At 53.7% G+C, this 72,089-nt stretch overlaps 2 protein-coding genes and 1 long non-coding RNA gene across 3 annotated transcripts; 2 read left to right on the forward strand and 1 right to left on the reverse strand.

Annotated features, from left to right (window-relative positions):
* The first annotated feature begins 9,717 nt into the window (after positions 1-9,717).
* Positions 9,718-30,655, forward strand: LOC116938413 (uncharacterized). Its single transcript, XM_076056420.1, has 7 exons — positions 9,718-9,832; positions 12,787-12,841; positions 14,375-14,477; positions 14,958-15,115; positions 25,976-26,114; positions 29,369-29,541; positions 30,550-30,655. Exons 2-7 carry the CDS (start codon positions 12,836-12,838, stop codon positions 30,649-30,651), a joined length of 681 nt encoding a protein of 226 aa, XP_075912535.1. The 5' UTR covers positions 9,718-9,832; positions 12,787-12,835; the 3' UTR covers positions 30,652-30,655.
* On the reverse strand, positions 27,187-58,829 carry LOC142907169 (uncharacterized). Its single transcript, XR_012930861.1, has 4 exons — positions 56,026-58,829; positions 44,759-45,009; positions 36,995-37,134; positions 27,187-28,272 (listed from the first exon to the last, which is right to left on the reverse strand). It is a non-coding gene; the product is annotated as an uncharacterized LOC142907169 (long non-coding RNA).
* Positions 32,016-35,502, forward strand: LOC142907181 (uncharacterized). Its single transcript, XM_076056434.1, has 3 exons — positions 32,016-32,030; positions 33,438-33,973; positions 34,403-35,502. The coding sequence occupies exons 1-3, from the start codon at positions 32,016-32,018 to the stop codon at positions 34,524-34,526; spliced, it is 675 nt and encodes a 224-aa protein (XP_075912549.1). The 3' UTR covers positions 34,527-35,502.
* Positions 58,830-72,089: the final 13,260 nt, after the last annotated feature.

Here is a 72,089-nt window from a genome sequence, read left to right on the forward strand (position 1 = left end):
AGGCTCACCTCACACAGAGACCCACAGACTCACCACACAGAGACCCACAAATTTGCCTCACAGATTTACCCAAACTCAACTCACACAGACATCCACAGACTCATCACACAGAGAACCACATACTCAACTCACAGACAAACACAGAGACCCACAGACTCACCACACACAGACACCCACACTCAAATCACACAGACACCCACAGACTCACCACACACAGAGACGCGCGGACTCAACACACACAGAAACACAGCGACCCACAGACTCACCTCACACAGACAAACACAGAGACCCACAGACTCACCACACACAGACACACACAAAGACTCACCTCACACAGAGACGCACAGACTCACCACACACAGACACACACAGAGACCAACAGACCCACCTCACAGAGATAAATACAGAGACCCACCTCACACAGAGACCCAGACTCATCACACTGAGACCCACAGACTCACCACACAGAGACCCACAAACACACTTCACACATTTACCAACACTCAACTCGCAGACACCCACAGACTCACCACACACAGACACACATAAAGACCCACAGACTCACCACACACAGATACCCACAGACTCACCTCACACAGACAAACACAGAGACCCACAAACTCACCTCACACAGAGACCCACAGACTAACCACACACAGACACATACAGACTCACCACACAGAGACCCACAAACTCACCACACAGAGACCCACAGACTCACCACATAGCGAAACCACAGACTCACCTCACACAGACACCCACACTCACCTCACACAGAGACCCACAGACTCACCTCACACACACAGACCCACAGACTCACCACATAGGGACCCACAGACTCACCACACAGAGACCCACAGACTCACCTCACACAGACACCCACAGACTCATCATACACAAGACACACACACAGAGACCCACACACTCATCACACAGAGAACCACATACTCACTTCACACAGACAAACACAGAGACCCACAGACTCACCTCACACAGAGACCCACAGACTCACCACACACAGACACCCACACTCAAATCACACAGAGACCCACAGACTCACCACACACAGAGACGCACAGACTCATCACACACAGACTCACCACATAGAGAACGACAGACTCACCTCACACAAAACACCCACACTCACCTCACACAGAGATGCACAGACTCACCTCACAGATACCCACAAACTCACCTCACAAAGAGACCCACAGACTCACCTCACAGAGACCCACAGACTCACCTCACAGACACCCACAGACTCACCTCACACAAGACACACACAGAGACCAACAGACTCACCACACACAGAGACCCACAAATTCACCTCACACAGACACACACACACTCACCTCACACAGACACCCACAGACTCACCTCACACAGACTCACCACACAGAGACCCACAGACTCACCTTACACAGAGACCCACAGACTCACCTCACACAGAGATACACAGATTCACCTTAAACAGAAACCCACAAACTCACCTCACACAGACACACACACTCACCTCACACAGACACCCACAGACTCACCTCACACAGACTCACCACACAGAGACCCACAGACTCACCTGACACAGAGACCCACAGACTCACCACATAGAGAACCACAGACTCACCTCACACAGACACACACAGACTCACCTCACACAGAGATACACAGATTCACCTTACACAGAAACCCACAAACTCACCTCACACAGACACCCACAGACTCACCTCACACAGAGACCCACAGAATCACCTTACACAGAAACCCACAAACTCACCTCACACAGAAACCGACAGACTCACCTCACAGAGACCCACAAACTCACCTCACAGATACCCACAAACTCACCTTACACTGACACCAACACTCACCTCACACAGACACCCACAGACTCACCTCACACAGACTTACCACACAGAAACCCACAGACTCACCTCACACAGACACCCACACTCACCTCACACAGAGACGCACAGACTCCCTTCACACAGACACGCACAGACTCACCTCACACAGACACACACAGAGACCCAGACTCACCACACACAGACACCCACAGACTCACCTCACACAGACTCACCACACAGAGACCCACAGACTCACCTTACACAGAGACCCACAGACTCACCACATAGAGAACCACAGACTCACCTCACACAGACACACACAGACTCACCTCACACAGAGATACACAGATTCACCTTACACAGAAACCCACAAACTCACCTCACACAGACACACACACTCACCTCACACAGACACCCACAGACTCACCTCACACAGACTCACCACACAGAGACCCACAGACTCACCACATAGAGAACCACAGACTCACCTCACACAGACACACACAGACTCACCTCACACAGAGATACACAGATTCACCTTACACAGAAACCCACAAACTCACCTCACACAGACACCCACAGACTCACCTCACACAGAGACCCACAGAATCACCTTACACAGAAACCCACAAACTCACCTCACACAGAAACCGACAGACTCACCTCACAGAGACCCACAAACTCACCTCACAGATACCCACAAACTCACCTTACACTGACACCAACACTCACCTCACACAGACACCCACAGACTCACCTCACACAGACTTACCACACAGAAACCCACAGACTCACCTCACACAGACACCCACACTCACCTCACACAGAGACGCATAGACTCCCTTCACACAGACACGCACAGACTCACCTCACACAGACACACACAGAGACCCAGACTCACCACACACAGACACCCACAGACTCACTTCACACAGACACACACAGAGACCCACAGACTCACGTCACACAGACACACACAGACTCTTCTCACACAGACACACACAGAGACCCACAGAATCACCTCACACAGACACCCACAAACTCACCTCACACAGAGCCCCGTATCGGCATCTTCAGGCTGAGTCGACCTCGAGGAGCCCCAGACAGGGTTCAGAATTTTCCCGCCATCGCCGCCATTCGCCTCGACCGGAAGCGGAAGTCGAAGCTGGGGGTGGAGGTGGGGGGGACGCCCAAAAAGGAGGGGCGGGAGGCGGCTTCCGGGGGTGTGGTCTCGCACTGTCACGTCACTCGGAGGGGCGTGGCTGAAGGGGGCGTGGTCACGTCCCTCGCACTGTGACATCACCGGTGACGTCGCAATCACCACGTGCTTCCTCAGAGTACGAGACGTGAAGGAGACGGCAGCTTCTCAAACTTCAGCTGCTTCAGCTTCATCATCGTCGCCTTTCAAACAACTTCTGCTGAAGCCAAAGAGACCCACAAACTCACCTCACACAGAGATCCACAATCACCTCACACACACACCCACAGACTCATCACACAGAGACCCACACACTCGCCACACACATACACACAAACTCACCACGCAGAGACCCACAGACTCACCACAAACAGAGACCCACAGACTCACCACACACACACAAACACAGAGACCCACAGACCCACCTCACACAGAGAACCACATACTCACCTCACACAGAGACCCACAGACTCACCTCACACAGACACCCACAGACTCATCATACACAGACACACACAGAGACCCACAGACTCACCTCACACAGACACACACAGAGATCCACAGACTCGCCTCACACAGAGACCCACAAGCTCACCACACAGAAACCCACAGACTCACCTCACACAGACACACACAGAGACCCACAAACTCACCACACAGAGACCCACAGACTCCCCTCACACAGACACCCACACTCACCTCACACAGAGACGCACAGACTCCCCTCACACAGACACCCACAGACTCCCCTCACACAGACACCCACACTCACCTCACACAGAGACGCACAGACTCCCCTCACACAGACACCCACAGACTCACCTCACACAGACTCACCTTACACAGACACCCACACTCACCTCACACAGACACCCACAGACTCACCCTCACACAGACTCACCACACAGAGTCCCACAGATTCACCTCACACAGAGACCCACAGACTCACCTTACACAGAAACCCACAAACTCACCTCACACAGACACCCACAAACTCATCTCACACAGACACCCACAGACTCACCTCACATGCACACAGACCCATATACTTACCACATAGAGAACAACAGACTCACCTCACACAGACACACACAGAGACCCACAAACTCACCTCACAGATACCCACAAACTCACCTTACACACACACCCACACTCACCTCACACAGACACCCACAGGCTCACCTCACACAGACTCACCACACAGAGACCCACAGACTCACCTCACACAGACACACACAGAGACTCACAAACTCACCTCACGCAGACACCCACACTCACCTCACACAGAGACGCACAGACTCCCCTCACACAGACACCCACAGACTCACCTCACACAGACTCACCTCACAGAGACCCACAGACTCACCTCACAGACACCCACAGACTCACCTCACACAAGACACACACAGAGACCAACAGACTCACCACACACAGAGACCCACAAATTCACCTCACACAGACACACACACTCACCTCACACAGACACACACACACTCACCTCACACAGACACCCACACACTCACCTCACACAGACACCCACAGACTCACCTCACACAGACTCACCACACAGAGACCCACAGACTCACCTTACACAGAGACCCACAGACTCACCACATAGAGAACCACAGACTCACCTCACACAGACACACACAGACTCACCTCACACAGAGATACACAGATTCACCTTACACAGAAACCCACAAACTCACCTCACACAGACACACACACTCACCTCACACAGACACCCACAGACTCACCTCACACAGACTCACCACACAGAGACCCACAGACTCACCTGACACAGAGACCCACAGACTCACCACATAGAGAACCACAGACTCACCTCACACAGACACACACAGATTCACCTCACACAGAGATACACAGATTCACCTTACACAGAAACCCACAAACTCACCTCACACAGACACCCACACTCACCTCACACAGAGACGCACAGACTCACCTCACAGATACCCACAAACTCACCTCACACAGACACACAAACTCACCACACAGAGACCCACAGACTCCCCTCACACAGACACCAACAAACTCACCTCACACAGACACCCACAGACTCACCTCACACAGAGACCCACAGAATCACCTTACACAGAAACCCACAAACTCACCTCACACAGAAACCGACAGACTCACCTCACAGAGACCCACAAACTCACCTCATAGATACCCACAAACTCACCTTACACTGACACCAACACTCACCTCACACAGACACCCACAGACTCACCTCACACAGACTTACCACACAGAAACCCACAGACTCACCTCACACAGACACCCACACTCACCTCACACAGAGACGCACAGACTCCCTTCACACAGACACCCACAAACTCACCTCACACAGACACCCACAGACTCAACTCACGCAGAAACCCACAGACTCACCTCACAGACACGCACAGACTCACCTCACACAGACACACACAGAGACCCAGACTCACCACACACAGACACCCACAGACTCACTTCACACAGACACACACAGAGACCCACAGACTCACCTCACACAGACACACACAGACTCATCTCACACAGACACACACAGAGACCCACAGAATCACCTCACACAGACACCCACAAACTCACCTCACACAGAGCCCCGTATCGGCATCTTCAGGCTGAGTCGACCTCGAGGAGCCCCAGACAGGGTTCAGAATTTTCCCGCCATCGCCGCCATTCGCCTCGACCGGAAGCGGAAGTCGAAGCTGGGGGTGGAGGTGGGGGGGACGCCCAATAAGGAGGGGCGGGAGGCGGCTTCCAGGGGTGTGGTCTCGCACTGTCACGTCACTCGGAGGGGCGTGGCTGAAGGGGGCGTGGTCACGTCCCTCGCACTGTGACATCACCGGTGACGTCGCAATCACCACGTGCTTCCTCAGAGTACGAGACGTGAAGGAGACGGCAGCTTCTCAAACTTCAGCTGCTTCAGCTTCATCATCGTCGCCTTTCAAACAACTTCTGCTGAAGCCAAAGAGACCCACAAACTCACCTCACACAGAGATCCACAATCACCTCACACACACACCCACAGACTCATCACCCAGAGACCCACACACTCGCCACACACATACACACAAACTCACCACGCAGAGACCCACAGACTCACCACAAACAGAGACCCACAGACTCACCACACACACACAAACACAGAGACCCACAGACCCACCTCACACAGAGAACCACATACTCACCTCACACAGAGACCCACAGACTCACCTCACACAGACACCCACAGACTCATCATACACAGACACACACAGAGACCCACAGACTCACCTCACACAGACACACACAGAGATCCACAGACTCGCCTCACACAGAGACCCACAAACTCACCACACAGAGACCCACAGACTCACCTCACACAGACACACACACAGAGACCCACAAACTCACCACACAGAGACCCACAGACTCCCCTCACACAGACACCCACACTCACCTCACACAGAGACGCACAGACTCCCCTCACACAGACACCCACAGACTCACCTCACACAGACTCACCTTACACAGACACCCACACTCACCTCACACAGACACCCACAGACTCACCCTCACACAGACTCACCACACAGAGACCCACAGATTCACCTCACACAGAGACCCACAGACTCACCTTACACAGAAACCCACAAACTCACCTCACACAGACACCCACAAACTCATCTCACACAGACACCCACAGACTCACCTCACATGCACACAGACCCACATACTTACCACATAGAGAACAACAGACTCACCTCACACAGACACACACAGAGACCCACAAACTCACCTCACAGATACCCACAAACTCACCTTACACACACACCCACACTCACCTCACACAGACACCCACAGACTCACCTCACACAGACTCACCACACAGAGACCCACAGACTCACCTCACACAGCCACCCACACTCACCTCACACAGAGACGCACAGACTCCCCTCACACAGACACCCACAGACTCACCTCACACAGACTCACCACACAGAGACCCACAAACTCACCTCACACAGACACCCACAGACTCACCTCACACAGAGACCCACAGACTCACCTTACACAGAAACCCACAAACTCACCTCACACAGACACCCACAGACTCATCAAACACAGACACACACAGAGACCCACACACTCATCACACAGAGACCCACAAACACACCACACAGAGACCCACAAACACACCTCACACATTTACCCAAACTCAACTCATACAGACACCCACAGACTCACCACACACAGACACCCACACTCACTTCACGCAGACACCCACAGACTCACCTCACACAGAGACACACAGACTCACCACACACAGACACACACAGAGACCCACAGACTCACCTCACACAGACACCCACACTCACTTCACGCAGACACCCACAGACTCACCTCACACAGAGACACACAGACTCACCACACACAGACACACACAGAGACCCACAGACTCACCTCACACAGACACACACAGAGACCCACAGACTCGCCTCACACAGAGACCCACAAACTCACCACACAGAGACCCACAGACTCCCCTCACACAGACACCCACAAACTCACCTCACACAGACACCCACAGACTCACCTTACACGGAAACCCACAAACTCACCTCACACAGAAACCGACAAACTCACCTCACACGCACACAGACCTACAGACTTACCACATAGATAACAACAGACTCACCTCACACAGACACACACAGAGACCCACAAACTCACCTCACAGATACCCACAAACTCACCTTACACAGACACCCACACTCACCTCACACAGACACCCACAGACTCACCTCACACAGACTCACCACACAGAGACCCACAGACTCACCTCACACAGAGACCCACAGACTCGCCTCACACAGAGACCCACAAACTCACCACACAGAGACCCACAGACTCCCCTCACACAGACACCAACAAACTCACCTCACACAGACACCCACAGACTCACCTTACACGGAAACCTACAAACTCATCTCACACAGAAACCGACAAACTCACCTCACACGCACACAGACCCACAGACTTACCACATAGAGAACAACAGACTTACCTCACATAGACACACACAGAGACCCACAAACTCACCTCACAGATACCCACAAACTCACCTTACACAGACACCCACACTCACCTCACACAGACACCCACAGACTCACCCTCACACAGACTCACCACACAGAGACCCACAGATTCACCTCACACAGAGACCCACAGACTCACCTTACACAGAAACCCACAAACTCACCTCACACAGAAACCGACAGACTCACCTCACAGATACCCACAAACTCACCTCACACGCACACAGACCCACAGACTTACCACATAGAGAACAACAGACTCACCTCACACAGACACACACAGAGACCCACAAACTCACCTCACAGATACCCACAAACTTACCTTACACAGACATCCACACTCACCTCACACAGACACCCACAGACTCACCTCACACAGACTCACCACACAGAGACCCACAGACTCACCTCACACAGAGACGCACAGACTCCCCTCACACAGACACCCACAGACTCACCTCACACAGAGACGCACAGACTCCCCTCACACAGACACCCACAGACTCACCTCACACAGAAACCCACAGACTCACCTCACAGACACCCACAAACTCACCTCACACAGACACACACAGAGACCCACAGACTCACCACACACAGAGACCCACAAACTCACCTCACACAGACACCAACAGACTCAGCTCACACAGACACCCACAGACTCACCTCACACAGAGACCCACAGACTCACCACACAGAGAGACCCACAAACTCACCACACAGAGAGACCCACAAACTCACCTCACACAGAGACCCAGACTCACCTCACACAGACACACACCCTCACCTCACACAGACACCCACAGACTCACCTCACACAGACTAACGACACAGAGACCCACAGACTCACCTCACAGAGACACACACCCTCACCTCACACAGACACACACACTCACCTCACACAGACACACACAGAGACCCACAGACTCACCACACACAGACACCTACACTCACCTCACACAAAGACGCACAGACTCACCTCACAGATACCCACAAACTCACCACACAGCCACCCACAAACTCACCTCACACAGACACCCACAGACTCACCTCACACAGAGACCCACAGACTCACCTTACACAGAGACCCACAGACTCACCACACAGAGACCCACAGACTCACCACAGAGACCCACAGACTCACCACACAGACACCCACAGACTCACCACACAGAGACCCACAGACTCACCACACAGAGACCCACAGACTCACCTCACACAGACTCACCACACAAACTCACCACACACAGGCACACACAGAGACCCACAGACTCACCTCACACAGAGCCCCGTGTCGGCATCTTCAGGCTGAGTCGACCACGAGGAGGCCCAGTCAGGGTTCAGATTTTTCCCGCCATCGCCGCAATTCGCCACGACCGGAAGCGGAAGTAGAAGTTGGGGGTGGAGGTGGGGGGGGGCGCCCATAGACTCGGGGCGGAAGGCGGCTTCCGGGGGCGTGGTCTCGCATTGCCACGTCACTCGGAGGGGTGTGGCTGAAGGGGGCGTGGTCACGTCACTCGGACTCTGACATCACCGGTGACGCTGCAATCATCACGCGCTCCCTCGGTACGAGACTGGCGTGAAGGAGTCGGCAGGTTCTTAAACGTCAGCTGACTCAGCTTCATCATCGTCGTTTTTCAAACAACTTCTGTTGAAGCCATCCTAGAGAAACTTTTGACGAGGTGAGTTTTGTGGGTTTAGTGGTGAGCGTGTGGGTCCGTGTTGTGGGTTCGTGGTGAGTGTTGTGGGTCCGTGTTGTGGGTTCGTAGTGAGTGTTGTGGGTTCGTGGTGAGTGTGTGGATCCGTGTTGTGGGTTCTTGGTGAGTGTGTAGGTCCGTGTTGTGGGTTCGTGGTGAGTGTTGTGGGTTCGTGGTGAGTGTGTGGGTCCGTGTTGTGGGTTCTTGGTGAGTGTGTAGGTCCGTGTTGTGGGTTCGTGGTGAGTATTGTGGGTTCGTGGTGAGTGTTGTGGGTTCGTGGTGAGTGTCTGGGTCCGTGCTGTGGGTTCGTGGTGAGTGTTGTGGGTTCGTGGTTAGTGTGTGGGTCCCTGTTGTGGGTTCGTGGTGAGTGTTGTGGGTTCGTGGTGAGCGTGTGGGTCCGTGTTGTGGGTTCGTGGTGAGTGTTGTGGGTGCGTGGTGAGTGTTGTGGGTTCGTGGTGAGTGTGTGGGTCCGTGTTGTGGGTCCGTGGTGAGTGTTGTGGGTTCGTGTTGTGGGTTCGTGGTGAGTGTTGTGGGTTCGTGGTGAGTGTTGTGGGTGCGTGGTGAGTGTTGTTGGTTCGTGGTGAGTGTTGTGGGTCCGTGTTGTGGGTCCGTGGTGAGTGTTGTAGGTTCGTGTTGTGGGTTCGTGTTGTGGGTTCGTGTTGTGGGTTCGTGGTGAGTGTTGTGGGTTCGTGGTGAGTGTTGTGGGTCCGTGGTGAGTGTGTGGGTCCGTGTTGTGGGTTCGTGGTGAGTGTTGTGGGTCCGTGTTGTGGGTTCTTGGTGAGTGTGTAGGTCCGTGTTGTGGGTTCGTGGTGAGTGTTGTGGGTCCGTGTTGTTGGTTCGTGTGAGTGTTGTGGGTCCGTTGTGAGTGTTGTGGGTCTGTGGTGAGTGTGTGGGTCCGTGTTGTGGGTTCGTGGTGAGTGTTGTGGGTTCGTGGTGAGTGTGTGGGTCCCTGTTGTGGGTTCGTGGTGAGTGTTGTGGGTTCGTGGTGAGTGTGTGGGTCCGTGTTGTGGGTTCGTGGTGAGTGTTGTGGGTGCGTGGTGAGTGTTGTGGGTTCGTGGTGAGTGTGTGGGTCCGTGTTGTGGGTTCGTGGTGAGTGTTGTGGGTTCGTGCTGAGTGTGTGGGTTCGTGGTGAGTGTTGTGGGTCCGTGTTGTGGGTTCGTGGTGAGTGTTGTGGGTTCGTGGTGAGTGTGTGGGTCCGTGTTGTGGGTTCGTGGTGTGTGTGTGGGTCCGTGTTGTGGGTTCGTGGTGAGTGTTGTGGGTTCGTGGTGAGTGTTGTGGGTCCGTGTTGTGGGTTCGTGGTGAGTGTTGTGGGTGCGTGGTGAGTGTTGTTGGTTCGTGGTGAGTGTTGTGGGTCCGTGTTGTGGGTCCGTGGTGAGTGTTGTGGGTTCGTGTTGTGGGTTCGTGGTGAGTGTTGTGGGTTCGTGGTGAGTGTTGTGGGTCCGTGGTGAGTGTGTGGGTCCGTGTTGTGGGTTCGTGGTGAGTGTTGTGGGTCCGTGTTGTGGGTTCGTGGTGAGTGTTGTGGGTCCGTGGTGAGTGTTGTGGGTCCGTGGTGAGTGTGTGGGTCCGTGTTGTGGGTTCGTGGTGAGTGTTGTGGGTCCGTGTTGTGGGTTCGTGGTGAGTGTTGTGGGTGCGTGGTGAGTGTTGTTGGTTCGTGGTGAGTGTTGTGGGTCCGTGTTGTGGGTCCGTGGTGAGTGTTGTGGGTTCGTGTTGTGGGTTCGTGGTGAGTGTTGTGGGTTCGTGGTGAGTGTTGTGGGTCCGTGGTGAGTGTGTGGGTCCGTGTTGTGGGTTCGTGGTGAGTGTTGTGGGTTCGTGGTGAGTGTTGTGGGTCCGTGGTGAGTGTTGTGGGTCCGTGGTGAGTGTGTGGGTCCGTGTTGTGGGTTCGTGGTGAGTGTTGTGGGTCCGTGTTGTGGGTTCTTGGTGAGTGTGTAGGTCCGTGTTGTGGGTTCGTGGTGAGTGTTGTGGGTCCGTGTTGTTCGTTCGTGTGAGTGTTGTGGGTCCGTGGTGAGTGTTGTGGGTCTGTGGTGAGTGTGTGGGTCCGTGTTGTGGGTTCGTGGTGAGTGTTGTGGGTTCGTGGTGAGTGTGTGGGTCCCTGTTGTGGGTTCGTGGTGAGTGTTTTGGGTTCGTGGTGAGTGTGTGGGTCCGTGTTGTGGGTTCGTGGTGAGTGTTGTGGGTTCGTGCTGAGTGTGTGGGTTCGTGGTGAGTGTTGTGGGTCCGTGTTGTGGGTTCGTGGTGAGTGTTGTGGGTTCGTGGTGAGTGTGTGGGTCCGTGTTGTGGGTTCGTGGTGTGTGTGTGGGTCCGTGTTGTGGGTTCGTGGTGAGTGTTGTGGGTTCGTGGTGAGTGTTGTGGGTCCGTGTTGTGGGTTCGTGGTGAGTGTTGTGGGTTCGTGGTGAGTGTGTGGGTCCGTGTTGTGGGTTCGTAGTGAGTGTTGTGGGTCCGTGTTGTGGGTTCGTGGTGAGTGTGTGGCTCCGTGTTGTGGGTTCGTGGTGAGTGTTGTGGGTTCGTGGTGAGTGTTGTGGGTCCGTGTTGTGGGTTCGTGGTGAGTGTTGTGGGATCGTGGTGAGTGTGTGGGTCCGTGTTGTGGGTTCGTGGTGAGTGTGTGGATCCGTGTTGTGGGTTCGTGGTGAGTGTTGTGGGATCGTGGTGAGTGTGTGGGTCCGTGTTGTGGGTTCGTGGTGAGTGTTGTGGGTTCGTGGTGAGTGTTGTGGGTTCGTGGTGTGTGGGTTCGTGTTGTGGGTTCGTGGTGAGGTTGGGTCCGTGGTGAGGATGTGAGTCCATGTGAGTTCGTGGTGAGGATGTGAGTCTGTATTGGGAGTTCCTGGTGAGGATGGGGGTTCGTTGTGAGAATGGTGGGTTCCTGGTGGGGGGAATGTGGGACAGTGGTGAGGATGTGAGTTCGTGTTGTGACTCTCTACATCATCTCCACCCCCCCACCCACACAGAGACCTTGGGGACTGCTGCGTGAGCGAAGCCACTCTGAGCATCAACACCATGCAGGTAACGCATGGGCCCCTACACTCGACTTACCAACACCACCCTCACATACCGACACCACCCGCACTTACCAACACCACCCTCACCAACACCACCCTCACATACCGACACCACCCGCACTTACCAACACCACCCTCACCAACACCACCCACACTTACCAACACCACCCACACTTACCAACACCACCCTCACTTACCAACACCACCCACACTTACCAACAGCACTCACACTTACCAACAGCACTCACACTTACCAACACCACCCACACTTACCAACACCACCCTCACTTACGACCACCACCCACACTTACCAACACCACCCTCACTTACCAACACCACCCACACTTACCAACACCACCCTCACTTACGATCACCACCCACACTTACCAACACCACACCCACACTTACCAACACCACCCACACTTACCAACACCACCCTCACCAACACCACCCTCACTTACCAACACCACCCACACTTACCAACACCACTCACACTTACCAACAGCACTCACACTTACCAACACTACCAGCACTTACCAACACCACCCTCACTTACCAACACCACCATCACCAACACCACCCACACTTACCAACACCACCCACACTTACCAACACCACCCACACTTACCAACACCACCCTCACTTACCAACACCACCCTCACTTACCAACACCACCCTCACTTACCAACACCACCCTCACTTACCAACACCACCCACACTTACCAACACCACCCTCACTTACCAACACCACCCTCACTTACCAACAACACCCACACTTACCAACACCACCCTCACTTACCAACACCACACACACTTACCAACACCACCCACACTTACCAACACCACCCACACTTACCAACACCACCCGCACTTACCAACACCACACACACTTACCAACACCGCCAATACTTACCAACACCACCCACACTTACCAACACCACCCTCACTTACCAACACCACCAGTACTTACCAACATCAACCACACTTACCAACACCACCCACACTTACCAACACCACCCACACTTACCAACACCACCCTCACTTACCAACATCACCAGCACTTACCAACACCACCCACACTTACCAACACCACCCTCACTTACCAACACCACCCACACTTACCAACACCACCCACACTTACTAACACCACCCTCACTTACCAACACCACCATCACTTACCAACACCACCCTCACTTACCAACACCACCATCACTTACCAACACCACCCTCACTTACGAACACCACCCACACTTACGAACGAGCTTCCATGAAATATGTATTTGTTTGACATCGACTTGCAACTCGCACTCGCGATCCGAACCTGGGAACGATCCTCCGCCAGATGTAGTGAGTGTGTTTGTGATGCCCGTACACTACTCTGTGGCACCACGGTGGCTAGGAGATGTTAACAACCTCACTTTGTATACAGGAGGTCGTGGGTTCGACCCCGGCACTAACGCCTACTGTTCACGTGAAGTCTGTGTGTGTAGAGGAGCCTACTGCAATATTGTTTTTGTGTGTGTGTGTGTGCGTGTAGACGAGCCAAGCTGCAGCGAGAAGGAGGGAGGGAGTCTGTGGAAACACGTGGAGCGCGCTGTCCGCAGCCGGCACCGGACCTATCCGCTGTAAATCGCCTCGAGGTGAGAACAGCAGTGAGCGGAACGTGGCCACGGTGAATGGGGGGAAGTCACTACCGCCATTTTGCATGGGGGACTTCACGGTGGCCATGTTGCATAGGGGACTTCATTGCGGCCATGTTGCATAAGGGATGTCATGATGGCCATGTTGCATGGGGGATATCACAGCGGCCATGTTACATGGGGGTCGTCATGGTGGCCATGTTACATGGGGGACTTCATTGTGGCCATTTTGCAAGGGAGACTTCATTGCGGCCATGTTGCATGAGGGATGTCATGATGGCCATGTTGCATGGGGGTTGTCATGGTGGCCATGTTGCATGGGGGACTTCATTGTGACCATTTTGCAAGGGGGACTTCATTGTGGCCATGTTGCATGAGGGATGTCATGATGGTCATGTTTCATGGGGGCCTTACCTGGCATGTAAACAAAACAGAGATAGTTCAAAGTTTAAGCTGTTGTTGTTGTTGTCACGTGTTTAGCGATCCTGGAACTCTTTGGACCTCAGCTGAGTCATCGCCAAAAGCTGGAGCTGGCGGCCATGAAACAAATTTGGTTCTTCACTTTGGACAAGGTCGGCAAACCCCGGGGCGGCAACAACAACGACGGCTACGACGACGATAACAACAACTACATCCCTGTGAGGCTCACAGAGACACAGAGACACCCACAGAGATACCCACAGAGACACCCACAGAGACACCCACAGAGACCCACTCCCATTGAGACACCCATAGAGACCCACAGAGACACCCATAGAGACCGACAGAGACACCCACAGAGACACCCACAGCGACCCACTCTCATTGAGACACCCACAGAGACCCACAGAGACCCAAAGAGACACCCACAGAGACCCACAGAGACCCACAGAGACCCACAGAGACACCCAAAGAGACACCCACAGAGACACCCACAGAGACACCCACAGAGACACCCATAGAGACCCACAGAGACACCCACAGAGACACCAATAGAGACCCATAGAAACCCACAGAGACCCAAAGAGACACCCACAGAGACACCCACAGAGACACCCACAGAGAGCCACTCCCATTGAGATACCCAGAGACCCACAGAGACACCCACAGAGACACCCACAGAGACACCCACAGAGACCCACAGAGACACCCAGAGACACCCACAGAGACACCCAGAGACACCCACAGAGACCCACAGAGACACCCATAGACACCCACGGAGACACCCACAGAGACACCCACAGAGACACCCACAGAGACCCACTCCCATTGAGACACCCATAGAGACCCACAAAGACCCACAGAGACCCAAAGAGACACCCACAGAGACATCGATAGAGACCCACAGAGACCCAAAGAGAAACCCACAGAGACACCCACAGAGACACCCATAGACACCCATAGAGACACCCACAGAGACCCAAAGAGACACCCACAGAGAAACCCATAGAGACCCACAGAGACCCAAAGAGACAGCCACAGAGACACCCACAGAGACACCCACAGAGACACCCACAGAGATCCACAGAGACCCAAAGAGACACCCACAGAGACACCCACAGAGACCCACTCCCATTGAGACCCACTCAGGCACCCAAAGAGACACCATTAGACACCCACAGAGCTTTTTGTTGGGTTAGAAGGCACGAGTATAAATGTGCAATGGTTAAACCTGCCACCACCACCAGACACAGACAGTCGGTTAAGGTTTTGTGCTACGGGTTTCTGGGGGTCTCTGTGGGTCTCTAATGATCTGTGTGAGCCTTGATTGGTCTGGGTGTCTGTGGGTCTCTGTGGGTCTCTCGGGATCTGGGTCTCTGTGCACGTGTAGTGTTGTGGATTCAGGAGACGTCGGAGTCGGTTCTTGGAGGCAACACTGTTCATTAAACCACCTCGCTCGGCAGTACAGTCCCAGTACACTCAGGGTTACTGTCCTCTACACCTAGGGTTAACGTGCCCTAACACAGGGCTACACTCAGGGTCCTCCTACACCACTGTCTAGGGAGGGTACTGCCTCCGGGCTAACGTGCCCTATAACACAGAACTACACTCAGGGTCCTCCTACACCACTGTCTAGGGAGGGTACTGCCTCTGGGCTAACGTGCCCTATAACACAGAACTACACTCAGGGTCCTCCTACACCACTGTCTAGGGAGGGTACTGCCTCCGGGCTAACGTGCCCTATAACACAGGGCTACACTCAGGGTCCTCCTACACCACTGTCTAGGGAGGGTACTGCCTCCGGGCTAACGTGCCCTGTAACACAGAACTACACTCAGGGTACTCCTACACCACTGTCTAGGGAGGGTACTGCCTCTGGGCTAACGTGCCGTATAACACAGGGCTACACTCAGGGTCCTCCTACACCACTGTCTAGGGTGGGTACTGCCTCTGGACTAACGTGCCCTATAACACAGAACTACACTCAGGGTCCTCCTACACCACTGTCTAGGGAGGGTACTGCCTCCAGGCTAACGTGCCCTATAACACAGAACTACACTCAGGGTCCTCCTACACCACTGTCTAGAGAGGGTACTGCCTCCAGGCTAACGTGCTCTATAACACAGGGATACACTCAGGGTCCTCCTACACCACTCTCTAGGGAGGTACTGCCTCCGGGCTAACGTGCCCTATAACACAGAACTACACTCAGGGTCCTCCTACACCACTGTCTAGGGAGGGTACTGCCTCTGGGCTAACGTGCCCTGTAACACAGGGCTACACTCAGGGTCCTCCTACACCACTGTCTAGTGAGGGTACTGCCTCCGGGCTAACGTGCCCTGTAACACAGGGCTACACTCAGGGTCCTCCGGCTATGGGTGCCTAGGGGGGAGGCCGTTCTAACTCGGCCCTAGCCACGGTTCCGAGTTCCGACCACTGACCCACTGGACGCGGCCCTCACGAGGACGTCAGGGGACCAGGGGTTCCCGGAGTCTCACGGCCGAGCCGCACAAAGTCCCCCGGCCCTGCTAAGGGCAGCGGGGGCTAGGGGGGTCTCCTATCTAGCTGGGCTTGGGCCTTCCTGTCTAGCTGCTGGTCTTAGGCTTTCGGTCTTCAACTGGTCCAGATCGACCTGGGGAGGTCCCCTTTGATGCCCCTTGCTCCATCTATGGCGCCGCCACACATCGCTTTAAAGTTATTTCGCACCGTTATGTCGCGAACTTTGGCCAATCCACTCACGACGACGAGGACGTCGGCCGCGGTGGCCAGAAGATGTTAGCTCCCTCGCCCGGTGTGCAGGAGGTCGTGGGTTCGATACCGGCCCTGACACCCGCTGATGCCGCTGTTGTTAGCTGTTGCGTATGCGGAGCTTACGTCTCGATCTCTCTCCTCGTGGGTGGCGTGGATTTCTTTCCGCCGGGGTCCTCCCTCCGTCGTTTTTCCTTAGAGACATTTAGAGACGATGTCACCGCACATTTAGAACCCACGGGCCTCATCATTGCCACACGGTGGTAATGATGAGGCCACTTCGTTGAGCTACGGTTTGCGATGGCCAGGTCGCTTTTGAGATAGAAGAGCTACATAGGCAGTTCAAGTGGTGGGGTCTTTAACAGCGTAACAATAGGCTGTACCATTTCTGTAAATAAAAACACAACCTTGTGGTGAACATGCAAACAAAAACAGGCTCTGGTAATAAGTGGCATTGCCTTTGACACTAATTGGTCTGCACCAGAGAGAGCGTCCTTCTTTAGGCCCTAGTCTCACAACCTGTGTCTCACTACCCAGTGTCTCACTACCCAGTGTCTCACTACCCAGTGTCTCACTAGCAGTGTCTCACTACCTGTGTCTCACTACCCAGTGTCTCACTACCCAGTGTCTCACTACCCAGTGTCTCACTACCTGTGTCTCACTAGCAGTGTCTTACTACCCAGTGTCTCACTACCTAGTGTCTCACTAGCAGTGTCTGACTACCCAGTGTCTCACTACCCAGTGTCTCACTAGCAGTGTCTCACCACCAGTGTCTCACTACCAGTGTCTCACTACCCAGTGTCTCACTAGCAGTGTCTTACCACCAGTGTCTCACTACCAGTGTCTCACTACCAGTGTCTCACTAACAGTGTCTCACTACCGAGTGTCTCACCACCAGTGTCTCACTACCCAGTGTCTCACCACCAGTGTCTCACCACCAGTGTCTCACTACCAGTGTCTCACAACCTGTCCCACTACCAGTGTCTCACCACCCGTGTCTCACTAGCAGTGTCTCACTACCCAGTGTCTCACTACCCATTGTCTCACTACCAGTGTCTCACTACCCAGTGTCTCACTAGCAGTGTATCACCACCAGTGTCTCAGTACCAGTGTCTCACTAGCAATGTCTCACTACCAGTGTCTCACTACCAGTGTCTCACTACCCATTGTCTCACTACCAGTGTCTCACTACCAGTGTCTCACTACCCAGTGTCTCACTACCAGTGTCTCACTACCCAGTGTCTCACTAGCAGTGTCTCACTACAAGTGTCACACTACCTGTGTCTCACCACCCAGTGTCTCACTACCCAGTGTCTCACTACCAGTGTCTCACTACCCAGTGTCTCACTACCCAGTGTCTCACTACCAGTATCACACCACCCAGTGTCTCACTACCAATGTCTCACCACCAGTCTCACTACCCAGTGTCTCACTACCCAGTGTCTCACTACCAGTGTCTCACTACCTGTGTCTCGCCAGCAGTGTCTCACCACCAGTGTCTCACTACCCAGTGTCTCACCACACAGTGTCTCACTACCCAGTGTCTCACTACCCAGTGTCTCACCACCAGTGTCTCACCACCAGTGTCTCACTACCAGTGTCTCACTACCCTCTGTCTCACTACCCAGTGTCTACACTACCTGTGTCTCACTACCAGTGTCTCACTACCAGTGTCTCACTACCCAGTGTCTCACTACCCAGTGTCTCACTACCTGTGTCTCACTAGCGGTGTCTCACTACCCAGTGTCTCACCACCAGTGTCTCACTACCCAGTGTCTCACTACCCAGTGTCTCACCACCTGTGTCTCACCACCTGTGTCTCACTACCCAGTGTCTCACTACCCAGTGTCTCACCACCAGTGTCTCATTACACAGTGTCTCACTACCCAGTGTCTCACTACCCAGTGTCTCACTACCAGTGTCTCACTACCTGTCTCGCCAGCAGTGTCTCACCACCAGTGTCTCACTACCCAGTGTCTCACCACACAGTGTCTCACTACCCAGTGTCTCACTACCCAGTGTCTCATTACCAGTGTCTCACCACCAGTGTCTCACCACCAGTGTCTCACTACCCAGTGTCTCACTACCCAGTGTCTCACTACCCTGTGTCTCGCTACCCTGTGTCTCACTACCCAGTGTCTCACTACCAGTGTCTCACTACCAGTGTCTCACTACCCAGTGTCTCACTACCCAGTGTCTCACCACCAGTGTCTCACTACCCAGTGTCTCACTATCCAGTGTCTCACCACCTGTGTCTCACCACCTGTGTCTCACCACCTGTGTCTCACTGCCCAGTGTCTCACTACCCAGTGTCTCACTACCCAGTGTCTCACCACCAGTGTCTCATTACACAGTGTCTCACTACCCAGTGTCTCACCACCAGTGTCTCACTACCAGTGTCTCACTAGCAGCGTCTCACTACCTGTGTCTCACCACCTGTGTCTCACTGCCCAGTGTCTCACTACCCAGTGTCTCACCACCAGTGTCTCACTACCCAGTGTCTCACCACCAGTGTCTCATTACACAGTGTCTGACTACCCAGCGTCTCACTACCAGTGTCTCACCACCAGTGTCTCACTACCAGCGTCTCACTACCCAGTGTTAGATGGATAAACGCAAAAAGGCGAACAACCCCCCCCAAGTTTTAACATCATTCGGCCTTCTTGGGTCCGTCGGTAAAGTCGCGTAGATAGGTTCAAAGACAATAATAAAAGTAACGGGAAGACGACCGCTTGCGTTGCGATGGAAACGTCGGAGTTTTCCGTTATCTTTGATTATTTCCTTTGAGCCTATCCACGTGGTGGCTTTACCGACGGACCCAAGAATGTGAATTCCTGCAGTCACGAAAGCTTCAAGTCAAGCAGCGTTCGGCAAGTTTAACGCAACATTTAAACGTTTCCGCGATCCGATACCCGAGCAAAAACAAACCTTCGTGGTGGAGAATGGCGGTCGTGGAATCCCCGACTGCCGCCGTCGCCGCCACCACCTAGCGTCAGGCGCTCCGTTCGCGACGGCTCTGACCACCGGCCTCCGCCTCCTCCTCCTCCGCCTCCCTAGGTCCGCAAGGAACAGCTCCAGTACCGCTACGAGGTGCAGAAGAAGATCGGCAAGGGAGGCCAGGGCCTGGTGCTGCAGTGCCTCGACCACAAAACCAAAACGCTCGTGGCCGTCAAGATGCTGTCGATGGCCTCGCGGTGAGCCGGGAGGGCCTTCCGCGGTGGCCCGCGATTCTCGGGAAATAATCATCAAATGATCGGAGGCACCGCCGTGAAACTGCCACCAACTGTGGACTCGCCGACAAAATACTAACTGCCGTAAAACTTCTGCTAACTATAAACTAACAAAATACTAACTGCAGTAAAACTGCTGCTAACTATAAAACTCACAAACAAAATTTTACCACCGTAAAACTTACTGCTAAATATCAACTAACTCACTAAATAATAACCTGCCGTAAGACTACTGCTGTGAATCAAAGTTAACCAACAGAATAATAACTGCCGTACCACTATTGCTAACTACAAACTAACAACAATCGCCATTGGCCACTAGGTGGCGGTGACGTCACCACGTTGCTTCTGCCAGGCCATGTGCACCTTGAGGCTACGTGAAGTGTAACCAACAGACCTATGGAGACCCACAGAGACACCCACACAGAGATACCCACAGAGACACCCACACAGAGACACCCACAGAGACACCCAGACCCACACAGAGATACCCACACAAAGATACCCACACAGAGACCCACAGGGAGCTACAGAGACACCCAGACCCACAGAGACACCCGGACCCACAGAGACACCCGGACCCACACAGAGACACCCACAGAGACACCCACACAGAGTCACCAACGCAGAGACACCCACACAGAGACACCCACACAGAGTCACCCACGCAGAGTCACCCACACAGAGTCACCCACACAGAGTCACCCACGCAGAGTCACCGTCATCGATTTCGCGACCTTCCACCTCCCGCTCCACAGCCCCTCGATAGCGGCCTGCCAGAGAAGGGAGCTGAAGATGGCCAAGGAGCTGCAGGGCAGGGCCAGCGATGAGCGCTACGGAGTCATCCGGGTCCTCGACACGTTCCAATTCCGCGGACACAATTGCCTCGTCGTCGAGCTCTTGAAGTACGCGAACCTCCGCTTACCCCCACCCACCCACCCACCCCACCCACCCCACCCACACACCCACCCACCCCGCCCACCCACGTGCGTGTCCATTGCTCCGCTCGATGGTTTCTTTATTTCGGAATTAATATTGATTTAACGGTTAATCAAGCAACTCAATTCGTCGATTTATCACTTTGAATGAGTTTCACTCGCAGGGCTGTCGCGACCAATGTCATCCTTAATAGGTTTGGTTTGTTTTTTGGGGGGGGTTGGATCGCGTAAATGCATCAATGTCGTGTCGTGAAATCCGCCACCACCCGACACGGCCGACTAGTAAGGGTTCAGTGATGAAGGTTTTTTTGTGGATTAGATCGCCGTTATTTATAAACGTGTCGTTAACCCTCCACCACCCGACACGGCCAATCGGCAAAAATAAAGTGTCACGTTGACAAAAGGCAAAATTCGTTCACTGCTTTAGCCCACCGGTGTGTTGAAGAGTGAACCCACAACGTTTACAGCTTGTTGTCACGCAGACAGAACGTGGCAATTCGTTGGGGTCATCCTGGATTCAAGACTGAATTTTGAAGGGCACATTGATTATATTGGTAAAAAGACAAAAATAAAAGATTGGTTTTCTGTATCGACACAGGCACTGCTTACCCGCCAATGTTCCGTTTGGAATTGATGAAAGCTACCATACCGCCTCTACTTGACTACTGTGACATCGTGTATAAATCAGCCCCAAGTACTGTACTGAAGAAGCTTGATTCCATCTATCACTCGGCCTTAAGATTGACATTGAACTGCCCGTATAGGACTCACCACTGTGATCTCTACATTGGGTCAAACTGAACATCTCTTAATGTTCGACGGATTGTGCACCAGATATTATTCATTCACGATGTACTTACGAAAAAATCCGCAGACTACCTGCTGGATCTCCTCTCTGCTTCAAAGAACAAATTTGACCTAAGGTCTTCGCTCATTTACCAGCTTTCACATTCCCTATTGCCGTGCAAATACTGGAGGAAGGGCCTTTGCTATCGATGCAAAGGCCCTGCCAATAAACTGCAACTTGAATCACTGCTTATGAGATCTTCACTCAAAACTGCTCTAGAGGAGTTGTACACCCCTAGCTGCCACTGCTATTCAGTGGCCTAAAATAAAATAAAATGTTTCGCTCCGGATGACCGCTGCAAAGTATTATCTGTATTTTGATTTAGCGCGCTGATCTTAAAGGTGCATTTTAAAATGTGATACTCCGACCGATGCTCCTGCTATTGTGGAGTGACTCATGCAGCCAGCTATGGCTCTAGGGTTTGGTGGTACATGTTGTTTATGTAGTTTATTGTAAAAAAATTCGGTCACAGTTTCTATGATCACTGTTACATTGCTTTTATGACTTTATTTTGGTGATTTTGTAAACGTTTTTTTTGGTTTGGACATGTTTGTTTTGTTGTAGTACGGCGTTAGACTGACGGCCTTAATCTAAAGTTGTCTTGTGGTTGTTGTTTGACTTTGCATCCCACACTGGGATTTTTGCACGCAGCGTTGGTGGTGTGCACGGTGCTTTTTCTGGAATATTTTTGCTGTTTTTTCCCCATGGATTTTCTGTTTTGCACAGTCAACACACACAAAGTCACCTTAAGATGTTTTTCTTGGTCGTGTTTTTGGTTTTTGTTTGTTGCGGTTGCACCCGATTCAAGAGCCGGATGGCTCACGGGGCTATACCAAAATAAATGAAACTGAAACTAGTGTGTAGTGTAAAGTGTAGTGTATAGTGTAGTGTATAGTGTAGTGTAAAGTGTAGTGTGTATAGTGTAGTGTGTAGTGTAGTGTGTAGTGTATAGTGTAGTGTATAGTAGTGTGTAGTGTATAGTGTAGTGTGTAGTGCAGTGTATAGTGTAGTGTACAGTGTAGTGTAGTGTAAAGTGTAGTGTGTAGTAGTGTAGTGTGTAGTAGTGTATAGTGTAGTGTACAGTGTAGTGTATAGTAGTGTGTAGTGTAGTGTAAAGTGTAGTGTGTAGTAGTGTAGTGTATAGTGTAGTGTATAGTGTAGTGTAGTGTATAGTAGTGTAGAGTGTAATGTATAGTGTAGTGTATAGTGTAGTGTATAGTAGTGTGTAGTGTAAAGTGTAGTGTGTAGTAGTGTAGTGTATAGTGTAGTGTATAGTGTAGTGTACGTTACATGTTTTTGTTTATTATTTTATTGTTTTATATTTTTATTATTTTATTGTTTTCCTTCTACTACGCGGGGGTGACTTTACCGAAAGAACCAAGAATAATAATTTTATTGTTTTACAATAATTTAATTGTTTTATATTTTTATTATTTTCTTGTTTCCCTATCTACGTGGTGGTGACTTTACCGAAAGAACCAAGAATAATAATTTTATTGTTTTACAATAATTTTATTGTTTTATATTTTTATTATTTTATTGTTTCCCTTCTACTACGTGGTGACTTTACCAAAAGAACCAAGAATATGAATCCCTGCAGTCACGAAAGCTTTAAATCGAAAAATCACTAAACTATAAACTATTTTTATTTTTCTATTTAAAGCTTTCGCGACTGCAGCTATTCATATTATTGGTTGTTTCGGTAAAGTCACCGCCACGTAGATAGGGGAAACAAAAAAATAATAAAAATATAAAACAATAAAATTATTATTCTTGGTTCTTTCGGTAAAGCCACCGCCGTCACGTAGATAGGGAAACAATAAAATAATAAAAATATAAAACAATAAAATTATTGTAAAACAATTAAATTATTATTCTTGGTTCTTTCGGTAAAGTCACCGCCACGTAGATAGGGGAATAATAAAATATATAAAATATATAAAACAATAAAATTATTGTAAAACAATAAAATTATTGTAAAACAATAAAATTATTATTCTTGGTTCTTTCGGTTAAAGTCACCACCATGTATTTACGTATCTACGTGGCGGTGACTTTAACCGAAAGAACCAAGAATAATAATTACATAGGGAAACAATGAAAATAATCAAATATATATAAACAATAAAATTCCCACGACGTTTCGACCGCAACGCAAGCAGTCATCATCAGGTGCGAAATCCAACGGCAAGAAACATTTTAAAGGAGTGGTGCTTTGTGTTTATTTATTTTTAAACGTTAGCACCACGGAGAGCGATTTGACAGTTTGTTTAGATGGACGCAGGAAGTCCTCGCGATTCAACGGAAACGCTCCCCACGAATTACACGTTCAAATTTTTTTTTAAAATATATATAATATAGTAATAAAATATTTCCACTGAAAGGTTAGTGAGAAAATTATGAAATGATACATTATTAATAGGTGGGTAATGATGCAACACAAAAAAATAACGCGTGATAAGATGGTAATAAAATGACGGAACAATTGTAAAACAGCAACGAGGATATTGTGATGAAATAAAAATATACCGCTCGTAGAAATCAAAATCGTGAAACGCTGATAATAAAGCAATAATGAAAATAATGCGTTGATTAAATTGCGATGAAATCGTAGCGATAAAACGATGGTGACAAAATAATAAATTATTCTTAGTTCTTTCGGTAAAGTCACGTTGAAGGGAAACAATAAAATAATAAAATATACGTAAAACAATAAAAAATATTGTATAAAAATAATTGTATTAAAAAAAATTTTTTAATTGTTTTATATATATTTTATTATTTTATTGTTTCCCTTCAACGTGACTTTACCGAAAGAACTAAGAATATGAATTACTGCAGTCATGAAAGCTTTAAATAAAAAAAATTATAAAATAGTTGAAATTACAATAAAATCATTAAATCATTATATTCTTGGTTCTTTCGGTAAAGTCACCACGTTGAAAGGGAAACAATAAAAACTATAAAAATATATATACACGTAAAACAATAAAACTCTCACGACGTCACTTTACCGAAAGAACCAACAATATGAATCACTGCCAGTCACGAAAGCTTCAAATAGAAATTTAACAAAATCACCGTCGTAAAATACTCAACGTCGTTTTGTGGGCGTTGGCTCCGTCAGCGCAAGCAGTGGGGCGTGGCGAGGCCGCGGATGAACACCGGCGGAGCGACGAGGCTTTACACCACCCCCCCCCCAACCCCCCCGCGAAACTAACCAAGTGGTACAGTCCGTTTGGGGCCCTGCGGACGTCATCGGAACGGCAAAGGGGTTTTTATTTAACGTCGTCGTTGTTGTCGTTGTGGCCTCAGGAGGAGCCTCAAAGACGTCGTGAGAAAAGGGAGCGCCGGGCGGATCTACCCGAGGCGTCTGAGGGAGTACACCGGGGCCATCCTCGACTTCCTGCTGTACGCCAAGGGGCGGGGCGTCGTCCACGCGGACATCAAGCCGGTGAGCGGGGGGCGGGCCGCGGTGGTGGCCACCTCCCGCCGGGGCGCTCGCTCGGCTGGCGCGGAGGCGGCCACCCCCGGGGCCCACGGTCGACCCGCGGGGGGGTCGACCGTGGGCCCCGTCCGTCTGTGGGTCTCTGTGTGTGGGTCTCTATGAGCATGGGTCTCTGTGGGTCTCTGTGTGAGTCTCTATGAGTATGGGTCTCTGTGGGTCTCTATGAGTATGGGTCTCTATGAGTATGGGTCTCTGTGTGGGTCTCTATGAGTATGGGTCTCTGTGGGTCTCTATGAGTATGGGTCTCTGTATGTGTCTCTATGAGTATGGGTCTCTGTGGGTCTATGGGTCTCTATGAGTATGGGTCTCTGTAGGTCTGTATGGGTCTCTATGAGTATGGGTCTCTGGGTGTGTATGGGTCTCTATGAGTATGGGTCTCTGTGTGTCTGTATGTGTCTCTATGAGTATGGGTCTCTGTGGGTCTATGGGTCTCTATGAGTATGGGTCTCTGTAGGTCTGTATGTGTCTCTATGAGTATGGGTCTCTGTGTGTCTGTATGTGTCTCTGAGTATGGGTCTCTGTAGGTCTGTATGTGTCTCTATGAGTATGGGTCTCTGTAGGTCTGTATGGGTCTCTATGAGTATGGGTCTCTGGGTGTGTATGGGTCTCTATGAGTATGGGTCTGTATGGGTCTCTGTGTGTCTGTATGTGTCTCTATGAGTATGGGTCTCTGTGGGTCTGTATGGATCTCTATGAGTATGGGTCTCTGTGGGTCAGTATGGGTCTCTGTGGGTCAGTATGGGTCTCTGTGGGTCTGTATGGGTCTCTATGGGCCTGTTGAAACACGTGTTTAGAGTGTTTGGCTGCTGTGATAAATGTCCATGCGATGATGATGATGCTGCTGCTGATGATGCACATGATGATATCAGCCACTTGGTTGAGCTGCTCTCATTACGTGATGGCCAGGTCGTGTCTGATGAAAGAGCTTCACAGCAGCTCTGCCGGGCCCTTACACCCTGATAGTGAAGTAAAAATAGGTTTTGTGGTTTCTTAAAACGACTTCGAACGGCAACACAAGCGATCTTGATCAGGTGTAAAAAGTAACAAATCACGGAGGTAAATACAACAAGAAGATGAGAGACGAGAATTCAACACAGCTAAGAAAAAAATCACGCGAAGCACAACCATCTTCTTTGGTTCTTTCGGTAAAGTCACCAGGTAGAATGAGAATAAAATAATAAAATAACACGATAAAATTCTCACGACGTTTCGGCCACAACGCAAGCGGCCGTCTTCAGGTGAAAGGTACGGACCTGTCGGGACGACAGAGCTTCAATAAACGATGTTAAGATTCGTAGCGACTTTTAAGCTGGTTGGGAGAAGTCGCTACGAATCTTAACATCGTTCATTGAAGCTCTGTCGTCCCGACGGGTCCGTACCTTTCACCTGAAGACGGCCGCTTGCGTTGTGGCCGAAACGTCGTGAGAATATTATTGTGTTATTTTATTTTATCAATTTATTATTTTAGTCTCATTCTACATGACTTTACCGAAAGAACCAAAGAAGATGAATCCTTGCAGTCACGAAAGCTTTAAATAGAAGCACGACCAGTCAGGCCAACAACACAGTTAGACACTTACCTGGCGAACCACGAAATTTAACACTCTTCTGAAATTCGTGGTCCACCAGGTAAGTGTCTAACTGTGTTGTTGACCTGACTGGTTGTGCTTCACGTAATGTTTTTTCCTAGGTTTGTTGAATTCTCGTCTCTCATATTCTTGTTGTATTTACCTCCGTGATTTGTTTTTTTTACTTTACACCTGATGAGGATCGCTTGTGCTGCGCGTCGAAACGTCGCGATTGATTTATTTCAATATAATTTTACGGTATTCCTACACACGTGACTTTACCGGAAAAAAACAACGAGCGATTTACACGGTCACGAAAGCTTTAATTCTTCATTGACTTCGAACGGGTCTCAGGCACGTGGCCCGTGTCACAAGTCGGGGTGGGGGGTGGGGCGGGGCGGGTGGGGAGGGCTGCCCGTGTGGGTGTAAATGCGTCACCTCGCGTGATCGACCCACTGCTGGCTGGACGCTCCTGCCGTAACCTCCGAGCGTGGAATCCCTTCCCCCGTCTCTGCTCTTTGTTCCAGGACAACATTCTGCTCACCGCGGACGGCAAAGTGAGGGTCAACGACTTCGGATGCAGCTTCTACCTGAAGTATAAAAGTGAGCGAGTGGGGCTTTTGCGTGCGTGGAGTTTTATATATATATATATTTTGCTCGGGGGTTATCTCGCGTCAACGTCATCGTTGCGTTTGTAATTCTAGGCTTGAAGCTTTCGTGACTGCAAGGATCCATACTCTTTGGTTCTATTCGGTAAAGTCACGTAGGTAAAAAAAATAAAACAACAAAAATCACGACGTTTCGGCCACAACACAAGCGGCCTTCATCAAGTGAAGGGACCAGGTTGTCTGGAGGACAGCGCTGGAGTGGAACACAGCCACGCTCAGACCGCGGACCTTTAAGCTGTGTGCGAGGAAACAAGGTGCCTTGACAAAGGAATTAGCATAACAAATTAGCATTTGATTGGCCGACTTAGCATAGAGGTGGTGTACGTGCGGGTGCACATACCGGTTGGCGCGAGACAGCCTGATCCCTTCATCTGATGAAGGCCGCTTGTGTTGTGGCCGAAACGTCGTGATTTTCGTCGTTTTATTTTTTTACCTACTACGTGACTTTACCGAACAGAACCAAAGAGTACGGATCCTTGCAAGTCACGAAAGCTTTAAATCTAGAAATGCAAACGTTGTTTTGAATTGGAATTAAGAAAGTCAAGCCAGGTCGCGTCCTTTAAGCCGACAGAACACCTAAAGTGCAGCCGGCCGGTGAGGTTCAGCGTCACGCGGGCGGGACGCGGCCAATCGATTCGTCGCTTGCACAGCGCTAACCGGTGCGCTGGAGTTGTGAACCCGCTACGACGTTTACAATTCGAGCGCTTGCAGCCGAGCATCATCATCGTCGTCATCATCATCGTCATCATCATCATCATCATCGGGCGGGCAGCCAGAGTACGCGGTCCAACCCGAAAAAAAACACTCGCCATCCGCCGTGACGTATCGGTCGCAGAAGCCGACCACGCGTTTAACCGACCGAAGGAAAAAACTGTTCCACCCGCGTCGCTGTTGACGGAGGGACCACTTTGTAGTCATCGTTGTCGTCGTTGTTGTCATCGTTGTTGTTGTTGTTGTTGCTCAGCCCAAACCGTGGGCGGGACGTTGCCCTACATGGCCCCGGAGCTGCTGCTGGGCTACCGTGTCACCTGCGCCGTGGACATGTGGGCCCTGGGCTGCACCGTGGCCGAGTTGGCCACCGGCAAGGTGCTCTTCAATTCACAGACCTACAAAGACCACCTGCACCGCTGCATCGAGGTACGGGCGGGTGGGTGGGTACGGTGGGTATGGTGGGTTGGTACGGTGGGTATGGTGGGTGGGTACGGTGGGTATGGTGGGTGGGTACGGTGGGTATGGTGGGTGGGTACGGTGGGTACGGTGGGTGGGTACGGTGGGTATGGTGGGTCGGTACGGTGGGTACGGTGGGTCTGTATGGTGGGTGAGCGGGCGGGCAGGTCTCTATGGGTACGGGTCTCTGTGGGTCTGCACAGAGACCCATACTCATAGAGACCCCGTAAAGACCCACAGAGAACCATACTCATAGAGTTGTATTCCCTCCCATAGCCACAAACACCAGCGAGGAATATCCGAACTGGTCCTGGGCCTATCATAGGTTGAGTCAGCCTCAAACGAGTACCTGGCGTAGCGGTGTGTAGTAAACATTTTATACTGGGGGAGACAAAGGTGGCCGGGCGTGGCCCTGGGCACCCACCCCCTCGTGTGCCGTTCCGGCCTTCATAGGTGCCGCTCGCTACTAGCAGCGCTTGCCCCAGCGATGAGATGAGGCTAATACGTGGAGCGGGGGAATTGATGTCTCTTTGTACACAGTGCCGGCCTTCATAAGTGCTGCTCGCTGCTAACAGCACTTTCCCCAAGCAATCAGAGAAGGCTAAGACTAGGAGGGAGGGGATTGCTATACTGGTAGGAACGAAGTTGTAAACTGAGTGTACCAGCCTGCAATAGATTAATGTGTCCGTCCGTCCGTCCCCTTTCAATACTTTAACAAAGTGAAATCTCGTGCTGTTGGGGTGTAAAATAAAATTGCGCAAAATTCCAATGTTCCTACCAGCCCACCCTGCAGGGACCTGTTCTTTGGCCACAGTGCTGGCCTCCACACGAGCTGCCTCCGCCACTACTCACCGCTGACTGACGGCACTTGCCCCAATGGGCCCGCTGAGGCTACACCGGCTGTAACTGTCCCCCCCGCCTCCTCCTCCTCCTCCTCTACCTCCTCCTCTTTTTGTCTTCGTCGGAAATCGTGCGCAGATGCTGGGCATGCCCCCGAAGAAGATGGTGGACGAAGCCCCTTACAGGAAAAATTACTTTGGTGAGTTGAAGGGCTCGGGCAGGCTGACGCTAGCGATGTAACCCATTCCGTTTTGTTAGGTGGGGTGGGGGGGGTGGTGGCAGTGAGGCTCTTATAGGGGTGGGTGGGTGGGTGAGTGAGAGGGTGGGTGAGTGTGTATGTAGGTGGGGTGAGTGGGTGTGTAGGTGGATAGGAAGGTGGGTGGTTAAGTGGATGAGTGGGTATGTAAGTGGGTGAGTGGGTGTGTAGGTGGATAGGAAGGTGGGTGGTTAAGTGGATGAGCGGGGTGTGTAAGTGGGGTGAGTGGGTGTGTAGGTGGATAGGAAGGTGGGTGGTTAAGTGGGTGAGTGGGTATGTAAGTGGGGTGAGTGGGTGTGTAGGTGGATAGGAAGGTGAGTGGATAAAGTGGATGAGTGGGTATGTAAGTGGGTGAGTGGGTGTGTAGGTGGATAGGAAGGTGGGTGGTTAAGTGGGTGAGTGGGTATGTAAGTGGGGTGAGTGGGTGTGTAGGTGGATAGGAAGGTGGGTGGTTAAGTGGATGAGCGGGTATGTAAGTGGGGTGAGTGGGTATGTAGGTGGATAGGAAGGTGGGTGGTTAAGTGGATGAGTGGGTATGTAAGTGGGTGAGTGGGTGTGTAGGTGGATAGGAAGGTGGGTGGTTGTGGGTGAGTGGGTGAGTGGGTATGTGAGTGGGTGAGTGGGTGAGTGGGTACGTAAGTGGGTGAGTGGGTGTGTAGGTGGATAGGAAGGTGGGTGGTTAAGTGGATGAGTGGGGTGTGTAAGTGGGGTGAGTGGGTGTGTAGGTGGATAGGAAGGTGGGTGGTTAAGTGGGTGAGCGGGGTCTGTGGGCCACGTGGTGGTTGGTGACTCTGCGCGCGTCTCTCTGTCTCTCTGTCTCTCTGGAGACTCTGAGGGACTCCCCGACAACCTGTCCAAGCTGAGGCCACCGGGAAGTATCCCCCTGCACCGCGCTCTGTGGGGCCGTCACCCTCAGCTGGTGGACTTCGTCAGCCGCTGTCTGCAGTACGAAGCACGCTCACCCTCTCGCTCACCCTCTCGCTCACCCTCTCGCTCACCCTCTCGCTCACCCTCTCGCTCACCCCCCCGCTCACCACCCCATACCTGTCAACAGCTTATCGGTGCCCTGCCTCGCTGCAGACCCAATTTCAGAACTCATCGGTCACCCCCCGTGCCCCCTTATAAATCTCAGCGTTCATCCTACAAAGTCCCATCGCAAGGGAGAAACACAAACACAAATGGACACGAATTTTTTTGTTGTTGCTGCCCGAATTGAAACGGTTGCACTGTCAAATCATCTCACCATGCCCCTCTCACCACCTGTGCGCCTCCCCCCTCCCTCCTTCCCTCCCTCCTTCCCTCCCTCCCTCCCCGTGTCCCTCCCAACAGATGGGATCCGAAACTCCGGATGACGCCTAAGAAGGCGCTGGCTCACAGCTGGCTCCAAACCATCATCACCACCACCACCACCACGAGCAGCACCCCCACCACCAGCAGGGCCACGCCCACCACCAGCAAGGCCACTCCCACCGCCAGCAAGCCACTCCCACCGCCAGCAGGGCCACTCCCACCGCCAGCAAGGCCACTCCCAACGCCAGCAAGGCCACTCCCAACGCCAGCAAGGCCACTCCCACCGCCAGCAAGGCCACGCCCACCGCCAGCAGGGCCACTCCCACCGCCAGCAAGGCCACTCCCAACGCCAGCAAGGCCACTCCCAACGCCAGCAAGGCCACTCCCACCGCCAGCAGGGCCACCCCCACAACCAGCAGGGCCACTCCCACCGCCAGCAGGGCCACCCCCACCGCCAACAAGGCCACGCCCACCGCTAGCAGGGCCACGCCCACCACCAGCAGGGCCACGCCCACCACCAGCAGGGCCACTCCCACCGACAGCAAGGCCACTCCCACCGCCAGCAAGGCCACCCCCACCACCAGCAGGGCCACGCCCACCACCAGCAGGGCCACGTCCACCACCAGTAGGGCCACGCCCACCACCAGCAGGGCCACCCCCACCACCAGCAGGGCCACTCCCACCACCAGCAGGGCCACGCCCACCACCAGCAGGGCCACCCCCACCACCAGCGAGGCCACCCCCACCCACACCGAGGCCACCCCCACCCACACCGAGGCCACCCACACCGAGGCCACCCCCACCACCAGCGAGGCCACCCCCACCACCAGCGAGGCCACCCCCACCACCAGCGAGGCCACCCCCACCACCAGCGAGGCCACCCCCACTACCAGCGAGGCCACCCCCACCACCAGCGAGGCCACCCCCACCACCACCGAGGCCACCCCCACCCACACCGAGGCCACCCCCACCCACACCGAGGCCACCCCCACCCACACCGAGGCCACCCCCACCCACACCGAGGCCACTCCCACCGCCAGCAGGGCCACCCCCACCACCACCGAGGCCACCCCCACCCACACCGAGGCCACCCCCACCCACACCGAGGCCACTCCCACCGCCAGCAAGGCCACGCCCACCACCAGCAGGGCCACTCCCACCGCCAGCAAGGCCACGCCCACCGCCAGCAAGGCCACTCCCACCGCTAGCAAGGCCACCCCCACCACCAGCAGGGCCACGCCCACCGCCAGCAGGGCCACTCCCACCACCAGCAGGGCCACTCCCACCGCCAGCAAGGCCACTCCCACCGCCAGCAAGGCCACGCCCACCACCAGCAGGGCCACTCCCACCGCCAGCAGGGCCACCCCCACCACCAGCAGGGCCACCCACACCACCAGCAGGGCAACCCCCCACCACCAGTAGGGCCACCCTCACCACCAGCAGGGCCACCCACACCACCAGTAGGGCCACCCACACCTAGGCCACCCCCACCACCAGCGAGGCCACCCCCACCCACACCGAGGCCACCCCCACCACAAGCGAGGCCACCCACACCGAGGCCACCCCCACCACCAGCGAGGCCACCCCCACCCACACCGAGTCCACCCCCACCACCAACGAGGCCACCCCCACCACCATCGAGACCACCCCCACTACCAGCGAGGCCACGCCCACCACCAGCGAGGCCACCCCCACCAACACCGAGGCCACCCCCACCGCCAGCGAGGCCACACCCACCGCCAGCGAGGCCACGCCCACCGCCAGCGAGGCCACCCCCACCACCAGCGAGGCCACCACCAGCAGGGCCTCCCCCACCACCGCCACCACCACTCCCATCATCATCTACATCCGGCCCATCACCATCAACTGGGCCACCACCAGCAGCTGGGCCACCACCACCACCACCATCCGGGCCACCACCACCAGCTGGGCCGACACCACCAGCTGGGCCACCACCACCATCAGCAGCAGCGGCGGCACCACTCCTGTGCAGGGCTCTGCAGCTGCTGAGCCACGGTGAGCCTCTCTCTCTGTGTACCTTGCCTGGTACGCAGGAGGTTGTGGGTTCAATCCCGACCCTGATGAGATGTTAACTACCTCGCCTGGTACACAGGAGGTCGTGGGTTCAATCCTGACCCTGATGAGATGTTAACTACCTCGCCTGGTACGCAGGAGGTCGTGGGGTCGATCCCGACTGACGATGCCTGGCTGCTGCTGCTGCTGTATATTTGCAGTCTGCGTCTCTCTCTTTCTCTCATCATCATCACGGTGGCTAGGAGATGTTAACTCCCTTGCCTGGTACGCAGGAAGTCGTGGGCTCGATATCATCACGGTGATGATGACGATGATGACGATGACGACGATGATGACGATGATGATGATGATGGTGATGACGATGATGACGATGATGATGCGCTGCTGTGGTGCTGCTGCTTCTCTCCACAGAGCGGAGCCGGAGGAGAAGCTCCAATCACCATCGCCGTCATCATCGCCGTCATCACCATCATCATCATCGCCATCGTCATCATCACCGCTCACCACCGTGGGCCCAGCTGTGGCAGAAGCCTGATGAGAGGACGCCAGAACTGATACCGAGATTGGACTGGACACCACACTCACCACCGTCACCACACTTACCACACTCACCACCCACACTCACCACCCACACTCACCACACTTACCACACTCACCACCCACACTCACCACCGTCACCACACTTACCACACTCACCACCCACACTCACCACCGTCACCACACTTACCACACTCACCACCCACACTCACCACCCACACTCACCACCGTCACCACACTTACCACACTCACCACCCACACTCACCACCCACACTCACCACCCACACAACACTCACACTCACCACACTCACCACCCACACTCACCACACTCACCACCCACACGCACCACCCACACGCACCACCCACACTCACCACACTCACCACCCACACTCACCATACTCACCACCCACACCACCCACACTCACCACCCACACTCACCACACTCACCACCCACACTCACCACACCCACCACACTCACACTCACCACACTCACCACCCACACTCACCACCCACACTCACCACCCACACTCACCACCCACACTCACCACCCACACAACACTCACACTCACCACCCACACTCACCACCCACACTCACCACACTCACCACCCACACTCACCACCCACACTCACCACCCACACTCACCACCCACACTCACCACCCACACTCACACTCACCACACTCACCACCCACACTCACCACACCCACCACACTCACACTCACCACACTCACCACCCACACTCACCACCCACACTCACTACCCACACTCACCACCCACACTCACCACCCACACAACACTCACACTCACCACCCACACTCACCACACAATGGACTACAGCTTGCCTAGCCACGCGCGCGTGTGAAGAGTTAGGATAGAGATATTATAAATAAGTTATAATGTAATCATGTGTACATATATATCTAGACATTTGTTTGATTATCGATTGTTGTTAATAAATAAGCGGACTCAACATAACGTTGCAATTGTGTTTGTTGTGGCGAGTTGCTGCTGCCTGGGTCTAAGGTGACTTGGGTTCAGATGTTGACTACCTCGCCTGGTACGCAGGAGGTCGTGGGTTCGATCCCGACCCTGACGAGATGTTGACTACCTCGCCTGGTACGCAGGAGGTCGTGGGTTCGATCCCGACCCTGACGAGATGTTAACTACCTCGCCTGGTACATGGAGGTCGTGGGTTCCATCCCGACCCTGACGATGCCTGCTGCTGCTGCTGTATTCGAAGTCTGCCCAGCTCTGTGTCTCATCAGCAGAAGCAAGAGACAGGCTCTGCTTGAACCAATGGTGGTGAACTGCCCAGGTGTTTGTCGTCAGATGCACCTAGCCTGGCACAGCAGTACAACCCATGGCACCCGCTGCGTCTGTCCCGTGACCTCCTCCTGCACCTAGCCTGGCACAGCAGTCAACCCATGGCACCTGCTGGGTCTGTCACGTGACCTGCCAGCAGCGACCCTTTGACACTTCACGTGGCCTCAGAGTGCATGCACCTAGCCAATACAAAGCGCCGTGGTGACGTCACAAGGGGGGCACGTCACTGAGTTGCATTGAATGAGTTCTGCACGGACGGCTTACCTAACCTATCCACACTACAAATTGCAATCATTCACTGGCTACTCCCATAGACTTCTATAGGATTTACGTCAGCCTTTCCGCCACATTTCCTACATGACATAAGCACCTTTACTTATCCACACAGCCCCGTGGTGACCAAGAGCGGCTACCTGGACCTCTCTCTCCCCACCACCCACCCACCACCCACCCACCGTGGTGACCAAGAGCGGCTACCTGAACCTCTCTCTCCCCACCACCCACCCACCACCCACCCACCATGGTGACCAAGAGCGGCTACCTGAACCTCTCTCTCCCCACCACCCGCCTACCCACCCACCACCCACCGTGGTGACCAAGAGCGGCTACCTGAACCTCTCCCCACCACCCACCCACCACCCACCCACCGTGGTGACCAAGAGCGGCTACCTGAACCTCTCTCTCCCCACCACCCACCCACCACCCACCCACCGTGGTGACCAAGAGCGGCTACCTGAACCTCTCCCCACCACCCACCCACCACCCACCCACCGTGGTGACCAAGAGCGGCTACCTGAACCTCTCTCTCCCCACCACCCACCCACCACCCACCCACCGTGGTGACCAAGAGCGGCTACCTGAACCTCTCTCTCCCCACCACCCACCCACCACCCACCCACCGTGGTGACCAAGAGCGGCTACCTGAACCTCTCTCTCCCCACCACCCACCCACCACCCACCCACCGTGGTGACCAAGAGCGGCTACCTGAACCTCTCTCTCCCCACCACCCACCCACCACCCACCCACCGTGGTGACCAAGAGCGGCTACCTGAACCTCTCCCCACCACCCACCCACCCACCGTGGTGACCAAGAGCGGCTACCTGAACCTCTCTCTCCCCACCACCCACCCACCACCCACCCACCGTGGTGACCAAGAGCGGCTCCCTGAACGAGTCCCCAGCGGGCGTCTGGACCCGCCGCTGGCTGTGCGTGCGGTGGCCGTTTGAGCTCCTCACCAACGCGGAGAGCGACCGCTGTGAGCGTGGGGCCCTGGACCTCCGGGCTGCACGGTGGGGGGAGGGGGGGGAGGGGTGGAGTGGAGTGGGGGGGGAGGGGTGAGAGTTGAGGGGGAGAGGGGAGGGGGAGAGAGAGGTGAGGGGGGGGGGAGATTGGCGAAAGATGGAGTGTAATGGTATTCTCACCCCCCCCCTCACCCCCCCCCTCACCCCCCCCCTCACCCCCCCCCTCACCCCCCCCCTCACCCCCCCCCTCACCCCCCCCCCTCACCCCCCCCCCACCCCCCCCCCCACCCCCCCCCTCACCCCCCCCCTCACCCCCCCCCTCACCCCCCCCCTCACCCCCCCCCTCACCCCCCCCCCCTCACCCCCCCCCTCACCCCCCCCCTCACCCCCCCCCTCACCCCCCCCCTCACCCCCCCCCTCACCCCCCCCCTCACCCCCCCCACCCAGACCCCGTTCACGTTTGTGCTCTGCACACAGCACCGCGGGCTGCTGCTGCTGCAGGCCTCCAGCTCCCGCGACCTGCAGGATTGGCTCTACACATTCAACCCCCTGGCCGCGGGGACTTACAGGTGGACTCCTCACGGGGGTGAACTCACGGGGGTGGACTCACGGGGGGGGGTGGACTCACGGGGGTGGACTCATGGGGGTGGACTCACGGGGGGACTTACAGGTGGACTCACGGGGGTGGAATCACGGGGGGACTTACAGGTGGACTCACGGGGGTGGACTCACGGGGGTGGACTCACGGGGGGACTTACAGGTGGACTCACGGGGGTGGACTCACGGGGGTGGACTCACGGGGGGGGTGGACTAACGGTGAGAGACTCACGGGGAGAGACTCACGGGGGTGGACTCACGGGGAGAGACTCACGGGGAGAGTCTCACGGGGGGAGACTCACGGGGAGAGTCTCACGGGGGGAGACTCACGGGGGAGAGACTCACGGTGAGAGATTCACGGTGAGAGACTCACGGGGAGAGACTCACGGTGAGGGTCTCACGGTGAGAGACTCACGGGGGTGGACTCACGGGGGGAGACTCACGGTGAGAGACTCACGGGGGGAGACTCACGGTGAGAGACTCACGGGGGTGGACTCACGGTGAGAGACTCACGGTGAGAGACTCACGGGGGGAGACTCACGGTGAGAGACTCACAGGGGTGGACTCACGGTGAGAGACTCACGGGGGTGGACTCACGGTGAGAGACTCACGGTGAGAGCTCACGGGGGGAGACTCACGGGGGTGGACTCACGGTGAGAGACTCACGGTGAGAGGCTCACGGTGAGAGACTCACGGGGGTGGACTCACGGTGAGAGACTCACGGTGAGAGACTCACGGGGGGAGACTCACGGTGAGAGACTCACGGTGAGAGACTCACGGTGAGGGACTCACGGGGGGAGACTCACGGTGAGAGACTCACGGTGAGAGACTCACGGGGGTGGACTCACAGGGGAGAGACTCACGGTGAGAGACTCACGGTGAGAGACTCACGGGGGTGGACTCACAGGGGAGAGACTCACGGTGAGAGACTCACGGTGAGAGACTCACGGTGAGAGACTCACGGGGGTGGACTCACAGGGGAGAGACTCACGGTGAGAGACTCACGGTGAGAGACTCACGGTGAGAGACTCACAGTGAGAGTCTCACGGTGAGAGACTCACGGTGAGAGACTCACGGGGGGAGACTCACGGTGAGAGACTCACGGTGAGAGACTCACGGTGAAAGACTCACGGTGAGTGACTCACGGTGAGAGACTCACGGGGGGAGACTCACGGTGAGAGACTCACGGGGAGAGACTCACGGGGGTGGACTCACGGGGGTGGACTCACGGTGAGAGACTCACGGTGAGAGACTCACGGTGAGAGACTCACGGTGAGAGACTCACGGGGGGAGACTCACGGTGAGAGACTCACGGTGAGAGACTCACGGTGAGAGACTCACGGTGAGAGACTCACGGTGGGAGACTCACGGGAAGGGACTCACAGGGGAGAGACTCACGGTGAGAGACTCACGGTGAGAGACTCACGGGGGTGGACTCACAGGGGAGAGACTCACGGTGAGAGACTCACGGTGAGAGACTCACGGGGGTGGACTCACAGGGGAGAGGCTCACGGTGAGAGACTCACGGTGAGAGACTCACGGTGAGAGACTCACGGGGGTGGACTCACAGGGGAGAGACTCACGGTGAGAGACTCACGGTGAGAGACTCACGGTGAGATACTCACGGTGAGAGACTCACAGTGAGAGTCTCACGGTGAGAGACTCACGGTGAGAGACTCACGGGGGGAGACTCACGGTGAGAGACTCACGGTGAGAGACTCACGGTGAAAGACTCACGGTGAGTGACTCACGGTGAGAGACTCACGGGGGGAGTCTCACGGTGAGAGACTCACGGGGAGAGACTCACGGGGGTGGACTCACGGGGGTGGACTCACGGTGAGAGACTCACGGTGAGAGACTCACGGTGAGAGACTCACGGTGAGAGACTCACGGGGGGAGACTCACGGTGAGAGACTCACGGTGAGACTCACGGTGAGAGACTCACGGTGAGAGACTCACGGTGGGAGACTCAAGGGGGTGGACTCACAGGGGAGAGACTCACGGTGAGAGACTCACGGGGGGAGACTCACGGTGAGAGACTCACGGTGAGAGACTCACGGGGGTGGACTCACGGGGGTGGACTCACGGGGGGAGACTCACGGGGGGAGACTCACGGGGGTGGACTCACGGTGAGAGACTCACGGTGAGAGACTAACGGTGAGAGACTCACGGGGGTGGACTCACGCCAGAACAGTGACGAGACACGCTGTGGTCTAGCCCCCTCTGAACTCTCTCTGTGACCCCCCCCCCACCCACCCCAGGTCCAAGATGGGCAGCCGCCGTCGCTCCAGCGACTTCTCCACCTGAGGCGGCCCCTCCCCCAACCCCCCTAACCCCGCCCCCAAACACTAACCCCGCCCTAGACTCCCCTGGCCCCGCCTCCAAACACTAACCCCGCCCTTAACCCCGATGGCCACTCCCCCAAACACTAACCCCGCCCTAGACTCCCCTGGCCCCGCCTCCAAACACTAACCCCGCCCTTAACCCCGATGGCCACTCCCCCAAACACTAACCCCGCCCTAGACTCCCCTGGCCCCGCCTCCAAACACTAACCCCGCCCTTAACCCCGATGGCCCCTCCCCCAAACACTAACCCCGCCCTAGACTCCCCTGGCCCTGCCTCCAAACACTAACCCTGCCCTTAACCCCGATGGCCCCTCCCCCAAACACTAACCCCGCCCTAGACTCCCCTGGCCCTGCCTCCAAACACTAACCCTGCCCTTAACCCCGCCCTTAACCCCGATGGCTCCTCCCCCAAACACCAACCCCGCCCTCGACTCCCCTGGCCCCTCCCTCAAACACTAACCCCGCCCTCAACTCCCCCGGCCCCTCCCCCAAACACTGACTCCACCCTCAACTCCCAGAGCCCCTCTCCTAACCCCGCCCTCAACTCCCCTGGCCCTTCCCTGAAACACTAGCCCCACCCTCAACTCCCCTAGCCCCTCCCCTAAACAGTAGCCCCACCCCCCTAACTATCCTAGTCACGCCCCCACAAACTTTAGGTCCGCCCTTAAACTGCTAGCCCCGCCCCTATACTGTTAGGCCCCGCCCCCTGAGCGATATGGGGGTTTCGGGGTTAACGAGCATCAGCTGAGCTAGCCAGGGCCTGTTCCATTTGAACCCATCACCACCATCATCACCACCATCATCACCATCATCACCACCATCATCATCATCACCATCATCATCATCACAATCACCACCATCATAATCACCACCATCGTCACCACAATCACCACCATCAACATCATCGTCACCACCATCAATCACCACAATCGCCATCATCACCACCACCCCCACTCGTCCTGGAACATCACCCCAAAGCGGCGGAAACTCCCTCGCCTCTCAAACGCCGCACAGATTCCTCAATTCCCGCCTGCCACTTGTAAATATTATCCACGTCGCCACCCCTCCCCACAAGATGCGTGTGGCCGGTGTATACTTGATGTGGTGGTGTGCGTCGGTGGGTCGGGGTAGCTGGTGAGTTGAGTAGGGATGGTGACGTGATGTAGTCTCGTAGCTTCGGGGGGAGGTGTGAGTAGTGGTAGTATACTTGACGTAGTGTGACGGGGCATCGGGCGGGTGGGTGGGAGGGTTATTTATTTGATTGTGATGGCTTCTTAAGTGGGAGCAGCAGAAAGTGTCTATGTGTGTGTCTCTCTGTGGGGAGCGAGTCTCTGTGTGTGTCTCTGTGTGTGTCTGTGTGTGTCTCTATGGGGAGCGAGTCTCTGTGTGTCTCTCTCTGTGGGGAGCGAGTCTCTGTGCGTGTCTGTGTGTGTGTCTGTGTGTGTGCCTCTCTCTGGGGAGCGAGTCTCTGTGTGTGTCTCTCTGTGGGGAGCGAGTCTCTGTGTGTCTGTGTCTCTCTGTGGGGAGCGAGTGCCTGTGTCTCTCTGTGTGTGTGTCTCTGTGGGGAGCGAGTCTCTGTGTGTCTGTGTCTCTCTGTGTGTGTCTGTGTGTGTGTCTGTGTCTATCTGTGTGTGTGTCTGTGTGTCTCTGTGGGGAGCGAGTCTCTGTGTGTGTGTGTCTCTGTGTGTGTGTGTCTCTGTGAGGAGCGAGTCTGTGTGTCTCTGTGTGTCTGTGTCTCTCTGTGTGTGTGTCTGTGTGTCTCTGTGGGGAGCGAGTCTTGTGTGTGTGTCTCTCTGTGGGAAGCAAGTCTGTGTATCTGTGCGGAGCAAGTCTTCGTGTGTCTCTGTGGGGAGCGAGTCTCTGTGTGTGTGTGTGTCTGTGTCTGTCTGTGTGTGTGTCTCTGTGGGGAGCGAGTCTCTGTGTGTGTCTCTCTGTGTGTGTGTCTCTGTGCAGAGCAAGTCTCCGTGTGTCTCTGTGGAGAGCGAGTCTGTGTCTGTGGGGAGCGAGTCTCTGTGTCTCTATGGGGAGCGAATCTTGTGTGTCTCTGTGTGTGTCTGTCTCTCTCTGTGGGGAGCAAGTCTGTGTGTGTCTGTGGGAAGCGAGTTTTGTGTGTGTCTATGTGTCTGTGTCTCTGTGGGGAGCGAGTTTTATGTGTCTGTGTTTCTGCGTGTCTGTGTGTCTCTGTGGGGAGTGAGTCTGTGTATCTCTGTGTGTGTCTCGGTAGGAGGCTGGTAGATTTTTGTGCAGCCCATGGGCTTGTAATTACAAACACGCTGTTTCGGCATCGGCGCATCCACACAACATCATGGATGCATGCCGGGTCCAAGCAAGAACATCTGCTGGACTACATAGTGACGGACCAGCAGATGCGAGCCCATGTCCTTGACACCAGGACCTACCGTGGAGCTGATCTGCCCTCTGACCATCGACTAGTCATCTGTAAGATGCTCCTGCCATTCTTCCACTCCGGTGGTGGGTGTACACCCAGGACCCCATTCCAACCTAAAGTGGCCTGGTCTCAATTATCTGATGAAAGTTGCAATCGAGAATTTCGTCATCGCTTGCGGCTGGGCTTGGCATCGTCCCCCACTCCTCCAGATGTCGAGGGTAAATGGGCGAGGTTTAGGACTGTGACTCATGCAGCTGCAATGGCTGCTTTGAGTGCGGTCCAGACCTCCCCAGAGACCCTGGCTGACAGAGGAGGTGTTCAGGATAGTTGAGACAAAGCGACAGGCCCATTCTAATTGTCTACAGTATCCAAAGTCAGAGAATGAGGAGGCTTACCGTAGCCTTCGCTCGGAGGTTCGGAGAGCCGTGAGGCGCTGCAAGGATGGGTGGTGGTCGCGGGTTGCTGAGGAGATGGAGTCTGCCTCAGTGGCCCGTGATCACAAATCTCTATTTAACTCCATCCAAAAAGTAACCTGCAGCGCCACACCTATTACCATCATTAGGGGAAAAAACGGTGAACCAATCTCTGACCCCCAGAAACAGGTTTGCAGATTTGCTGAGCATTTCTGTGAGGTCCTGGGGGAGGGAAAATCCCTCAGCCAGGAAAACATCGTGGCACAAAGTGGGGATGACCCTGCTGAGGCTGCGGTGCCTCAAATATTCGGTGCCTCAAAGTCCCCCCCTGTGAGTGGCTGGCTGAGGTGCCATCTGTTGAGGAAGTACTGAAGGCGATCCGGAGTCTGAGACCAGGAAAGGCAGCCGGCAGAGATGATCTCCCAAGCAAAATGCTGAGGGAGGGTGGCGTTTGTGCACAGACTGCCCTATATGACATCATAACAACAGTCTGGACCACTGGACGGGTTCCGCAGGATTGGAATGATACCCTGGTGGTCCCCCTCTTTAAGAAGGGGGACCGCACAGACTGTAACAACTACAGGGGCATCTCACTCCTCAGTGTGCCGGGAAAGGTCCTGGCAAGGATTATTCAACATCGCCTTGCCAGGCACGCTCAGGAGAGGCTTGCGGAGCCCCAATGCGGTTTCAGGAAAGGGCGGTCCTGCACAGATGCCATATTTTCCACTCCAGTGGCGAATGGCGGTTGTTGTGTGTGTCTGTGTATCTCTGTGTGTGTGTCTGTCTCCATGAGTGCTGTAGTGGTTTGCGCTGTGCCGGTACTACTACGAACCTGGCACTGACCCGCGTTGGATTCCCACCCATACTGGCGAGCGGGAATTTAACTCAGGTGTGTGTGTGTGCGTGCGCGTGTACGTGACTAGAGAGGACTGCACTTTAATTTTACAGCGTTCCCCTCCTCTGCCACACGGGGAGGGGGCAGCTGTCCCTGTGTGTGAGTCTGCTGCTGCTGCTGTGTGGTCCTGTAGCATAGGGGGCACCCCCAGCGGCAGCTGCCCCTGTGTTGTGAGTCAGCTGCTGCTGTGTGGTCTTGTGGCACGCCCAGTGGCAGCTGTCCCTGTGAGTCTGCTGCTGCTGCTGTGTGGGTCCTATAGCCTAGGGGGCACCCCCAGCAGCAGCTGTCCCTGTGTGTGAGTCTGCTGCTGCTGTGGGGTGCTGTAGCCTAGGGGGCACCCCCAGTGACAGCTGTCCCTGTGTGTGAGTCTGCTGCTGCTGCTGTGTGGTGCCGTAGCCTAGGGGGCACCCCCAGTGACAGCTGTCCCTGTGTGTGAGTCTGCTGCTGTGTGGTGCCTATAGCCTAGGGGCACTCCAAGTAGCAGCTGTCCCTGTGTGCGAGGCTGCTGTGTGGATCCTATAGCCTAAAGGTACCCCCAGTGACAGCTGTCCGTGTGTGGGAGTGCTGCTGCTGTGTGGTGCCGTAGCCTAGGGGGCACCCCCAGTGACAGCTGTCCCTGTGTGCGAGTCTGCTGCTGCTGTGTGGTGCCGTAGCCTAGGGGGCACCCCCAGAGGCAGCTGTCCCTGTGTGTGAGTCAGCTGCTGTGTGGGTCCTATAGCCTCGGGGCACCCCCAGTGGCAGCTGCCCCTGTGCATGAGCCATCTGCTGCTACTGCCGTGTGGCGGTAATGATGGTGGTGGTAATGATGGTGGCGGTAATGCTGATGATGGTGCCTGAGATGATTGCAGGCTGCTGCTGCTGTGTCTGTCGCTATGATCGCGTTGGTGTCTCTCTGTCCGTGTCTGTAGCGAAACTCAATAAACAACGTAGCCAACACCACCGGCGCGCGTGTGTGTGTGATATCCATGCGTGTGTGTGTGATATCCATGCGTGTGTGTGTGCGTGTGCGATAGCCATGGGACATACCCAACAGGTGCCGTGGGTTGATTGCTGTGCCAGGCTAGGTGCAGGAGGAGGAGGTCACGGAACAGACCCAGCAGATGCCATGGGTTCACTGCTGTGCCAGGCTAGGTGCACTTGGAGGTCACGAGGCAGACCCAGCAGGTGCCGTGGGTTGACTGCTGTGCCAGGCTAGGTGCATGAGGAGGAGGTCATGGGGCAGACCCAGCAGGTGCCACGGGTCGACTGACTGGCCGATGCACTACCTGTGCCCCCTACTGTGACACACACAACAACACCGACACACATAGCTTCGTGAAAGACTAAGAGAATATTATGGATGATGATGATTGTGAGACCCACACGCAGAGACCCATAGAGATAGACAGAGACCCATAGAGACACACAGAGAGTCAGAGACACAGAGAGACACACACAGAGACCCACAGACTCACCACACACAGAGACCCACAAACTCATCACACACAGACACACACAGACTCACCACACAGAGACCCACAAACTCACCTCACACAGAGACCCACAAACAGACCTCACACATTTACCCAAACTCAACTCACACATACACCCATAGACTCACCACACACAAACACCCACACTCACCTCACACAGACACCCACAGACTCAACACACACATACACACACAGAGACCCACAGACTCACCTCACCCAAACAAACACAGAGGCCAACAGACTCACCTCACACAGAGACCCACAGACTCACCACACAGAGACCCACAAACACACCTCACATTTACCCAAACTGAACTCACACAGACACCCACAGACTCATCTCACACAGAGATGCACAGACTCACCACACACAGACACACACAGACACACACAGAGACCCACAGACTCACCTCACACAGACAGCCACAGACTCATCATACACAGACACACACAGAGACCCACAGACTCACCTCACACAGAGACCCACAGACTCACCACACAGAGACCCACAAACACACCTCACACATTTACCCAAACTCAACTCACACAGACACCCACAGACTCACCGCACACATACACACACAGAGACCCACAGACTCACCACACACAGACACACACAGAGACCCACAGACTCACCTCACACAAACAAACACAGAGGCCAACAGACCCACGTCACACAGAGACCCACACTCACCTCAAACAGACACCCACAGACTCATCATACACAGACACACACAGAGACCCACAAACTCATCACAGAGACCCACAGACTCATCACACAGAAACCCACAGACTCACCACACACAGACACACACAGACTCACCACACAGAGACCCACAAACACACCTCACACATTTACCCAAACTCAACTCACAGACACCCACAGACTCACCTCACACAGAGACCCACAGACTCACCACACAGAGACCCACAAACACACCTCACACATTTACCCAAACTCAACTCACACAGACACCCACAGACTCACCACACACATACACACACAGAGACCCACAGACTCACCACACACAGACACACACAGACTAACCACACAGAGACCCACAAACACACCGCACACATTTACCCAAACTCAACTCACAGACACCCAAAGACTCACCTCACACAGAGACCCACAGACTCACCACACAGAGACCCACAAACACACCTCAGACATTTACCCAAACTGAACTCACACAGACACCCACAGACTCACCTAACACAGAGACGCACAGACTCACCACACACAGACACACACAGACACACACAGAGACCCACAGACTCACCTCACACAGACAGCCACAGACTCATCATACACAGACACACACAGAGACCCACAGACTCACCACACACATACACACACAGAGACCCACAGACTCACCACACACAGACACACACAGAGACCCACAGACTCACCTCACACAAACAAACACAGAGGCCAACAGACCCACCTCACACAGAGAACCACATACACACCTCACACAGAGACCCACAGACTCATCACACAGAAACCCACAGACTCACCACACACAGACACACACAGACTCACCACACAGAGACCCACAAACACACCTCACACATTTACCCAAACTCAACTCACAGACACCCACAGACTCACCTCACACAGAGACCCACAGACTCACCACACAGAGACCCACAAACACACCTCAGACACATTTACCCAAACTGAACTCACACAGACACCCACAGACTCACCTCACACAGAGATGCACAGACTCACCACACAGAGACCCACAAACACACCTCACACATTTACCCAAACTCAACTCACACAGACACCCACAGACTCACCACACACATACACACACAGAGACCCACAGACTCACCACACACAGAGACCCACAGACTCACCACACAGAGACCCACAAACACACCTCACACATTTACCCAAACTCAACTCACACAGACACCCACAGACTCACCACACACATACACACACAGAGACCCACAGACTCACCACACAGAGACCCACAAACACACCTCAGACACATTTACCCAAACTGAACTCACACAGACACCCACAGACTCACCTCACACAGAGATGCACAGACTCACCACACAGAGACCCACAAACACACCTCACACATTTACCCAAACTCAACTCACACAGACACCCACAGACTCACCACACACATACACACACAGAGACCCACAGACTCACCACACACAGAGACCCACAGACTCACCACACAGAGACCCACAAACACACCTCACACATTTACCCAAACTCAACTCACACAGACACCCACAGACTCACCACACACATACACACACAGAGACCCACAGACTCACCACACACAGACACACACAGACTAACCACACAGAGACCCACAAACACACCGCACACATTTACCCAAACTCAACTCACAGACACCCACAGACTCACCTCACACAGAGACCCACAGACTCACCACACAGAGACCCACAAACACACCTCAGACATTTACCCAAACTGAACTCACACAGACACCCACAGACTCACCTAACACAGAGACGCACAGACTCACCACACACAGACACACACAGAGACCCACAGACTCACCTCACACAGACAGCCACAGACTCATCATACACAGACACACACAGAGACCCACAGACTCACCTCACACAGAGACCCACAGACTCACCACACAGAGACCCACAAACAGACATCACACATTTACCCAAACTCAACTCACACAGACACCCACAGACTCACCATACACATACACACACAGAGACCCACAGACTCACCACACACATACACACACAGAGACCCACAGACTCACCACACACAGACACACACAGAGACCCACAGACTCACCTCACACAAACAAACACAGAGGCCAACAGACCCACCTCACACAGAGAACCACATACACACCTCACACAGAGACCCACAGACTCACGTCACACAGAGACCCACACTCACCTCAAACAGACACCCACAGACTCATCATACACAGACACACACAGAGACCCACAAACTCATCACACAGAGACCCACAGACTCATCACACAGAAACCCACAGACTCATCACACAGAAACCCACAGACTCACCACACACAGACACACACAGACTCACCACACAGAGACCCACAAACACACCTCACACATTTACCCAAACTCAACTCACAGACACCCACAGACTCACCTCACACAGAGACGCACAGACTCACCACACAGAGACCCACCGACTCACCTCACACAGACAAACAGAGACCAACAGACCCACCTCACACAGAGAGCCACATACTCACCTCACACAGAGACCCACAGACTCACCTCACACAGAGACCCACAGACTCACCTTACACAGAGACTCACAGACTCGCCACACAGAGACCCACAAACACACCTCACACATTTATCCAAACTCAACTCAAACAGACACCCACAGACTCACCACACACATACACACACACTCACTTCACACAGACACCCACAGAATCACCACACACATACACACACAGACCCACAGACTCGCCACACAGAGACCCACAGACTCATCACACAGAGACCCACAGACTCAGCACACACAGAGACCAACAGACCCACCTCAAACAGAGAACCACATACACACCTCACACAGAGACCCACAGACTCACCTCACACAGAGACCCACAGACTCACCTCACACAGAGACCCACAGACTCACCTTACACAGAGACTCACAGACTCACCACACGGAGACCCACAAACACACCTCACACATTTACCCAAACTCAACTCACACAGACACCCACAGACTCACCACACACAGACACCCACACTCACTTGACACAGACACCCAGTGACTCACCTCGCACAGAGACACACAGAATCACCACACAAAGACACACACAGAGATCCACAGACTCACCTCACACAGAGACCCACAGATTCACCTCACAGAGAGACACACAGACTCACCACACACAAACACCCACAGACTCAGAACACACAGACACCCACAGACTCACCACACAAAGATACCCAGACTCACCACACGCAGACACACACAGAGACCCACAGACTCACCTCACACAGACACACACAGAGACCCACAGACTCACCTCACACAGAGACCCACAGACTCACCACACACAGACACCCACACTTACCTCACACAGACACCCAGAGACTCACCACAAACAGAGACCCACAGACTCACCACACACAGACAAACACAGAGACCCACAGACTCACCTCACACAGAGACCCACAGACTCACCTCACACAGACACACAAAGAGACCCACAAACTCACCTCACACAGACACACACAGAGACCCACAAACTCAACTCAAACAGAGACCCACTGATTAACCTCACACAGAGACCCACAGACTCACCACACAGAGACCCACAGACTCACCTCACACAGACAAACACAGAGACCCACAGACCCACCTCACACAGAGAACCGCAGACTCACCTCACACAGACATCCACAGACTCATCATACACAGACACACACAGAGACCCACACACTCATCACACAGAGACCCACATACTCATCACACAGAGACCCACAGACTCGCCACACAGAGACCCACAGACTCACCGCACACAGACAAACACAGAGACCCACAGACCCACCTCACACAGAGAACCGCAGACTCACCTCACACAGACATCCACAGACTCATCATACACAGACACACACAGAGACCCACACACTCATCACACAGAGACCCACATACTCATCACACAGAGACCCACAGACTCAGCACACACAGAGACCAACAGACCAACCTCAAACAGAGAACCACATACACACCTCACACAGAGACCCACAGACTCACCTCACACAGAGACCCACGGACTCACCTCACACAGAGACCCACAGACTCACCTTAGACAGAGACTCACAGACTCACCACACGGAGACCCACAAACACACCTCACACATTTACCCAAACTCAACTCACACAAACACCCACAGACTCACCACACACAGACACCCACACTCACTTGACACAGACACCCAGTGACTCACCTCGCACAGAGACACACAGAATCACCACACAAAGACACACACAGAGATCCACAGACTCACCTCACACAGAGACCCACAGATTCACCTCACAGAGAGACACACAGATTCACCACACACGGACACCCACAGACTCAGAACACACAAACACCCACAGACTCACCACACAAAGATACCCAGACTCACCACACGCAGACAACCACAGAGACCCACAGACTCACCTCACACAGACACACACAGAGACCCACAGACTCACCTCACACAGAGACCCACAGACTCACCACACACAGACACCCACACTTACCTCACACAGACACCCAGAGACTCACCACAAACAGAGACCCACAGACTCACCACACACAGACAAACACAGAGACCCACAGACTCACCTCACACAGAGACCCACAGACTCACCTCACACAGACACACAAAGAGACCCACAAAATCACCTCACACAGACAAACACAGAGACCCACAGACCCACCTCACACAGAGAACCGCAGACTCACCTCACACAGACATCCACAGACTCATCATACACAGACACACACAGAGACCCACACACTCATCACACAGAGACCCACATACTCATCACACAGAGACCCACAGACTCACCTCACACAGAGACCCACAGACTCACCACACAGAGACCCACAAATTTGCCTCACAGATTCACCCAAACTCAACTCACACAGACATCCACAGACTCATCACACAGAGAACCACATACTCAACTCACAGACAAACACAGAGACCCACAGACTCACCACACAGACACCCACACTCAAATCACACAGACACCCACAGACTCACCACACACAGCGACGCGCAGACTCAACACACACAGAAACACAGCGACCCACAGACTCACCTCACACAGACAAACACAGAGACCCACAGACTCACCACACACAGACACACACAAAGACTCACCTCACACAGAGACCCAGACTCATCACACTGAGACCCACAAACACACCTCAGACATTTACCCAAACTCAACTCACACAGACACCCACAGACTCACCTCACACAGAGACGCACAGACTCACCACACACAGACACACACAGAGACCAACAGACCTACCTCACAGAGACAAATACAGAGAGCCACCTCACACAGAGACCCAGACTCATCACACTGAGACCCACAGACTCACAACACACAGACACCCACACTTACCTCACACAGACACCCAGAGACTCACCACAAACAGAGACCCACAGACTCACCACACACAGACAAACACAGAGACCCACAGACTCACCTCACACAGAGACCCACAGACTCACCTCACACAGACACACAAAGAGACCCACAAACTCACCTCACACAGACACACACAGAGACCCACAAACTCAACTCAAACAGAGACCCACTGACTAACCTCACACAGAGACCCACAGACTCACCACACAGAGACCCACAGACTCACCTCACACAGACAAACACAAAGACCCACAGACCCACCTCACACAGAGAACCGCAGACTCACCTCACACAGACATCCACAGACTCATCATACACAGACACACACAGAGACCCACACACTCATCACACAGAAACCCACATACTCATCACACAGAGACCCACAGACTCACCTCACACAGAGACCCACAGACTTACCACACAGAGACCCACAAATTTGCCTCACAGATTTACCCAAACTCAACTCACACAGACATCCACAGACTCATCACACAGAGAACCACATACTCAACTCACAGACAAACACAGACCCACAGACTCACCACACACAGACACCCACACTCAAATCACACAGACACCCACAGACTCACCACACACAGAGACGCGCAGACTCAACACACACAGAAACACAGCGACCCACAGACTCACCTCACACAGACAAACACAGAGACCCACAGACTCACCACACACAGACACACACAAAGACTCACCTCACACAGAGACCCAGACTCATCACACTGAGACCCACAAACACACCTCAGACATTTACCCAAACTCAACTCACACAGACACCCACAGACTCACCTCACACAGAGACGCACAGAATCACCACACACAGACACACACAGAGACCAACAGACCCACCTCACAGAGACAAATACAGAGACCCACCTCACACAGAGACCCAGACTCATCACACTGAGACCCACAGACTCACCTCACACAGAGACCCACAGACTCACCACACAGAGACCCACAAACACACTTCACACATTTACGAACACTCAACTCACAGACACCCACAGACTCACCACACACAGACACACACAAAGACCCACAGACTCACCACACACAGACAAACACAGATACCCACAGACTCACCTCACACAGACAAACACAGAGACCCACAAACTCACCACACAGAGACCCACAGACTCACCTCACACAGAGACCCACAGACTCACCACACACAGACACACACAGACTCACCACACAGAGACCCACAAACTCACCACACAGAGACCCACAGACTCACCACACACAGAGACCCACAAACTCATCACACACAGACACCCACAGACTCACCACACACAGACACCCACACTCACTTGACACAGACACCCAGTGACTCACCTCGCACAGAGACACACAGAATCACCACACAAAGACACACACAGAGATCCACAGACTCACCTCACACAGAGACCCACAGACTCACCACACAGAGACCCACAAACACACTTCACACATTTACCAACACTCAACACACAGACACCCACAGACTCACCACACACAGACACACACAAAGACCCACAGACTCACCACACACAGACACACACAGATACCCACAGACTCACCTCACACAGACAAACACAGAGACCCACAAACTCACCACACAGAGACCCACAGACTCACCTCACACAGAGACCCACAGACTCACCACACACAGACACCCACACTTACCTCACACAGACACCCAGAGACTCACCACAAACAGAGACCCACAGACTCACCACACACAGACAAACACAGAGACCCACAGACTCACCTCACACAGAGACCCACAGACTCACCTCACACAGACACACAAAGAGACCCACAAACTCACCTCACACAGACACACACAGAGACCCACAAACTCAACTCAAACAGAGACCCACTGACTAACCTCACACAGAGACCCACAGACTCACCACACAGAGACCCACAGACTCACCTCACACAGACAAACACAGAGACCCACAGACCCACAACACACAGAGAACCGCAGACTCACCTCACACAGACATCCACAGACTCATCATACACAGACACACACAGAGACCCACACACTCATCACACAGAAACCCACATACTCATCACACAGAGACCCACAGACTCACCTCACACAGAGACCCACAGACTTACCACACAGAGACCCACAAATTTGCCTCACAGATTTACCCAAACTCAACTCACACAGACATCCACAGACTCATCACACAGAGAACCACATACTCAACTAACAGACAAACACAGACCCACAGACTCACCACACACAGACACCCACACTCAAATCACACAGACACCCACAGACTCACCACACACAGAGACGCGCAGACTCAACACACACAGAAACACAGCGACCCACAGACTCACCTCACACAGACAAACACAAAGACTCACCTCACACAGAGACCCAGACTCATCACACTGAGACCCACAAACACACCTCAGACATTTACCCAAACTCAACTCACACAGACACCCACAGACTCACCTCACACAGAGACGCACAGACTCCACCACACACAGACACACACAGAGACCAACAGACCCACCTCACAGAGACAAATACAGAGACCCACCTCACACAGAGACCCAGACTCATCACACTGAGACCCACAGACTCACCTCACACAGAGACCCACAGACTCACCACACAGAGACCCACAAACACACTTCACACATTTACGAACACTCAACTCACAGACACCCACAGACTCACCACACACAGACACACACAAAGACCCACAGACTCACCACACACAGACAAACACAGATACCCACAGACTCACCTCACACAGACAAACACAGAGACCCACAAACTCACCACACAGAGACCCACAGACTCACCTCACACAGAGACCCACAGACTCACCACACACAGACACACACAGACTCACCACACAGAGACCCACAAACTCACCACACAGAGACCCACAGACTCACCACACACAGAGACCCACAAACTCATCACACACAGACACCCACAGACTCACCACACACAGACACCCACACTCACTTGACACAGACACCCAGTGACTCACCTCGCACAGAGACACACAGAATCACCACACAAAGACACACACAGAGATCCACAGACTCACCTCACACAGAGACCCACAGACTCACCACACAGAGACCCACAAACACACTTCACACATTTACCAACACTCAACACACAGACACCCACAGACTCACCACACACAGACACACACAAAGACCCACAGACTCACCACACACAGACACACACAGATACCCACAGACTCACCTCACACAGACAAACACAGAGACCCACAAACTCACCACACAGAGACCCACAGACTCACCTCACACAGAGACCCACAGACTCACCACACACAGACACACACAGACTCACCACACAGAGACCCACAAACTCACCACACAGAGACCCACAGACTCACCACATAGCGAAACCACAGACTCACCTCACACAGACACCCACACTCACCTCACACAGAGACCAACAGACTCACCTCACACACACACACACAGACCCACAGACTCACCACATAGGGACCCACAGACTCACCACACAGAGACCCACAGACTCACCTCACACAGAGACCCACAGACTCACCTCACACAGAGACCCACAGACTCACCACACACAGACACCCACACTCAAATCACACAGAGACCCACAGACTCACCACACACAGAGACGCACAGACTCATCACACACAGACTCACCACATAGAGAACGACAGACTCACCTCACACAAAACACCCACACTCACCTCACACAGAGATGCACAGACTCACCTCACAGATACCCACAAACTCACTTCACAAAGAGACCCACAGACTCACCTCACAGAGACCCACAGACTCACCTCACAGACACCCACAGACTCACCTCACACAAGACACACACAGAGACCAACAGACTCACCACACACAGAGATCCACAAATTCACCTCACACAGACACACACACTCACCTCACACAGACACACACACTCACCTCACACAGACACCCACAGACTCACCTCACACAGACTCACCACACAGAGACCCACAGACTCACCTTACACAGAGACCCACAGACTCACCACATAGAGAACCACAGACTCACCTCACACAGACACACACAGACTCACCTCACACAGAGATACACAGATTCACCTTACACAGAAACCCACAAACTCACCTCACACAGACACGCACACTCACCTCACACAGAGACGCACAGACTCACCTCACAGATACCCACAAACTCACCTCACACAGACACACAAACTCACCACACAGAGACCCACAGACTCCCCTCACACAGACACCCACAAACTCACCTCACACAGACACCCACAGACTCACCTCACACAGACTTACCACACAGAAACCCACAGACTCACCTCACACAGACACCCACAGACTCACCTTACACAGAAACCCACAAACTCACCTCACCCAGAAACCGACAGACTCACCTCACAGATACCCACAAACTCACCTCACACAGACACACACAGAGACCCAGACTTACCACACACAGACACCCACAGACTCACTTCACACAGACACACACAGAGACCCACAGACTCACCTCACACAGACACACACAGACTCATCTCACACAGACACAAACAGAGACCCACAGAATCACCTCACACAGACACCCACAAACTCACCTCACACAGAGCCCCGTATCGGCATCTTCAGGCTGAGTCGACCTCGAGGAGCCCCAGACAGGGTTCAGAATTTTCCCGCCATCGCCGCCATTCGCCCCGACCGGAAGCGGAAGTCGAAGCTGGGGGTGGAGGTGGGGGGGACGCCCAAAAAGGAGGGGCGGGAGGCGGCTTCCGGGGGTGTGGTCTCGCACTGTCACGTCACTCGGAGGGGCGTGGCTGAAGGGGGCGTGGTCACGTCCCTCGCACTGTGACATCACCGGTGACGTCGCAATCACCACGTGCTTCCTCAGAGTACGAGACGTGAAGGAGACGGCAGCTTCTCAAACTTCAGCTGCTTCAGTTTCATCATCGTCGCCTTTCAAACAACTTCTGCTGGAGCCAAAGAGACCCACAGACTCACCTCACACAAAACACCCACACTCACCTCACACAGAGACGCACAGACTCACCTCACAGATACCCACAAACTCACCTCACAAAGAGACCCACAGACTCACCTCACAGAGACCCACAGACTCACCTCACAGACACCCACAGACTCACCTCACACAGACACACACAGAGACCAACAGACTCACCACACACAGAGACCCACAAATTCACCTCACACAGACACACACACTCACCTCACACAGACACACACACTCACCTCACACAGACACCCACAGACTCACCTCACACAGACTCACCACACAGAGACCCACAGACTCACCTTACACAGAGACCCACAGACTCACCACATAGAGAACCACAGACTCACCTAACACAGACACACACAGACTCACCTCACACAGAGATACACAGATTCACCTTACACAGAAACCCACAAACTCACCTCACACAGACACACAAACTCACCACACAGAGACCCACAGACTCCCCTCACACAGACACCCACAAACTCACCTCGCACAGACACCCACAGACTCACCTCACACAGAGACCCACAGAATCACCTTACACAGAAACCCACAAACTCACATCACACAGAAACCGACAGACTCACCTCACAGAGACCCACAAACTCACCTCACAGATACCCACAAACTCACCTTACACTGACACCAACACACACCTCACACAGACACCCACAGACTCACCTCACACAGACTTACGACACAGAAACCCACAGACTCACCTCACACAGAGACCCACAGACTCACCACATAGAGAACCACAGACTCACCTCACACAGACACCCACACTCACCTCACACAGAGACGCACAGACTCCCCTCACACAGACACCCACAAACTCACCTCACACAGACACCCACAGACTCACCTCACACAGAGACCCACAGACTCAACTCACACAGAAACCCACAGACTCACCTCACAGACACGCACAGACTCACCTCACACAGACACACACAGACTCATCTCACACAGACACACACAAACTCACCTCACACAGAACCTCGTATCGGCATCTTCAGGCTGAGTCGACCTCGAGGAGCCCCAGACAGGGTTCAGAATTTTCCCGCCATCGCCGCCATTCGCCCCGACCGGAAGCGCAAGTCGAAGCTGGGGGTGGAGGTGGAGGGGACGCCCAAAAAGGAGGGGCGGGAGGCGGCTTCCGGGGGTGTGGACTCGCACTGTCACGTCACTTGGAGGGGCGTGGCTGAAGGGGGCGTGGCTGAAGGGGGCGTGGTCACGTCCCTCGCACTGTGATATCACCGGTGACGTCGCAATCACCACGTGCTTCCTCAGAGTACGAGACATGAAGGAGACGGCAGCTTCTCAAACTTCAGCTGCTTCAGCTTCATCATCGTCGCCTTTCAAACAACTTCTGCTGAAGCCAAAGAGACCCACAAACTCACCTCACACAGAGATCCACAATCACCTCACACACACACCCACAGACTCATCACACAGAGACCCACACACTCGCCACACACATACACACAAACTCACCACACAGAGACCCACGGACTCACCTCACACAGAGACCCACAGACTCACCTTAGACAGAGACTCACAGACTCACCACACGGAGACCCACAAACACACCTCACACATTTACCCAAACTCAACTCACACAAACACCCACAGACTCACCACACACAGACACCCACACTCACTTGACACAGACACCCAGTGACTCACCTCGCACAGAGACACACAGAATCACCACACAAAGACACACACAGAGATCCACAGACTCACCTCACACAGAGACCCACAGATTCACCTCACAGAGAGACACACAGATTCACCACACACGGACACCCACAGACTCAGAACACACAAACACCCACAGACTCACCACACAAAGATACCCAGACTCACCACACGCAGACAACCACAGAGACCCACAGACTCACCTCACACAGACACACACAGAGACCCACAGACTCACCTCACACAGAGACCCACAGACTCACCACACACAGACACCCACACTTACCTCACACAGACACCCAGAGACTCACCACAAACAGAGACCCACAGACTCACCACACACAGACAAACACAGAGACCCACAGACTCACCTCACACAGAGACCCACAGACTCACCTCACACAGACACACAAAGAGACCCACAAAATCACCTCACACAGACAAACACAGAGACCCACAGACCCACCTCACACAGAGAACCGCAGACTCACCTCACACAGACATCCACAGACTCATCATACACAGACACACACAGAGACCCACACACTCATCACACAGAGACCCACATACTCATCACACAGAGACCCACAGACTCACCTCACACAGAGACCCACAGACTCACCACACAGAGACCCACAAATTTGCCTCACAGATTCACCCAAACTCAACTCACACAGATATCCACAGACTCATCACACAGAGAACCACATACTCAACTCACAGACAAACACAGAGACCCACAGACTCACCACACAGACACCCACACTCAAATCACACAGACACCCACAGACTCACCACACACAGCGACGCGCAGACTCAACACACACAGAAACACAGCGACCCACAGACTCACCTCACACAGACAAACACAGAGACCCACAGACTCACCACACACAGACACACACAAAGACTCACCTCACACAGAGACCCAGACTCATCACACTGAGACCCACAAACACACCTCAGACATTTACCCAAACTCAACTCACACAGACACCCACAGACTCACCTCACACAGAGACGCACAGACTCACCACACACAGACACACACAGAGACCAACAGACCTACCTCACAGAGACAAATACAGAGAGCCACCTCACACAGAGACCCAGACTCATCACACTGAGACCCACAGACTCACAACACACAGACACCCACACTTACCTCACACAGACACCCAGAGACTCACCACAAACAGAGACCCACAGACTCACCACACACAGACAAACACAGAGACCCACAGACTCACCTCACACAGAGACCCACAGACTCACCTCACACAGACACACAAAGAGACCCACAAACTCACCTCACACAGACACACACAGAGACCCACAAACTCAACTCAAACAGAGACCCACTGACTAACCTCACACAGAGACCCACAGACTCACCACACAGAGACCCACAGACTCACCTCACACAGACAAACACAGAGACCCACAGACCCACAACACACAGAGAACCGCAGACTCACCTCACACAGACATCCACAGACTCATCATACACAGACACACACAGAGACCCACACACTCATCACACAGAAACCCACATACTCATCACACAGAGACCCACAGACTCAACTCACACAGAGACCCACAGACTTACCACACAGAGACCCACAAATTTGCCTCACAGATTTACCCAAACTCAACTCACACAGACATCCACAGACTCATCACACAGAGAACCACATACTCAACTAACAGACAAACACAGACCCACAGACTCACCACACACAGACACCCACACTCAAATCACACAGACACCCACAGACTCACCACACACAGAGACGCGCAGACTCAACACACACAGAAACACAGCGACCCACAGACTCACCTCACACAGACAAACACAAAGACTCACCTCACACAGAGACCCAGACTCATCACACTGAGACCCACAAACACACCTCAGACATTTACCCAAACTCAACTCACACAGACACCCACAGACTCACCTCACACAGAGACGCACAGACTCCACCACACACAGACACACACAGAGACCAACAGACCCACCTCACAGAGACAAATACAGAGACCCACCTCACACAGAGACCCAGACTCATCACACTGAGACCCACAGACTCACCTCACACAGAGACCCACAGACTCACCACACAGAGACCCACAAACACACTTCACACATTTACGAACACTCAACTCACAGACACCCACAGACTCACCACACACAGACACACACAAAGACCCACAGACTCACCACACACAGACAAACACAGATACCCACAGACTCACCTCACACAGACAAACACAGAGACCCACAAACTCACCACACAGAGACCCACAGACTCACCTCACACAGAGACCCACAGACTCACCACACACAGACACACACAGACTCACCACACAGAGACCCACAAACTCACCACACAGAGACCCACAGACTCACCACACACAGAGACCCACAAACTCATCACACACAGACACCCACAGACTCACCACACACAGACACCCACACTCACTTGACACAGACACCCAGTGACTCACCTCGCACAGAGACACACAGAATCACCACACAAAGACACACACAGAGATCCACAGACTCACCTCACACAGAGACCCACAGACTCACCACACAGAGACCCACAAACACACTTCACACATTTACCAACACTCAACACACAGACACCCACAGACTCACCACACACAGACACACACAAAGACCCACAGACTCACCACACACAGACACACACAGATACCCACAGACTCACCTCACACAGACAAACACAGAGACCCACAAACTCACCACACAGAGACCCACAGACTCACCTCACACAGAGACCCACAGACTCACCACACACAGACACACACAGACTCACCACACAGAGACCCACAAACTCACCACACAGAGACCCACAGACTCACCACATAGCGAAACCACAGACTCACCTCACACAGACACCCACACTCACCTCACACAGAGACCAACAGACTCACCTCACACACACACACACAGACCCACAGACTCACCACATAGGGACCCACAGACTCACCACACAGAGACCCACAGACTCACCTCACACAGAGACCCACAGACTCACCTCACACAGAGACCCACAGACTCACCACACACAGACACCCACACTCAAATCACACAGAGACCCACAGACTCACCACACACAGAGACGCACAGACTCATCACACACAGACTCACCACATAGAGAACGACAGACTCACCTCACACAAAACACCCACACTCACCTCACACAGAGATGCACAGACTCACCTCACAGATACCCACAAACTCACTTCACAAAGAGACCCACAGACTCACCTCACAGAGACCCACAGACTCACCTCACAGACACCCACAGACTCACCTCACACAAGACACACACAGAGACCAACAGACTCACCACACACAGAGATCCACAAATTCACCTCACACAGACACACACACTCACCTCACACAGACACACACACTCACCTCACACAGACACCCACAGACTCACCTCACACAGACTCACCACACAGAGACCCACAGACTCACCTTACACAGAGACCCACAGACTCACCACATAGAGAACCACAGACTCACCTCACACAGACACACACAGACTCACCTCACACAGAGATACACAGATTCACCTTACACAGAAACCCACAAACTCACCTCACACAGACACGCACACTCACCTCACACAGAGACGCACAGACTCACCTCACAGATACCCACAAACTCACCTCACACAGACACACAAACTCACCACACAGAGACCCACAGACTCCCCTCACACAGACACCCACAAACTCACCTCACACAGACACCCACAGACTCACCTCACACAGACTTACCACACAGAAACCCACAGACTCACCTCACACAGACACCCACAGACTCACCTTACACAGAAACCCACAAACTCACCTCACCCAGAAACCGACAGACTCACCTCACAGATACCCACAAACTCACCTCACACAGACACACACAGAGACCCAGACTTACCACACACAGACACCCACAGACTCACTTCACACAGACACACACAGAGACCCACAGACTCACCTCACACAGACACACACAGACTCATCTCACACAGACACAAACAGAGACCCACAGAATCACCTCACACAGACACCCACAAACTCACCTCACACAGAGCCCCGTATCGGCATCTTCAGGCTGAGTCGACCTCGAGGAGCCCCAGACAGGGTTCAGAATTTTCCCGCCATCGCCGCCATTCGCCCCGACCGGAAGCGGAAGTCGAAGCTGGGGGTGGAGGTGGGGGGGACGCCCAAAAAGGAGGGGCGGGAGGCGGCTTCCGGGGGTGTGGTCTCGCACTGTCACGTCACTCGGAGGGGCGTGGCTGAAGGGGGCGTGGTCACGTCCCTCGCACTGTGACATCACCGGTGACGTCGCAATCACCACGTGCTTCCTCAGAGTACGAGACGTGAAGGAGACGGCAGCTTCTCAAACTTCAGCTGCTTCAGTTTCATCATCGTCGCCTTTCAAACAACTTCTGCTGGAGCCAAAGAGACCCACAGACTCACCTCACACAAAACACCCACACTCACCTCACACAGAGACGCACAGACTCACCTCACAGATACCCACAAACTCACCTCACAAAGAGACCCACAGACTCACCTCACAGAGACCCACAGACTCACCTCACAGACACCCACAGACTCACCTCACACAGACACACACAGAGACCAACAGACTCACCACACACAGAGACCCACAAATTCACCTCACACAGACACACACACTCACCTCACACAGACACACACACTCACCTCACACAGACACCCACAGACTCACCTCACACAGACTCACCACACAGAGACCCACAGACTCACCTTACACAGAGACCCACAGACTCACCACATAGAGAACCACAGACTCACCTAACACAGACACACACAGACTCACCTCACACAGAGATACACAGATTCACCTTACACAGAAACCCACAAACTCACCTCACACAGACACACAAACTCACCACACAGAGACCCACAGACTCCCCTCACACAGACACCCACAAACTCACCTCGCACAGACACCCACAGACTCACCTCACACAGAGACCCACAGAATCACCTTACACAGAAACCCACAAACTCACATCACACAGAAACCGACAGACTCACCTCACAGAGACCCACAAACTCACCTCACAGATACCCACAAACTCACCTTACACTGACACCAACACACACCTCACACAGACACCCACAGACTCACCTCACACAGACTTACGACACAGAAACCCACAGACTCACCTCACACAGAGACCCACAGACTCACCACATAGAGAACCACAGACTCACCTCACACAGACACCCACACTCACCTCACACAGAGACGCACAGACTCCCCTCACACAGACACCCACAAACTCACCTCACACAGACACCCACAGACTCACCTCACACAGAGACCCACAGACTCAACTCACACAGAAACCCACAGACTCACCTCACAGACACGCACAGACTCACCTCACACAGACACACACAGACTCATCTCACACAGACACACACAAACTCACCTCACACAGAACCTCGTATCGGCATCTTCAGGCTGAGTCGACCTCGAGGAGCCCCAGACAGGGTTCAGAATTTTCCCGCCATCGCCGCCATTCGCCCCGACCGGAAGCGCAAGTCGAAGCTGGGGGTGGAGGTGGAGGGGACGCCCAAAAAGGAGGGGCGGGAGGCGGCTTCCGGGGGTGTGGACTCGCACTGTCACGTCACTTGGAGGGGCGTGGCTGAAGGGGGCGTGGCTGAAGGGGGCGTGGTCACGTCCCTCGCACTGTGATATCACCGGTGACGTCGCAATCACCACGTGCTTCCTCAGAGTACGAGACATGAAGGAGACGGCAGCTTCTCAAACTTCAGCTGCTTCAGCTTCATCATCGTCGCCTTTCAAACAACTTCTGCTGAAGCCAAAGAGACCCACAAACTCACCTCACACAGAGATCCACAATCACCTCACACACACACCCACAGACTCATCACACAGAGACCCACACACTCGCCACACACATACACACAAACTCACCACACAGAGACCCACGGACTCACCTCACACAGAGACCCACAGACTCACCTTAGACAGAGACTCACAGACTCACCACACGGAGACCCACAAACACACCTCACACATTTACCCAAACTCAACTCACACAAACACCCACAGACTCACCACACACAGACACCCACACTCACTTGACACAGACACCCAGTGACTCACCTCGCACAGAGACACACAGAATCACCACACAAAGACACACACAGAGATCCACAGACTCACCTCACACAGAGACCCACAGATTCACCTCACAGAGAGACACACAGATTCACCACACACGGACACCCACAGACTCAGAACACACAAACACCCACAGACTCACCACACAAAGATACCCAGACTCACCACACGCAGACAACCACAGAGACCCACAGACTCACCTCACACAGACACACACAGAGACCCACAGACTCACCTCACACAGAGACCCACAGACTCACCACACACAGACACCCACACTTACCTCACACAGACACCCAGAGACTCACCACAAACAGAGACCCACAGACTCACCACACACAGACAAACACAGAGACCCACAGACTCACCTCACACAGAGACCCACAGACTCACCTCACACAGACACACAAAGAGACCCACAAAATCACCTCACACAGACAAACACAGAGACCCACAGACCCACCTCACACAGAGAACCGCAGACTCACCTCACACAGACATCCACAGACTCATCATACACAGACACACACAGAGACCCACACACTCATCACACAGAGACCCACATACTCATCACACAGAGACCCACAGACTCACCTCACACAGAGACCCACAGACTCACCACACAGAGACCCACAAATTTGCCTCACAGATTCACCCAAACTCAACTCACACAGATATCCACAGACTCATCACACAGAGAACCACATACTCAACTCACAGACAAACACAGAGACCCACAGACTCACCACACAGACACCCACACTCAAATCACACAGACACCCACAGACTCACCACACACAGCGACGCGCAGACTCAACACACACAGAAACACAGCGACCCACAGACTCACCTCACACAGACAAACACAGAGACCCACAGACTCACCACACACAGACACACACAAAGACTCACCTCACACAGAGACCCAGACTCATCACACTGAGACCCACAAACACACCTCAGACATTTACCCAAACTCAACTCACACAGACACCCACAGACTCACCTCACACAGAGACGCACAGACTCACCACACACAGACACACACAGAGACCAACAGACCTACCTCACAGAGACAAATACAGAGAGCCACCTCACACAGAGACCCAGACTCATCACACTGAGACCCACAGACTCACAACACACAGACACCCACACTTACCTCACACAGACACCCAGAGACTCACCACAAACAGAGACCCACAGACTCACCACACACAGACAAACACAGAGACCCACAGACTCACCTCACACAGAGACCCACAGACTCACCTCACACAGACACACAAAGAGACCCACAAACTCACCTCACACAGACACACACAGAGACCCACAAACTCAACTCAAACAGAGACCCACTGACTAACCTCACACAGAGACCCACAGACTCACCACACAGAGACCCACAGACTCACCTCACACAGACAAACACAAAGACCCACAGACCCACCTCACACAGAGAACCGCAGACTCACCTCACACAGACATCCACAGACTCATCATACACAGACACACACAGAGACCCACACACTCATCACACAGAAACCCACATACTCATCACACAGAGACCCACAGACTCACCTCACACAGAGACCCACAGACTTACCACACAGAGACCCACAAATTTGCCTCACAGATTTACCCAAACTCAACTCACACAGACATCCACAGACTCATCACACAGAGAACCACATACTCAACTCACAGACAAACACAGACCCACAGACTCACCACACACAGACACCCACACTCAAATCACACAGACACCCACAGACTCACCACACACAGAGACGCGCAGACTCAACACACACAGAAACACAGCGACCCACAGACTCACCTCACACAGACAAACACAGAGACCCACAGACTCACCACACACAGACACACACAAAGACTCACCTCACACAGAGACCCAGACTCATCACACTGAGACCCACAAACACACCTCAGACATTTACCCAAACTCAACTCACACAGACACCCACAGACTCACCTCACACAGAGACGCACAGAATCACCACACACAGACACACACAGAGACCAACAGACCCACCTCACAGAGACAAATACAGAGACCCACCTCACACAGAGACCCAGACTCATCACACTGAGACCCACAGACTCACCTCACACAGAGACCCACAGACTCACCACACAGAGACCCACAAACACACTTCACACATTTACGAACACTCAACTCACAGACACCCACAGACTCACCACACACAGACACACACAAAGACCCACAGACTCACCACACACAGACAAACACAGATACCCACAGACTCACCTCACACAGACAAACACAGAGACCCACAAACTCACCACACAGAGACCCACAGACTCACCTCACACAGAGACCCACAGACTCACCACACACAGACACACACAGACTCACCACACAGAGACCCACAAACTCACCACACAGAGACCCACAGACTCACCACACACAGAGACCCACAAACTCATCACACACAGACACCCACAGACTCACCACACACAGACACCCACACTCACTTGACACAGACACCCAGTGACTCACCTCGCACAGAGACACACAGAATCACCACACAAAGACACACACAGAGATCCACAGACTCACCTCACACAGAGACCCACAGACTCACCACACAGAGACCCACAAACACACTTCACACATTTACCAACACTCAACACACAGACACCCACAGACTCACCACACACAGACACACACAAAGACCCACAGACTCACCACACACAGACACACACAGATACCCACAGACTCACCTCACACAGACAAACACAGAGACCCACAAACTCACCACACAGAGACCCACAGACTCACCTCACACAGAGACCCACAGACTCACCACACACAGACACCCACACTTACCTCACACAGACACCCAGAGACTCACCACAAACAGAGACCCACAGACTCACCACACACAGACAAACACAGAGACCCACAGACTCACCTCACACAGAGACCCACAGACTCACCTCACACAGACACACAAAGAGACCCACAAACTCACCTCACACAGACACACACAGAGACCCACAAACTCAACTCAAACAGAGACCCACTGACTAACCTCACACAGAGACCCACAGACTCACCACACAGAGACCCACAGACTCACCTCACACAGACAAACACAGAGACCCACAGACCCACAACACACAGAGAACCGCAGACTCACCTCACACAGACATCCACAGACTCATCATACACAGACACACACAGAGACCCACACACTCATCACACAGAAACCCACATACTCATCACACAGAGACCCACAGACTCACCTCACACAGAGACCCACAGACTTACCACACAGAGACCCACAAATTTGCCTCACAGATTTACCCAAACTCAACTCACACAGACATCCACAGACTCATCACACAGAGAACCACATACTCAACTAACAGACAAACACAGACCCACAGACTCACCACACACAGACACCCACACTCAAATCACACAGACACCCACAGACTCACCACACACAGAGACGCGCAGACTCAACACACACAGAAACACAGCGACCCACAGACTCACCTCACACAGACAAACACAAAGACTCACCTCACACAGAGACCCAGACTCATCACACTGAGACCCACAAACACACCTCAGACATTTACCCAAACTCAACTCACACAGACACCCACAGACTCACCTCACACAGAGACGCACAGACTCCACCACACACAGACACACACAGAGACCAACAGACCCACCTCACAGAGACAAATACAGAGACCCACCTCACACAGAGACCCAGACTCATCACACTGAGACCCACAGACTCACCTCACACAGAGACCCACAGACTCACCACACAGAGACCCACAAACACACTTCACACATTTACGAACACTCAACTCACAGACACCCACAGACTCACCACACACAGACACACACAAAGACCCACAGACTCACCACACACAGACAAACACAGATACCCACAGACTCACCTCACACAGACAAACACAGAGACCCACAAACTCACCACACAGAGACCCACAGACTCACTTCACACAGAGACCCACAGACTCACCACACACAGACACACACAGACTCACCACACAGAGACCCACAAACTCATCACACACAGACACCCACAGACTCACCACACACAGACACCCACACTCACTTGACACAGACACCCAGTGACTCACCTCGCACAGAGACACACAGAATCACCACACAAAGACACACACAGAGATCCACAGACTCACCTCACACAGAGACCCACAGACTCACCACACAGAGACCCACAAACACACTTCACACATTTACCAACACTCAACACACAGACACCCACAGACTCACCACACACAGACACACACAAAGACCCACAGACTCACCACACACAGACACACACAGATACCCACAGACTCACCTCACACAGACAAACACAGAGACCCACAAACTCACCACACAGAGACCCACAGACTCACCTCACACAGAGACCCACAGACTCACCACACACAGACACACACAGACTCACCACACAGAGACCCACAAACTCACCACACAGAGACCCACAGACTCACCACATAGCGAAACCACAGACTCACCTCACACAGACACCCACACTCACCTCACACAGAGACCAACAGACTCACCTCACACACACACACACAGACCCACAGACTCACCACATAGGGACCCACAGACTCACCACACAGAGACCCACAGACTCACCTCACACAGAGACCCACAGACTCACCTCACACAGAGACCCACAGACTCACCACACACAGACACCCACACTCAAATCACACAGAGACCCACAGACTCACCACACACAGAGACGCACAGACTCATCACACACAGACTCACCACATAGAGAACGACAGACTCACCTCACACAAAACACCCACACTCACCTCACACAGAGATGCACAGACTCACCTCACAGATACCCACAAACTCACTTCACAAAGAGACCCACAGACTCACCTCACAGAGACCCACAGACTCACCTCACAGACACCCACAGACTCACCTCACACAAGACACACACAGAGACCAACAGACTCACCACACACAGAGATCCACAAATTCACCTCACACAGACACACACACTCACCTCACACAGACACACACACTCACCTCACACAGACACCCACAGACTCACCTCACACAGACTCACCACACAGAGACCCACAGACTCACCTTACACAGAGACCCACAGACTCACCACATAGAGAACCACAGACTCACCTCACACAGACACACACAGACTCACCTCACACAGAGATACACAGATTCACCTTACACAGAAACCCACAAACTCACCTCACACAGACACGCACACTCACCTCACACAGAGACGCACAGACTCACCTCACAGATACCCACAAACTCACCTCACACAGACACACAAACTCACCACACAGAGACCCACAGACTCCCCTCACACAGACACCCACAAACTCACCTCACACAGACACCCACAGACTCACCTCACACAGACTTACCACACAGAAACCCACAGACTCACCTCACACAGACACCCACAGACTCACCTTACACAGAAACCCACAAACTCACCTCACCCAGAAACCGACAGACTCACCTCACAGATACCCACAAACTCACCTCACACAGACACACACAGAGACCCAGACTTACCACACACAGACACCCACAGACTCACTTCACACAGACACACACAGAGACCCACAGACTCACCTCACACAGACACACACAGACTCATCTCACACAGACACAAACAGAGACCCACAGAATCACCTCACACAGACACCCACAAACTCACCTCACACAGAGCCCCGTATCGGCATCTTCAGGCTGAGTCGACCTCGAGGAGCCCCAGACAGGGTTCAGAATTTTCCCGCCATCGCCGCCATTCGCCCCGACCGGAAGCGGAAGTCGAAGCTGGGGGTGGAGGTGGGGGGGACGCCCAAAAAGGAGGGGCGGGAGGCGGCTTCCGGGGGTGTGGTCTCGCACTGTCACGTCACTCGGAGGGGCGTGGCTGAAGGGGGCGTGGTCACGTCCCTCGCACTGTGACATCACCGGTGACGTCGCAATCACCACGTGCTTCCTCAGAGTACGAGACGTGAAGGAGACGGCAGCTTCTCAAACTTCAGCTGCTTCAGTTTCATCATCGTCGCCTTTCAAACAACTTCTGCTGGAGCCAAAGAGACCCACAGACTCACCTCACACAAAACACCCACACTCACCTCACACAGAGACGCACAGACTCACCTCACAGATACCCACAAACTCACCTCACAAAGAGACCCACAGACTCACCTCACAGAGACCCACAGACTCACCTCACAGACACCCACAGACTCACCTCACACAGACACACACAGAGACCAACAGACTCACCACACACAGAGACCCACAAATTCACCTCACACAGACACACACACTCACCTCACACAGACACACACACTCACCTCACACAGACACCCACAGACTCACCTCACACAGACTCACCACACAGAGACCCACAGACTCACCTTACACAGAGACCCACAGACTCACCACATAGAGAACCACAGACTCACCTAACACAGACACACACAGACTCACCTCACACAGAGATACACAGATTCACCTTACACAGAAACCCACAAACTCACCTCACACAGACACACAAACTCACCACACAGAGACCCACAGACTCCCCTCACACAGACACCCACAAACTCACCTCGCACAGACACCCACAGACTCACCTCACACAGAGACCCACAGAATCACCTTACACAGAAACCCACAAACTCACCTCACACAGAAACCGACAGACTCACCTCACAGAGACCCACAAACTCACCTCACAGATACCCACAAACTCACCTTACACTGACACCAACACACACCTCACACAGACACCCACAGACTCACCTCACACAGACTTACGACACAGAAACCCACAGACTCACCTCACACAGAGACCCACAGACTCACCACATAGAGAACCACAGACTCACCTCACACAGACACCCACACTCACCTCACACAGAGACGCACAGACTCCCCTCACACAGACACCCACACTCACCTCACACAGAGACGCACAGACTCCCCTCACACAGACACCCACAAACTCACCTCACAAAGAGACCCACAGACTCACCTCACACAGAGACCCACAGACTCAACTCACACAGAAACCCACAGAATCACCTCACAGACACGCACAGACTCACCTCACACAGACACACACAGACTCATCTCACACAGACACACACAGAGACCCACAGAATCACCTCACACAGACACCCACAAACTCACCTCACACAGAACCTCGTATCGGCATCTTCAGGCTGAGTCGACCTCGAGGAGCCCCAGACAGGGTTCAGAATTTTCCCGCCATCGCCGCCATTCGCCCCGACCGGAAGCGCAAGTCGAAGCTGGGGGTGGAGGTGGAGGGGACGCCCAAAAAGGAGGGGCGGGAGGCGGCTTCCGGGGGTGTGGACTCGCACTGTCACGTCACTTGGAGGGGCGTGGCTGAAGGGGGCGTGGTCACGTCCCTCGCACTGTGATATCACCGGTGACGTCGCAATCACCACGTGCTTCCTCAGAGTACGAGACATGAAGGAGACGGCAGCTTCTCAAACTTCAGCTGCTTCAGCTTCATCATCGTCGCCTTTCAAACAACTTCTGCTGAAGACAAAGAGACCCACAAACTCACCTCACACAGAGATCCACAATCACCTCACAC

The sequence above is a fragment of the Petromyzon marinus genome, chromosome 75 (genome assembly GCF_048934315.1).
Source record: "Petromyzon marinus isolate PM22_M1 ecotype Great Lakes invasive population chromosome 75, UKy_Petmar_22M1.pri1.0, whole genome shotgun sequence".
Classification (NCBI taxonomy): domain Eukaryota; kingdom Metazoa; phylum Chordata; class Hyperoartia; order Petromyzontiformes; family Petromyzontidae; genus Petromyzon; species Petromyzon marinus.

Coding starts and splice junctions, on each gene's coding strand:
- LOC116938413 (XM_076056420.1), top strand. Junction 14,478..14,957: donor CCGCTGTAAATCGCCTCGAG/GTGAGAACAGCA, acceptor TCACGTGTTTAG/CGATCCTGGAACTCTTTGGA. Junction 29,542..30,549: donor ACCTGCACCGCTGCATCGAG/GTACGGGCGGGT, acceptor AATCGTGCGCAG/ATGCTGGGCATGCCCCCGAA.
- LOC142907181 (XM_076056434.1), top strand. Junction 33,974..34,402: donor TCTGCAGCTGCTGAGCCACG/GTGAGCCTCTCT, acceptor TTCTCTCCACAG/AGCGGAGCCGGAGGAGAAGC.